General features: G+C 44.4%; 6 non-coding genes across 6 annotated transcripts; 5 read left to right on the top strand and 1 right to left on the bottom strand.

Annotated features, from left to right (window-relative positions):
- Positions 1 to 22,213: 22,213 nt before the first annotated feature.
- TRNAN-AUU (transfer RNA asparagine (anticodon AUU)) lies at positions 22,214 to 22,287 on the bottom strand. Its single transcript has one exon. It is a non-coding gene; the product is annotated as a tRNA-Asn (tRNA).
- A 3,898-nt stretch (positions 22,288 to 26,185) lies between these two features.
- LOC135007480 (U1 spliceosomal RNA) lies at positions 26,186 to 26,348 on the top strand. The gene has a single exon (XR_010207456.1). It is a non-coding gene; the product is annotated as a U1 spliceosomal RNA (small nuclear RNA).
- A 675-nt stretch (positions 26,349 to 27,023) lies between these two features.
- Positions 27,024 to 27,187, top strand: LOC135007478 (U1 spliceosomal RNA). Its single transcript, XR_010207454.1, has one exon. It is a non-coding gene; the product is annotated as a U1 spliceosomal RNA (small nuclear RNA).
- Positions 27,188 to 27,339: 152 nt separating this feature from the next.
- On the top strand, positions 27,340 to 27,502 carry LOC135007477 (U1 spliceosomal RNA). The gene has a single exon (XR_010207453.1). It is a non-coding gene; the product is annotated as a U1 spliceosomal RNA (small nuclear RNA).
- A 1,965-nt stretch (positions 27,503 to 29,467) lies between these two features.
- Positions 29,468 to 29,631, top strand: LOC135007479 (U1 spliceosomal RNA). Its single transcript, XR_010207455.1, has one exon. It is a non-coding gene; the product is annotated as a U1 spliceosomal RNA (small nuclear RNA).
- Positions 29,632 to 52,493: 22,862 nt separating this feature from the next.
- TRNAN-AUU (transfer RNA asparagine (anticodon AUU)) lies at positions 52,494 to 52,567 on the top strand. Its single transcript has one exon. It is a non-coding gene; the product is annotated as a tRNA-Asn (tRNA).
- Positions 52,568 to 66,886: the final 14,319 nt, after the last annotated feature.

Raw genomic sequence — 66,886 nt, 5'->3', positions numbered from 1 at the left:
GTACCTGGCACCGTGGGGGAATATCTGGCACTGGGGACATATGTGGCACTGGGAGCACAGCCCTAGCAACAAGGACTACCTCCTAGCAACTAGCATGACACCCAGTGCATGAAACATCTGGCAACGAGCATGACACCCAGTGCATGAAACACCTGGCAACGAGCATGACACCCAGTGCATGAAACCCCTGGCAACGAGCATGACACCCTGAGCATGAAAACCCCTGGCACCGTGCATGGAACCAAGAGCATGAAACCCCTGGCAACGAGCATGACACCCAGTGCATGAAACCCCTGACAACGAGCAGGTAATTGAAAAGTAATTAGAAGCCTTACTGTAGGACTTAATGTGTAATGGGCATTACGGTGTGTGGCATAATGTATCACGGACATTGCGGTGTGTGTCATAATGTGTCGCAGGCATTACGGTGTATGGTATACTATATCGCAGGCATTGTGATAAGTGGTATAATGTCTCAGGGTCATTGCAGTGTGTGGCATAATGTATCACGGACATTGCGGTGTGTGTCATAATGTGTCAGGCATTACGGTGTGTGGTATACTATATCACGGGCATTGTGGTATGTGGTATAATGTCTCAGGGTCATTGCAGTGTGGCATAATACATAACGGGCATTGCGATGTGTGGCATAGGGTATAACGGGCAGGGCATTGCGGTATGTGTCACAGGCATTACGGTGTATGGTATACTATATCACGGGCATTGTGGTATAATGTCTCAAGGTCATTGCAGTGTGTGGCATAATGTGTCACAGGCATTGTATGTGCTATAATGTATCGGGCATTGCAGTGTGTGGCATAATGTATCACGGACATTGCGGTGTGTGTCATAATGTGTCACAGACATTGTATGTGCTATAATGTATCAGGGGCATTGCAGTGTGTAGCATAATGTATAACGGGCATTGCGATTCCTGTCATAATGTGTCACAGGCATTACGGTGTGTGGCATAATGTGTCACAGACATTACGGTGTGTGGCATAATGTGTCGGGGGCATTACAGTGTGTGCATATTGTGTCGTGCATTATTGTGTGCGGCATAATGTCTAAGGGCCATTGCAGTATGTGGCATAATGTATACTGGGCATTACTATAAGGAGGAAAAATGACAAATAATGTAAGGGGCATGAATCAGGATTATTTTTCTTTCCTGTGGTGGCCAACGTATGGGCGTGCAGGTTGCAAAACTGGGGTATAAGGTAGTCTTTTCCTGCAATGCCACGCCCCTTTATGCGAAACCACGCCCACTCCAACAAAACCACGCCCCTTTTTTGACGCGCGCACCTTAGGCGCGCGCATATTTATCCCTTTCTTGCTCCCAATTATGGAGCATGAAGGGGGGGGGGGGGGGGGCGCCGAAGAATTTTTTGGCTTGGGGGAGAAAAATTTCTAGTTACGCCACTGGATTGGACATATCCAGTGTGATGCGGCTGTAGATGATTTTTGCTGTTTCTAACTTCTACATCAATGAATAAGTTTCAAAATAGAATGCATCAAGAGAACGGTGTTGGTAGTATAAAACTACCTACAGCACCTGGTATTCCCAGGTGGTCTCACATCCAAGAACAAACCAGGCCTAAGATCAGGTGATATTGGGCATATACAGTGTGGTGTGGCTGTAGATGAGCTTAGTGGTTTCTGTTAGAGTTCTTCTACTTCTAACTACTCGTACATAAATGAATAAGCGGATGATTTATTAAACCTGGTGAAATGATAATTTGCATGGTGATAAAGTACCAGCCAATCAGCTCCTAATTGCCATGTCACAGGCTGGGTTTGAAAAATGACAGTTAGGAGCTGACTGGCTGGTACTTTATCACCTTGCACTTTATCAGTTCACCAGGCTTAATAGATCTGCCCCAATGTTTCAAAATGGAATGCATCAAGAGAACGGTGTTGGTATTGTAAAAATACACACAGCTCCTGGTATTTCCTGGTGGTCTCCCATCCAAGTACTAAAACCAGGACCAACACTGCTCAGCTTCCATGATCAGGAGAGATTGGGCAAATCCAGTGTGCTGTGGCTGTAGATGAGCTCGTGGTTTCTGTTAGAGCTCTTCTACTTCTAACTTCTGGTACATAAAAGAATATGTGTAAAAATTAAATGTACAGTACCAAGAAAAGGGTGTTGGTAGTTTAAAAACACCTAAAGAATCTGATAATACATGGATGGGAGACTGCTTGGTAGTAACAAAGTCCAATACTGCTTTGCTTCAAAGATCAAATGAGATTGGGCATATCCAGTGTGGTGTGGCTTTAGATAAGCTTTGTGGTTTCTGTTAGAGCTCTTCTACTTCTAACTACTGGTACATTAATGAATATGTATAAGGTTGTAGTTTATCCAATATCCCTTTACTACATTACCTCCCCCCCCCCCCCCTCCCCTCCCCTCCCCTCCTTATAGCTTCCTTTGTTCTCTCCTCCTCGTGTGTGCGTTATTTGTTTTCTCATACGTCCTAGAGGATGCTGGGATCACATTAAGAACCATGGGGTATAGACGGGATCCGCAGGAGACATGGGCACTTTAAGACTTTCAAAGGGTGTGAACTGTCTCCTCCCTCTATGCCCCTCCTCCAGACTCCAGTTTTAGAATTGTGCCCAGTGAGACTGGATGCACTACAGGGGAGCTCTACTGAGTTTCTCTAAAAAGACTTATGTTAGTTTTTCTTATTTTCAGGGAGGCTGCTGGCAACAGTCTCCCTGCTTCGTGGAACTTAGGGGAGAGAAGTATGACCAACTTCTAGTGAGTTCAATGGCTCTGCTTCTGGCTGACAGGACACCATTAGCTCCTGAGGGTGCTGATCGCTGGGTACGCCTAGATGCCCACTCCCGTAGCCTGCCATCACCCCCTTACAGAGCCAGAAGTCAGAAGACAGGCGAGTAGCAGAAGAACAGAAGACTTCTTCTCCAGTGACGGCATTCTGAGGTACCATGCAGCGAGCGGAATGCTGTGCGCCATGCTTCCACACAAACACAGGCACTGCAGGGTGCAGGGCATGTGGGTGGGGGGGGGGGGGCACCCTGGGCAGCATAAATTCCTCACAAAAGGCTGGCAAAAGTGGACATTAGTGCCTGGGCACTGTCCTTACCCCGCCAGCGTAATTAATTATTTGTTTCTGAGCGGGACAGAAGCGTGCCATTACAGCGGCGGGGCTTCTTCCTCACCTCACCAGCACATCTATAGAGCGTTACAAGTCTATCACTATAGAGTTTATTATTTCCCAGACTGTGTACTTTTGGCGCTGGGTTGTGAGCTGAAAAATCCTCTCTGTCCCTCTGACAGATTTACTGTAGGTCTATCCCCGATAAGCCGATGTGTCTGTGGGTACTTGGTACATGTGTGTCAACATGTCGGTGGCTGAATGTTTTTCCCAAGAGGAAACTATATTAGGAATGCAGACATATGATGGTGGCCCTGTTGGCACCACCAATAACTGACTGGGTGAAAGTTTCAATAATATCAGAGTGAGGTTGGATAAATCTGTGTCCCAGACACAGACGTAGAGAATAGATGTGATGTTCATGGCTATGCTTCTTTTCCCTCAGGCCCGCAAAAATGTTACTACACACTGATACTGACTCGGATACTGATTCCTATGTCGACCATAATATTTCCTGATTAGATCCAATATTGGCAAGGAGCATTCAGTACATGATTGTGGATATTAAGGACATATTAACATCACTGAGGACCCTGCTGTTCCTGACAAAGGGGTCTATATGTATGTATATATAGATATATAATGAAAGCTGATGTAACGTTCCTCCATCTCTGTTTGAGAAAGTCTGGGCCAGCTCGACAAGATGGTTTCAAATCCCCAAAAGGTTTCCGATTGTTTATTCATTTCCTGCTGCGGACAGAATAAAGTGGGAGTCACCCCCTGTTCTGCACGGGGCCCTGTCACAAATCCAGCGGATCATATGCAGGAAGCTACATTATTTCTAGTTATGTAACCATGGGTACATTACTTAGACCTGCCATTACATGCGCATGGGTGAGTAGTAGTATTCAAGAATTGGTCGAATACCTTGTCTTCCGATATAGATATCTTGGAGAGATGGGATACTCCTTACGTTGGATCATATCAAGGACACTGCAGCATACTTACGACTGCAAGGGATATAGGACTCTTGAGTTCACGGGCCAATTTCATGGCAGTCTCGGATAGGAGGGCATTGTGGATTCACCAAGGGAATGCTGATGCTGACTCCAAGAAGAAAGGGAGTCTCTTCCCTATGAAGGTGAAGCCTTGTTTGGCAACGGCCTAGTTAATTTGATCTCGGCAGCTCCCGCAGGTAAGTCAACCTTCTTGCCCTATGTTCCCTCTCAACGGATGAAGACGCATCATTGTCTAACGCAGTCATTTTGTCCCAATAGATATGCAAGAAGTTAAGATTCCCCTTTCTTTGCAGGTAGAGGAAGGAGAAGAGGGAAGAGGTCTGTAGCCTCTTCAAGATCGCAGGAGCAGAGATCGTCCTCTGCTTCTGCCAAATCCACTGCATGACGCTGGGGCTCTCTTGCAGGAGCCCACACCAGTGGGGGCACGTCTAAAACACTTCAGTCAGTTCTGGATTAATTTGGACCTGGACTCGTGGGTTTTACAAATAGTGTCACAAGGGTACAAACTGGGGTTTCAAGACGTTCCCCCTCACCGATTGTTCAAATCGGCCTTAGTCAGCAGGGAGAAGGTTTTTATTCAAGCCTCTTCGTGCTCCCGAAGCCGGACGGCTCAGTCAGACCAATCTTAAATCTGAAATCCCTCAATTTCTACCTGAAGAAATTCAATTTCAAGATGGAATCTCTCAGGGTAGGGATCTCCAGTCCGGAGGAAGGAGATTTCATGGTTTTGGTAGACATAAGGAAGCCTAATTACATGTTCCCGTTTAGCCACTGCATCAAGCTACCTAAGGTTTGCAATTCTGGATTGTCATTACCAATTTCAGACGTTGCCGTTTGGTCTGTCCACGGCTCCGAGGATTTTCACCAGGGTGATGGTGGAAATGATGGTTCTCCTTCGCAAGCAAGGAGTCACAATTATGCCGTACTTGGATGATCTCCTGATAAAGGCGAGATCCAGGGACCAGTTGGTGCAAAACATCTACTCTCCCTGACAGTTCTTCAACAACATGGTTGGCTCCTAAACTTGCCAAAATCGCAGTTGGTCCCAATGACGCGGTTGTTGTTTCTGGGAGTCATACTGGACACAGAAGAGGCTTTCTTCCAGTGGAAAGGCTATGGAGTTCCAGAGTCTGGTCAAACAAATTCTGAAACCAGCAAGAGTGTTAATCCATCAATGCATTCTGTTGCTGGGGAAGATGGTTGCGGCCTACGAGGCCATTCAGTTTGGCAGGTTCCATGCCAGAGTGTTCCAGTGGGACCTGTTGGACAAGTGGTCCGGATCCCACCTACACATGCACCGGAGGATAATCCTGTCTTCCAAGACCAGAATCTTACTCCATTGGTGGCTGCACAGTTCTCACCTCCTAGAGGGGCGATGGTTCGGGATCCAGGACTGGATCCTAGGGACCATGGATGCAACCCTCCGAGGCTGGGGAGCAGTCACACAGGGGGAAAACATCCAAGGAAGATGGTCAAGTCAGGAAAGTTTTCTCCACATAAATGTTCTGGAGTTAAGGGCCATTTAATAACTGCAGACACAGTACGCACTGGGACGGGTGCCCAGCATCCTCTACGGACTAAGAGAAAAGGATTTACCGGTAGGTATTAAAATCCTATTTTCTCTAACGTCCTAGAGGATGCTGGGGACTCCGTAAGGACCATGGGGATAGATAGGCTCCGCAGGAGACATGGGTACTTTAAGAAAGACTTTAGTTCTGGGTGTGCACTGGCTCCTCCCTCTATGCCCCTCCTCCAGACCTCAGTTTGATACTGTGCCCAGTGGAGACTGGGTGCTTTTCAGGAGCTCTCCTGAGCTTTCTGACAGAAAGTATTTTGTTAGGTTTTTAATTTTCAGGGAGCACTGCTGGCAACAGACTCCCTCATCGAGGGACTGAGGGGAGAGAAGCAGCCCTACTCTCTGAGTTGCAAGGTCCTGCTTCTTAGGCTACTGGACACCATTAGCTCCAGAGGGATTGGTACGCAGGATCTCACCCTCGCCGTCCGTCCCAGAGCCGCGCCTCCGTCCCCCTTGCAGAGCCGGAAGATAGAAGCCGGGTGAGTATGAGAAGAAAAGAAGACTTCAGAGGCGGCAGAAGACTTCATGATCTTCACTGAAGTAACGCACAGCACTGCAGCTGTGCGCCATTGCTCCCATACACCTCACACACTCCGGTCACTGTAAGGGTGCAGGGCGCAGGGGGGGGGGGGGGGGCACCCTGGGCAGCAATATAAACCTCTTTTTGGCAAAAATATAACACATATACAGCGGGGCACTGTATATATGTATGAGCCCCCGCCAATTTTACAGTTTAAGCGGGACAGAAGCCTGCCGCCGAGGGTGCGGGGCTTCTCCCTCAGCACTCACCAGCGCCATTTTTTCTTCACAGCACCGCTGAGAGGAAGCTCCCCGGACTCTCCCCTGCTTATACCACGGTAGACAAGAGAGTTGAAAAGAGGGGGGGGGGGGCACATAATTTGGCGCAAATTACATGCTGCAGTACTACTGGGCAAACATTAAGTTACTGTGTATTCCTGGGTTATATAGCGCTGGGGTGTGTGCTGGCATACTCTCTCTCTGTCTCTCCAAAGGGCCTTGTGGGGAAACTGTCTTCAGAAAAAGCATTCCCTGTGTGTGTGGTGTGTCGGTACACATGTGTCGACATGTCTGAGGAAGAAGGCTATATTAGAGAGGAGCAGGAGCAAATGAATGTGGTGTCTCCGCCGACAGCTGATTGGATGGATATGTGGAATGTTTTAAATGCTAGTGTAAACTCATTGCACAAAAGATTAGACAAGGCTGAAGCTTTGGGACAGTCAGGGTCTCAACCCATGCCTGATCCTATGTTGCAGGGACTGTCAGGGTCTCATAAGCGCCCACTATCCCAGATTGTTGACACAGATACAGACACGGACTCTGACTCCAGTGTCGATTACGATGATGCAAAGTTACAGCCAAAATTGGCAAAATCCATTCGATATATGATTATGGCAATAAAAGATGTTTTGCACATCAGAGAGGAACCCCCTGTCCCTGACAAGAGGGTACATATGTACAAGGTGAAAAAGCCTGAGGTAACCTTTGAGGGGGTCACACGAGCTGAACGAGTTATGTGAAAAAGCTTGGGAATCTCCAGATAAAAGACTGCAGATTTCCAAAAGGATTCTTATGGCGTATCCTTTCCCATCAATGGATAGGTTACGATGGGAATCCTCCCCTAGGGTGGACAAAGCATTAACACGCTTATCCAAGAAGGTAGCCCTCCCGTCCCAGTATACGGCTACCCTCAAAGAGTCTGCTGACCGCAAACAGGAGATTACCCTGAAGTCCATTTATACACATTCAGGTACCTTACTCAGACCGGCAATTGCGTCGGCCTGGGTGTGTAGTGCTGTAGCGGCATGGACGGATACCTTATCTGTGGGGATGGATACCCTAGATAAGGATACTATTTTATTGACCCTGGGGCATATAAGAGATGCTGTCCTATATATGTGTGTATGCAAACTACAGGTGGTGCTGCAGGGCTCATACCCTTTTACTTGTCTTTTAGAGCAACTCTGGAGCTGTTTCTGGGTCCAGCTGCTGCAAGAAATCAGCTTGAATGCTTCAGGGGCTGGGGCATGGCCAACATGAGCCCACACTGATGGGGGGTGGGGGTGTATAAAGCGATTTAGGGGTCATCCAAGCGCAACCCCACAAAGGCCGCCATGCCCTGCGTGACCCTTTTCTCTTTTCATATGCAGACGAGGGTTGCAGCCAACTATGCCCACTGCTTGGATGACATCACTATATGCAAATCCATCTGCTGCAGGCCTTCCCCCAGGAATGCTTGCAGTAGTTGTTGCATTTGGTTTGTTGTTTGGGGGTGCTTCAGTATTAGGCAGCCTTCTGCCCTCCCACATTCGTCTGAAAATGTGTTCTCCCTGCAGTTGTTGTTCCCAGATGAGAGTTCCCTTGTGCTTCCTCAGTTGAATCTCCTTAACTTGACAGGGGTGTGCCCGAGCAGCCGCCCTCCACAGCCCTATCCCAACACATACTTATCTTGCATATGAGATCTCTTGATCATGAAGATAGTTCTCACAGGGTGAGGTTCATCCATTACATTTTAAAGTAGGAAGGTACAAATTACATATTCAAATTACATATATGTGCTGGATTCAAATGTTTTCCCCCCTTCCTTTCTCAATTGTGCCCATCAGCAGCTATTCTAATGTTGCTGCCAATGGGTGTGACGCATTCATTTCTTCTGTGGGGTACACTGGACTCCACAAGGATTCACATTGTATATGTACACCAGAGTAGGATCTTGATCTGAGGCACCAACAGGCTCAAAGCTTTTGACTGTTCCCAAGATGCTCAGCGCCCCCTCCTCTATAACCTCGCTTCCATGAACAGGGAGCTCAGTTTGTAGTTGGTGCCTTCAGTAGCAGGCCACTTAACAGGGGGCTTCCTCAGGCAGCCTATTCTTAGCTATTAATTTTGGCAAGAAAAGAAGAACTTTTTTTATAAGAATCTACAAGGGCTGCAGCAGGCTAGGTCTAATAGACCTCTTTACTGCAGCTCCATCACTCCCAGTGGCGCAGTATACTCCCGTGCCCCGGTTGCTGGGTCACTGCAGCGGAGGCTCCGGTTTCTTCCTAAGGTCAGTCACACACACACCGCCCTCCGGGATCACGAGGCCGCTGATGGGGGCGGGCCGTGTGCGCACTGGCGTGGACACTGATTACTGGGCAGCCGCTCCACTAGCCACCAGGGACAGTTAAGGAGCACAGCTCTGGGGTTTTTTCTCCTATATTAACCCCATTTTGTACTACCCGCAGTGCATTGTGATAGGTAATGGGGCCTGATTCAGGTTGGATCGCAATCCAACTGCAAAAACTGCTAAGAGCATACGCATCCGCCTGCATTTTCTGCGGCACCCCGCAGATAATGCGATCACCTCTGCCTGTGAATCGGTGAAGGGGGGGGGGGAGGGGGGTCAACAACACTCCATTTCCAAGTCGGAGATGGAGCGGTGCGGGGGCACGGTTTCAAAATGGGGTCGGCAACGGAGAAACAGGAGGCGTGGTCAGAGCAGCTGCATGACATCACATGGGCCGGACTCTGCCAGTGGAGCCCCAGCGTCATGAGGTAGATTTTGTAGAGGCCGGGGAGGACTTCTGTTCCTGGGAACTAGCTGTGTTGTGCAGCTTTATTCCTCTGCCCCTACCTCTGGCAAGAAAGGACGCACCTCGCACTTTCTTGTTTCTTTGTGACCGAAAGGACTGCATTTGATAATGCGGAGCTTTCTTATGCTGTGAGGGAACATAAGGTAAAAAATTTGATTTTCCAACTGTAGCTGTGCGTGTTAATGCTTTGTCCATCCTACGGGAGGATTTCCATCGTAACCTATCCGTTGATGGAAAAGGATACGCCATAAGAATCCTTTTGGAAATCTGCAGTCTTTTATCTGGAGATTCCCAAGCTTTTTCACATAACTCGTTCAGCTCGTGTGACCCCCTCAAAGGTTACTTTCCCTTGTACATATGTACCCTCTTGTCAGGGACAGGGGGTTCCTCTGTGATGTGCAAAACATCTTTTATTGCCATAATCATATATCGAATGGATTTTGCCAATTTTGGCTGTAACTTTGCATCATCGTAATCGACACTGGAGTCAGAATCCGTGTCGGTATCTGTGTCAACAATCTGGGATAGTGGGCGCTTATGAGACCCTGACAGTCCCTGCAACATAGGATCAGGCATGGGTTGAGTCCCTGACTGTCCCAAAGCTTCAGCCTTGTCTAATCTTTTGTACAATGAGTTTACACTAGCATTTAAAACATTCCACATATCCATCCAATCAGGTGTCAGCGGAGACACCACATTCATTTGCTCCCGCTCCTCTCTAATATAGCCTTCTTCCTCAGACATGTCGACACACGTGTACCGACACACCACACACACAGGGAATACTTTTTCTGAAGACAGTTTCCCCACAAGGCCCTTTGGAGAGACAGAGAGAGAGTATGCCAGCACACTCCCCAGCGCTATATAACCCAGGAATAACACAGTAACTTAATGTTTGTCCAGTAGCGCTGCTGTATGTAATTTGCGCCGAATTATGTGCCCCCCTCTCTTTTCAACCCTCTTCTCTACCGTGGTATAAGCAGCGGAGAGTCCGGGGAGCTTCCTCTCAGCGGTGCTGTGGAGAAAAAATGGCGCTGGTGAGTGCTGAGGGAGAAGCCCCGCCCCCTCGGCGGCGGGCTTCTGTCCCGCTTAAACTGTAAAATTGGTGGGGGCTCATACATATATACAGTGCCCAGCTGTATATATGTTATATTTTTGCTAAAAAGAGGTTTATATTGCTGCCCAGGGCGCCCCCCCTGCGCCCTGCACCCTTACAGTGACCGGAGTATGTGAGGTGTATGGGAGCAATGGCGCACAGCTGCAGTGCTGTGCGCTACCTCAGTGAAGATCATGAACTCTGTGGAGCCCGACTATCCCCATGGTCCTTACGGAGTCCCCAGCATCCTCTAGGACGTTAGAGAAACTAGGATTTTAATACCTACCGGTAAATCCTTTTCTCTTAGTCTGTTGAGGATGCTGGGCACTCGTCCCAGTGTGTACTGTGTCTGCAGTTATTAAATGGCCCTTAACTCCAGAACATTTATGTGGAGACAACTTTCCTGACTTGACCATCTTCCTTGGACGTTTTCCCCCTGTGTGACTGCTCCCCAGCCTCGGAGGGTTGCATCTGTGGTCCCTAGGATCCAGTCCTGGATCCCGAACCATCGCCCCTCTAGGAGGTGAGAACTGTGCAGCCACCAATGGAGTGAGATTCTGGTCTTGGAAGACAGGATTATCCTCCGGTGCATGTGTAGGTGGGATCCGGACCAATTGTCCAACAGGTCCCACTGGAACACTCTGGCATGGAACCTGCCAAACTGAATGGTCTCGTAGGCCACAACCATCTTCCCCAGCAACTGAATGCATTGATGGATTAACACTCTTGCTGGTTTCAGAATTTGTTTGACCAGACTCTGGATCTCCATAGCCTTTCCACTGGAAGAAAACCTCTTCTGTGTCCAGTATGTGTTATGATTCCAGCACTCTGGTCAGAGAAGATCTTATGGCAAGGACCGGTGCACTGGAACGGAATGCTGGGGAAGGGAGCAGGACAGGAAAATAGCCCCTGGCGCCCTAACTCTGTTGTCTCACCCGTGTTGTCAGAAATCCCCTGCGAGACTATGGTTTCTTGAGCCCTTGGCAGCCGCGTTTGAAGGGCGGATTATGTCTGCCCAACTTCGATGCCCCCCGGTCTTAATGAGAGACAAAGGGAAACCCGAGACAGGGTGATAACAAGAGGCCCTCTAACTAAACAACCAGGCCAGGGGCTAAGCAAACTCAAAACTATAATATGTGCGGAGAAACCGCCAGGAAAAAGGACAACCAAAATATCCACTTGTCCAATTCTCCTACCCGGCACCGCCGAGTACCAGAGAGGACTTGTGGAAGCGGAACCCTCCGCAAATGCTCCAAACACAAAATATAAAAGGTAAAGCGGCTGAGCCGCAACACACGGCAGAGCCGCAACTCACGAACACCACTGGATATAAAACGGTGATCAGTCAGGACTCCAGGGAACCAAACGACCTCTTGGGATGAGATGACAACTCCCGAATACCGGACTTCTGCGGACTGGAATGACCGGATACAGCAGGACTGGAAACAGACTCTCAGCAAACAAAGGCAGCATGCAGGAAGCTATTACCGGCATCTGTGAGAAGCCCTGGGAGTGTATTTAACAAGGAGTCCTCCAATCAGCTGCTAAAGGCTGATTAGAATAAATGCTGTGCAGCTGCCTTGCTGCACGGCCAGAGAGCAGGTGAATATCTTAATTTCCTAAAACCTAGCAACGGGGAACGCGGTCCACCAGTGGCGTCCCCGTTGCTAGGGTCCGTGCGGCTCAGCGCGCCCGGCGTCTAGCGTTGCTAGGGAGCCGGCGGCTGTACGTGCACGGCATCTCTAGTTGCTAGGCGCCGGGCCGCGCAGACCATCAAGCGGACCCCGGCGCCTAACAGTACCCCCCCCTTGAGGAGGGGTCAAGGAACCCCTAAAGCCAGGTTTCTGAGGAAATTCCCGAAAAAATGCCCTCTTGAGCCTCGGGGCATGAAGATCCTTATCCAGGACCCAAGACCTTTCCTCCGGACCATAGCCTTTCCAGTGAACCAGAAAATACAGCCGATCCCGGGACAATTTGGAATCGAGAACCTTCTCTACCAAGAACTCCTGTTGTCCCTGTACATCCACTGGAGATCTACCCTGAGAGATCTTCCGAGGAAATCTACTGGAAGAAACGTATTGTTTCAACAGGGAACAATGAAACGTATTTCCAATCCTGAGAGATCTTGGTAAACGTAACCGAAAGGCAACTGGGTTGACTCTTTTAATAATAAGAAATGGCCAAATAAATTTGGGTCCCAGTCTAGCTGAGGATTGTCGAAGCCTGATGTTGCGAGTCGACAACCACACCCTATCTCCCACCTTAAAAGTGCAAGGACGTCGGAGCCTGTCAGAAAATTTCTTCTCTCGAAAGGCCGCTTTTCTGAGAGCAAGGTGCACCTTTTTCCAAATGGCTCTGAGATGGGAGGTTAAGGTAAGCGAGGAGACTGAGGAATGATGAAAAAAAGAATTAGCTCTGGGGTGAAAACCAAAAACTGAAAAGAATGGAGACTCTTTAGTGGAGGAATGACAAGAATTATTGTAAGCAAATTCAGCCAACGGAAGAAACTCGGACCAATCATTCTGGAGTTTGGCTGAATACAAGCGCAAATATTGTTTCAATGATTGGTTAACTCGTTCGGTTTGCCCGTTGGATTGTGGGTGGTAACCGGATGTTAACGACAATTTCATCTTCAATGAGGCACAAAAACATTTCCAGAATTGTGCGATGAATTGTGGACCCCGATCAGAAACAATATCAGTAGGCAACCCATGAAGCCTGAATACATGGCGGAGAAACAAAACTGCCAACCCTTGGGCAGAAGGCAATCGGGGAAGAGCAATAAAATGAGCCATTTTACTAAAACGGTCCACTACCACCCATATGACTCGGAATCCGGCTGAAAGGGGAAGGTCAACCACAAAATCCATGGAAATATGAGACCATGGCCTGAGAGGAACATTTAAGGGCATAAGTTGCCCGATGGGCAAGGAACGGGGAACCTTATGCTGTGCACAAACCTGACATGAATAAACAAATTCCTTGACGTCTTTAGAAAGACCAGGCCACCATACTGAGCGAGAGACTAACTCCAATGTCTTAGAGACTCCTGGATGCCCTGAAACTTTGTTATCATGGAATTCCGTTAAAACAGTAACTCTCAAAAACTCAGGGACGTAAAGACGACCAGCAGGAGTAATTCTAGGAGCTTGGTGTTGAAGCTGTTTTAACTGGGTAAATAAATCTTGTGTGAGGCCCGCCCAGATGACCGAAGATGGAAGTATGGGGGTAACAGGATTGTTATTGTGAACCGGAAGAAAGCTATGTGACAGGGCATCAGCCTTAGTATTCTTGGAACCAGGCCTGAAAGTGATTATAAATTTGAAACGCATAAAAAAAATAATGCCCAACGTGCCTGCCGGGCATTAAGCCGCTTAGCCGATTCAATCTATTGCAGGTTCTTATGGTCAGTCAATACCGAAATAGTATGTTTTGCTCCCTCCAGCCAATGCCTCCACTCCTCGAAAGCCCATTTTACCGCCAGTAACTCCCGATTACCAACGTCATAGTTGGATTCAGCGGAGGAGAATTTCCTGGACATAAAGGCACAAGGATGTAACTCCAGAGACTCCGGATCCTTTTGAGAAAGGATAGCCCCCACTCCAACCTCCGAGGCATCAACCTCCACCACAAAGGGCAATTCCGGATTAGGATGTCTGAGGACTGGAGCCGAGACAAAGGCTTGTTTCAAGGCCCGAAAGGACAACTCAGCTTCACGCGACCAGTTGGTAGGATCCGCTCCTTTCTTTGTCAGAGCTACAATGGGAGCAACCAGGTCAGAAAAAGAATGAATGAACCTTCTATAATAATTCGCAAACCCTAAAAAACGCTTAATTGCTTTTAAATTGGTGGGTTGCGCCCAACTAAGGATGGCCTGGAGTTTCTTTGGTTCCATGGAAAATTATGTACCCTAAAAAAGATACTTCCGTGACATGAAACTCACACTTCTCCAGCTTGGCATATAAATGATTCTCACATAAATTTTGAAGAACCAGACGCACCTGGGTAACATGTTGTTCCATTGATTTAGAAAAAATCAGGATGTCGTCTAAGTAAACGACCACGAATTTCCCTAGGAAGTCACGGAGCACATCGTTAATGAGGTCTTGAAAAACTGCCGGAGCATTGGACAGGCCGAACGGCATCACCAGGTATTCGTAGTGACCCGACTGAGTACTGAAGGCCGTTTTCCACTCATCTCCAGATTTAATTCGGATGAGGTTGTACGCTCCTCTAAGGTCAATTTTAGAAAAAATCACAGCAGAACGTAACTGATCAAAGAGTACAGAAATCAACGGCAAAGGATAGGTGTTTTTAACTGAGATCTTATTCAGGGCTCTAAAATCAATGCAAGGTCTAAGCGAGCCATCCTTTTTCTCCACAAAGAAGAAGCCTGCACTTAAAGGAGATTTTGATGGTCTAATAAATCCTTTCTCAAGGCTCTCCTTTACATAATCATTCATAGCCGCAGTTTCTGGCCCGGATAATGCATATAATCTTCCCTTTGGCAATGCGGCACCAGAAATTAACTCAATAGCACAATCATAAGGCCGATGGGGAGGCAGAATGTCCGCATTGCCTTTGGAGAAAACATCAGCAAACTCCTGGTATTCCACCGGAATGAGTTCTGGAATGATAGCTGCTACTCTGACTGGAAACGTGATACATTCCTTATCACAAAAAGTACCCCAATGTGAAATCTCCCCCGACCGCCAATCAATGGTGGGATTATGAAAGGCCAGCCAAGGGTGACCCAGAACAACTGGAACTGCTGGGCAATGTGTAAGAAAGAACTCGATTTTCTCGGAATGTAGAGCTCCTACTGTAAGTAGTACAGGGGGTGTACGGAGAGAAATAATCCCATTAGACAGCGGACTCCCATCTAAGCCATGCATGGTGACACACCTACCCAAAGGTAACTGAGGAATGCCTAAGGCCTTAGCCCAAGTTAAATCCATAAAGTTTCCTGCAGCTCCACTGTCAACAAAAGCCGACACCAAAGAACTGAGGCTGCCAAAGGAAACTTTAACTGGGACTAAAAGGGAGTTATTCGAGGAGATAAGCTGCAGACCTAGGTGAACCCCCTCACAATTCACCTGGTCAAAGCGTTTCCCGACTTGTTTGGACAATTACGAGCAAAATGTCCCTTACCCCCACAGTACAGACAAAGACCAGAATTTTGCCTTCTGGCTCTTTCTTCAGGAGACAGCCGGGAGAGACCCATCTGCATGGTCTCCTCTACGTCTTCAGGAATGGAATATACACACGGACTTGACCTTACAGGTGCTCCTTTTTCAGCCCTCCGCTCTCTGAGACGACGATCAATCTTAATAGAAAGCTCCATGAGTTTATCGAGAGTCTCAGGAGCGGGGTACTGAAGGAGACTGTCTTTTATAGACTCTGATAAGCCGAGGCGAAACTGACTGCGCAGGGCTGGGTCATTCCAGCCACAGTCGTTCGACCAACGGCGAAACTCCGTACAATAAACCTCTGCAGGATTTCTACCCTGTCTGAGAGCGCGCAACTGACTTTCAGCGGACGCCTCTCTATCAGGGTCATCATACAAGAGCCCTAAAGACTCAAAAAAAGCGTCAATTGACAACAATGCCGGATCCTCTGCTCTTAAACCAAATGCCCAGGTCTGAGGATCCCCCTGGAGCAAAGAAATAATAAACCCGACCCGCTGAGATTCAGTACCCGAGGAAGTCGGTCTTAAACGAAAATAAAGTTTACAGGATTCTTTAAAATTAAAAAACTCTTTTCTATCACCAGAAAAACGGTCAGGCAAATGCATCTTTGGTTCAGGGACTACCCTTGGGGAAGCTCGCAAAAGATCTTCCTGCGACTTCACCCGAAGAAAAAGATCCTGAACCATCTGAGTAAGTTCTTGAATCTGGCTGACTAAGAGCTGACCAGGATTTGGCCCTAAACCTGTTGGATTCATGAGGCCGATAAACTCTCACAAAACTGAATGAGAAAAAATTAAACCCCGTTTAATTTTAAGTTTTGGTATGGCCGGTAATAATGTTATGATTCCAGCACTCTGGTCAGAGAAGATCTTATGGCAAGGACTGGAGCACTGGAACGGAATGCTGGGGAAGGGAGCAGGACAGGAAAATAGCCCCTGGCGCCCTAACTCTGTTGTCTCACCCATGTTGTCAGAAATCCCCTGCGAGACTATGGTTTCTTGAGCCCTTGGCAGCCGCGTTTGAAGGGCGGATTATGTCTGCCCAACTTCGATGCCCCCCGGTCTTAATGAGAGACAAAGGGAAACCAAACCTGAGACAGGGTGATAACAAGAGGCCCTCTAACTAAACAACCAGGCCAGGGGCTAAGCAAACTCAAAACTATAATATGTGCGGAGAAACCGCCAGGAAAAAGGACAACCAAAATATCCACTTGTCCAATTCTCCTACCCGGCACCGCCAAGTACCAGAGAGGACTTGTGGAAGCGGAACCCTCCGCAAATGCTCCAAACACAAAATATAAAAGGTAAAGCGGCTGAGCCGCAACACACGGCAGAGCCGCAACTCACGAACACCACTGGATATAAAACGGTGATCAGTCAGGACTCCAGGGAACCAAACGACCTCTTGGGATGAGATGACAACTCCCGAATACCGGACTTCTGCGGACTGGAATGACCGGATACAGCAGGACTGGAAACAGACTCTCAGCAAACAAAGGCAGCATGCAGGAAGCTATTACCGGCGTCTGTGAGAAGCCCTGGGAGTGTATTTAACAAGGAGTCCTCCAATCAGCTGCTAAAGGCTGATTAGAATAAATGCCGTGCAGCTGCCTTGCTGCACGGCCAGAGAGCAGGTGAATATCTTAATTTCCTAAAGCCTAGCAACGGGGAACGCGGTCCGCCAGTGGCGTCCCCGTTGCTAGGGTCCGTGCGGCTCAGCGCACCCGGCGTCTAGCGTTGCTAGGGAGCCGGCGGCTGTACGTGCACGGCGTCTCTAGTTGCTAGGCGCCGGGCCGCGCAGACCATCAAGCGGACCCCGGCGCCTAACAGTATGACTCCCAAAAACAACAACCGCGTCATTGGGACCAACTGCGATTTTGGCAAGTTTAGGAGCCAACCATGTTGTTGAAGAACTGTCAGGGAGAGTGCAATGTTTTGCACCAACTGGTCCCTGGATCTCGCCTTTATCAGGAGATCATCCAAGTACGGGATAATTGTGACTCCTTGCTTGCGAAGGAGAACCATAATTTCCACCATCACCCTGGTGAAAATCCTCGGAGCCGTGGACAGACCAAACGGCAATGTCTGAAATTGGTCATGACAATCCTGAATTGCAAACCTTAGGTAGCTTGAGGCAGTGGCTAAATGGGAACATGTAAGTAGGCATCCTTTATGTCTACCAAAACCATGAAATCTCCGTCCTCCGGACTGGAGATCACTGCCCTGAGAAAATTCCATCTTGAAATTGAATTTCTTTAGGAAGAAATTGAGGGATTTCAGATTTAAGATTGGTCTGACTGAGCCGTCCGGCTTCGGGACCACGAAGAGGCTTGAATAAAAACCTTCTCCCTGCTGACTAAGGCCAATTTGAACAATCGGTGAGGGGGAACGTCTTGAAACCCCAGTTTGTACCCTTGGGACACTATTTGTAAAACCCACGAGTCCAGGTCCGAATGAATCCAGAACTGACTGAAGAGTTTTAGACGTGCCCCCACTGGTGTGGGCTCCTGCAAGAAAGCCCCAGTGTCATGCAGTGGATTTGGCAGAAGCAGAGGACAATCTCTGGTCCTGCAATCTTGAAGAGGCTACAGACCTCTTCCTTTTCCTTCCTCTACCTGCAAAGAAAGGGGAATCTAAACTTCTTGCATATCTATTGGGCCAAAATGACTGCGGTAGATAATGATGCGTCTTCATCCGTTGACAGGGAACATAGGGCAAGAAGGTTGACTTACCATTGAAATGAGGATGCATCTTGCTGCCTTTCCAATGAAGCAAGTTTAATTTAGTAATAGGTGAAAAACCATCCTTACAAAGGTGTTAATCAGAGACTTGGCTTTGTGGACACTTTTCAGAGAACAAATTTGTTAGCATAAAAATAAAGCCAGAAAATGAAGAGCTGTTTAATCACTCAATTGGATTTTTCTGCCAGCATATTTTTTTTCTCTGCAACCCACTGCTAAATTGTGCTTCCTAGCTGTTTTTATAAAATCACTGAATCAAATCTAACTCTGATTACATCAGAGAAGGCCAGGTACCCTACACCATAAGAGGGGGTTTGAAATTTTGACTTGTCTACTTAAAGATCACCAAAATCTGATAACAAGGTCAATTAGGTCCCTGGGTGGGATTGAACCACCAACCTTATGGTTAATAGCCGTACATACTAACTGATTGCGCCACAGAGACACTTTGCAAAAGTTCATACTGACAAAGGCTAATAAGCATTCATCTAAAACGTTTCCTAGAAAAACTTTAAAAAGTCAATAATCTGGAGAGTTTTTGTAAGATGTTTCTTCCATCAACCAACGAAGAAACACATTGGTACTTTCCCATGATGAGTGAGTGCTTCAGGATCTCTTGCACTTACATGTGCAGCAGAGTACTGCAATGGAAGCATGCTGGGCCCATAACCCAGAGGTAGGCAGATTGAAACTATCCTCTGCTATATGCATTTTTTTTTGTTAATTAAAGTAATCCAAAACTGGGATTGATATTTTGTCTCTTTTATTTTTACTTAAAGTACAATAACTTTTACCATTTTAATTTGTTTTAATAGAATATCGACAGTATTGTTTTCTTTCAAAAATCCACTTCATTTTCTGTACCCTATTATTAAAATGGTAATTGACAAAAACAAACTACATTGTCACCAGAAGAGCAATACAAAATGTACAAGTGATATATTAAAATCATCTTTCCAGCTTGAATTTCAATGATGCATTGGGTCAACAATTTTGTGAGAAACATCTTCACCCTTAAATAAAGATTTTCTTAATTCCTTACCTGTGTGCTAATTAGATATCACCTTGTTTTCACATTAAACAGACTTCCACATGAGAAAGCAGCAAGGATGCAGTGGCGTTAATGTTTCCTGGTGTCAACCTGTATTATTTCAGTAGACATTGAAATGAGGATACATCTTGCTGCCTTTCCAATGAAGCAAGTTTAATTTAGTAATAGGTGAAAAACCATCCCTACAAAGGTGTTAATCAGAGACTTGGCTTTGTGGACACTTTTCAGAGAACAAATTTGTTAGCATAAAAATAAAGCCAGAAAATGAAGAGCTGTTTAATCACGCAATTTGATTTTTTTGCCAGCATATTTCTTTTTCTCTGCAACCCACTGCTAAATTGTGCTTCCTAGATGTTTTTATAAAATCACTGAATCAAATCTAACTCTGATTACATCAGAGAAGGCCAGGTACCCTACACCATAACAGGGGGTATGAAATTTGACTTGTCTACTTAAAGATCACCAAAATCTGATAACAAGGTCAATTACGTCCCTGGGTGGGATTGAACCACCAACCTTTTGGTTAATAGCCGTACACACTAACTGATTGCGCCACAGAGACACTTTGCAAAAGTCCATACTGACAATTGCTAATAAGCATTCATCTAAAACGATTCCTAGAAAAACTTAAAAAAGTCAATAATCTGGAGAGTTTTTGTAAGATGTTTCTTCTATCAACCAACGAAGAAACACATTGGTACTTTCCCATGATGAGTGAGTGCTTCAGGATCTCTTGCACTTACATGTGCAGCAGAGTACAGCAATGGAAGCATGCTGGGCCTATAACCCAGAGGTAGGCAGATTGAAACTATCCTCTGCTATATGCATTTTTTTGTTTGTTAATTAAAGTAATCCAAAACTGGGATTGATATTTTGGCTCTTTTATTTTTACTTAAAGTACAATAACTTTTACCATTTTAATTTGTTTTAATAGTATATTGACAGTATTGTTTTCTTTCAAAAATCCACTTAATTTTCTTTACCCTATTATTAAAATGGTAATTGACAAAAACAAACTACATTGTCACCAGAAGAGCAATACAAAATGTACAAGTGATATATTAAAATCATCTTTCCAGCTTGAATTTCAATGATGCATTGGGGCAACGATTTTGTGAGAAACATCTTCACCCTTTAATAAAGATTTTCTTAATTCCTTACCTGTGTGCTAATTAGATATCACCTTGTTTTCACATTAAACAGACTTCCACATGAGAAAGCAGCAAGGATGCAGTGGCGTTAATGTTTCCTGGTGTCAACCTGTATTATTTCAGTAGACATTGAAATGAGGATGCATCTTGCTGCCTTTCCAATGAAGCAAGTTTAATTTAGTAATAGGTGAAAAACCATCCTTACAAAGGTGTTAATCAGAGACTTGGCTTTGTGGACACTTTTCAGAGAACAAATTTGTTAGCATAAAAATAAAGCCAGAAAATAAAGAGCTGTTTAATCACTCAATTGGATTTTTCTGCCTGCATATTTTTTTTCTCTGCAAACCACTGCTAAATTGTGCTTCCTAGCTGTTTTTATAAAATCACTGAATCAAATCTAACTCTGATTACATCAGAGAAGGCCAGGTACCCTACACCATAACAGGGGGTTTGAAATTTTGACTTGTCTACTTAAAGATCACCAAAATCTGATAACAAGGTCAATTAGGTACCTGGGTGGGATTGAACCACCAACCTTTTGGTTAATAGCCGTACATACTAACTGATTGCGCCACAGAGACACTTTGTAAAAGTATATACTGACAAAGGCTAATAAGCATTCATCTAAAACGTTTCCTAGAAAAACTTTAAAAAGTCAATAATCTGGAGAGTTTTTGTAAGATGTTTCTTCCATCAACCAACGAAGAAACACATTGGTACTTTCCCATGATGAGTGAGTGCTTCAGGATCTCTTGCACTTACATGTGCAGCAGAGTACAGCAATGGAAGCATGCTGGGCCCATAACCCAGAGGTAGGCAGATTGAAACTATCTTCTGCTATATGCATTTTTTTTGTTAATTAAAGAAATCCAAAACTGGGATTGATATTTTGGCTCTTTTATTTTTACTTAAAGTACAACAACTTTTACCATTTTAATTTGTTTTAATAGTATATTGACAGTATTGGTTTCTTTCAAAAATCCACTTCATTTTCTTTACCCTATTATTAAAATGGTAATTGACAAAAACAAACTACATTGTCACCAGAAGAGCAATACAAAATGTACAAGTGATATATTAAAATCATATTTCCAGCTTGAATTTCAATGATGCATTGGGGCAACGATTTTGTGAGAAACATCTTCACCCTTAAATAAAGATTTTCTTAATTCCTTACCTGTGTGCTAATTAGATATCACCTTGTTTTCATATTAAACAGACTTCCACATGAGAAAGCAGCAAGGATGCAGTGGCGTTAATGTTTCCTGGTGTCAACTTGTATTATTTCAGTAGACATTGAAATGAGGATGCATCTTGCTGCCTTTCCAATTAAGCAAGTTTAATTTAGTAATAGGTGAAAAACCATCCTTACAAAGGTGTTAATCAGAGACTTGGCTTTGTGGACACTTTTCAGAGAACAAATTTGTTAGCATAAAAATAAAGCCAGAAAATGAAGAGCTGTTTAATCACTCGATTGGATTTTTCTGCCAGCATATTTTTTTTCTCTGCAACCCACTGCTAAATTGTGCTTCCTAGCTGTTTTTTTATAAAATCACTGAATCAAATCTAACTCTGATTACATCAGAGAAGGCCATGTACCCTACACCATAAGAGGGGGTTTGAAATTTTGACTTGTCTACTTAAATATCACCAAAATCTGATCACAAGTTTAATTACGTCCCTGGGTGGGATTGAACCACCAACCTTTCGGTTAATAGCCGAACACACTAACCGATTGCGCCACAGAGACACTTTGCAAAAAGTGCATACTGACAAAGGTTAATAAGCATACATCTAGAACGTTTCCTAGAAAAACATAAAAAAATCAATAATCTGGAGAGTTTTTGTAAGATGTTTCTTCCATCAACCAACGAATAAACACATTGGTACTTTCCCATGATGAGTGAGTGCTTCAGGATCTCTTGCACTTACATGTGCAGCAGAGTACTGCAATGGAAGCATGCTGGACCCATAACCCAGAGGTAGGCAGATTGAAACTATCCTTTGCTATATGCATTTTTTTTGTTAATTTAAGTAATCAAAACTGGGATTGATATTTTTGCTCTTTTATTTTTACTTAAAGTACAATAACTTTTACCATTTTAATTTGTTTTAATAGTATATTGACAGTATAGTTTTCTTTCAAAAATCCACTTAATTTTCTTTACCCTGTTATTAAAATGGTAATTGACAAAAAAAACTACATTGTCACCAGAAGAGCAATACAAAATGTACAAGTGATATATTAAAATCATCTTTCCAGCTTGAATTTCAATGATGCATTGGGGCAACAATTTTGTGAGAAACATCTTCACCCTTAAATAAAGATTTTCGTAATTCCTTACCTGTGTGCTAATTAGATATCACCTTGTTTTCACATTAAACAGACTTCCACATGAGAAAGCAGCAAGGATGCAGTGGCGTTAATGTTTCCTGGTGTCAACCTGTATTATTTCAGTAGACATTGAAATGAGGATGCATCTTGCTGCCTTTCCAATGAAGCAAGTTTAATTTAGTAATAGGTGAAAAACCATCCCTACAAAGGTGTTAATCAGAGACTTGGCTTTGTGGACACTTTTCAGAGAACAAATTTGTTAGCATAAAAATTAAGCAAGAAAATTAAGAGCTGTTAAATCAAGCAATTTGATTTTTTTGCAAGCATATTTCTTTTTCTCTGCAACCCACTGCTAAATTGTGCTTCCTAGATGTTTTTATAAAATCACTGAATCAAATCTAACTCTGATTACATCAGAGAAGGCCAGGTACCCTACACAATAAGAGGGGGTTTGAAATTTTGACTTGTCTACTTAAATATCACCAAAATCTGATGACAAGGTCAATTACGTCCCTGGGTGGGATTGAACCACCAACCTTTTGGTTAAAAGCCGTACACACTAACTGATTGTGCCACAGAAACACTTTGCAAAAGTACATACTGACAAAGGCTAATAAGCATTCATCTAAAACGTTTCCTAGAAAAACTTAATAAAGTCAATAATCTGGAGAGTTTTTGTAAGATGTTTCTTCTATCAACCAACGAAGAAACACATTGGTACTTTCCCATGATGAGTGAGTGCTTCAGGATCTCTTGCACTTACATGTGCAGCAGAGTACAGCAATGGAAGCATGCTGGGCCCATAACCCAGAGGTAGGCAGATTGAAACTATCCTCTGCTATATGCATTTTTTTGTTTGTTAATTAAAGTAATCCAAAACTGGGATTGATATTTTGGCTCTTTTATTTTTACTTAAAGTACAATAACTTTTACCATTTTAATTTGTTTTAATAGTATATTGACAGTATTGTTTTCTTTCAAAAATCCACTTAATTTTCTTTACACTATTATTAAAATGGTAATTGACAAAAACAAACTACATTGTCACCAGAAGAGCAATACAAAATGTACAAGTGATATATTAAAATCATCTTTCCAGCTTGAATTTCAATGATGCATTGGGGCAACGATTTTGTGAGAAACATCTTCACCCTTAAATAAAGATTTTCTTAATTCCTTACCTGTGTGCTAATTAGATATCACCTTGTTTTCACATTAAACAGACTTCCACATGAGAAAGCAGCAAGGATGCAGTGGCGTTAATGTTTCCTGGTGTCAACCTGTATTATTTCAGTAGACATTGAAATGAGGATGCATCTTGCTGCCTTTCCAATGAAGCAAGTTTAATTTAGTAATAGGTGAAAAACCATCCTTACAAAGGTGTTAATCAGAGACTTGGCTTTGTGGACACTTTTCAGAGAACAAATTTGTTAGCATAAAAATAAAGCCAGAAAATAAAGAGCTGTTTAATCACTCAATTGGATTTTTCTGCCAGCATATTTTTTTTCTCTGCTACCCACTGCTAAATTGTGCTTCCTAGCTTTTTTTATAAAATCACTGAATCAAATCTAACTCTGATTACATCAGAGAAGGCCAGGTACCCTACACAATAACAGGGGGTATGAAATTTGACTTGTCTACTTAAAGATCACAAAAATCTGATAACAAGGTCAATTACGTCCCTGGGTGGGATTGAACCACTAACCTTTTGGTTAATAGCCGTACATACTAACTGATTGCGCCACAGAGACACTTTGCAAAAGTACATACTGACAAATGCTAATAAGCATTCATCTAAAACGTTTCCTAGAAAAACTTAAAAAAGTCAATAATCTGGAGAGTTTTTGTAAGATGTTTCTTCTATCAACCAACGAAGAAACACATTGGTACTTTCCCATGATGAGTGAGTGCTTCAGGATCTCTTGCACTTACATGTGCAGCAGAGTACAGCAATGGAAGCATGCTGGGCCCATAACCCAGAGGTAGGCAGATTGAAACTATCCTCTGCTATATGCATTTTTTTTTGTTAATTAAAGTAATCCAAAACTGGGATTGATATTTTGTCTCTTTTATTTTTACTTAAAGTACAATAACTTTTACCATTTTAATTTGTTTTAATAGTATATTGACAGTATTGTTTTCTTTCAAAAATCCACTTAATTTTCTTTACCCTATTATTAAAATGGTAATTGACAAAAACAAACTACATTGTCACCAGAAGAGCAATACAAAATGTACAAGTGATATATTAAAATCATCTTTCCAGCTTGAATTTCAACGATGCATTGGGGCAACGATTTTGTGAGAAACATCTTCACCCTTAAATAAAGATTTTCTTAATTCCTTACCTGTGTGCTAATTAGATATCACCAAACAAGGCTTCACCTTCATAGGGAAGAGACTCCCTTTCTTCTTGGAGTCAGCATCAGCATTCTCTTGGTGAATCCACAATGCCCTCCTATCCGACACTGCCATGAAATTGGCCCGTGAACTCAAGAGTCCTATATCCCTTGCAGTCTCACGTAAGTATGCTGCAGTGTCCTTGATATGATACAACGTAAGGAGTATCCCATCTCTCCAGGGTATCTATATCGGATGACAAGGTATTCGACCAATTCTTGAATACTACTACTCACCCATGCACATGTATTTGTATTCTGTCCGCGGCGGGAAATGAATAAACAACCAGAATCCTTTTGGGGATTTGAAACCATTTTGTCGAGCTGGCCCAGACTTTCTCAAACAGAGATGGAGGAACGTTACATCAGCTTTCATTATATATCTATATATACATACATATAGACCCCTTTGTCAGGAACAGCAGGGTCTTCAGTGATTTTAATATGTCCATAATATCCACAATCATGTACTGAATGCTCCTTGCCAATATTGGATCTAATCAGGAAACTTATGGTCGACATAAGTATCAGTATCCGTGTCAGTATCAGTGTGTAGTAACTGGGCAAAATAACATTTTTGCGACCCAGCGGGGCCTGAGGGAAAAGAAACATAGCCATGAATATCACATCTATTCTCTACGTCTGTGTCTGGGACACAGATTTATCCAACCTTACTCTGATATTACTGAAACATTTACCCAGTCAGTTATCGGTGGTGCCAACAGGGCCACCATCATATGTCTGCATTCCTAATATAGTTTCCTCTTGGGAAAAACAGGTCAGATTTCTTTGTCTCAGATCTTCCTCTAGCCTTGTTCTTCTTTTGAGAGTTCCCTTGTGCTGCCTCAGTTGGATCTCCTTCACTTGACAGGGGGGTGCCCGAGCAGCGACCCTCCCCAGCTCTAGCCCAACTCCTACTTACGTGCCAAGTGAGATACTATGATCAGGAAGGTGCTTCTCCCAGGGCAAGGCTCACCCATTGCACTCTGGGTGTGCTGCTCCTGCGATTTCCCCAAATGTGGGACACTTGACTGCATAATTTGTGTTTCCACTGGTCTGCTTTCATATAATTCAGATCTCTTTGTCTCAGGTCTCTCTCCAGCCTAGTTTGCTGTCTGTTTCCACTTCTTTTTTTTTTGAGCCCCTCCCTTCTATACCCTTGTGCACTATCCTGACTTCTCCTCCTGTCTGCTTACTTTGTGCCTTCCAACGCACAATGCGAACTACAGGTAGTGCTGCAGTGCCCACACCCTTTTACTTGCCTTACAGAGCAGCTCTGGAGCTGTTACAGTGCCCAGCTGCTGCAAGAAATCAGCTTGAATGCTTCAGGGGCTGGGGCATAGCCAACATGAGCCCCACACCGAAGGAGGGTGGAGGTGTTTAATGCGAACTAGGGGTCATCCAAGCGCCGCAAAAGGCCGCCATGCCCTGCACGCCCCTTTTCTCTTTTCATATGCAGATGAGGGTTGAAGCCAACTTTGACCCACTGCTTGGATGACATCACCGTATGCAAATCCATCTGCTGCAGGCCTTCCCCCAGGAATGCTTGTACTAGTTGTTGCATTTGGTTTGTTGTTTGGGGGTGCTTCAGTATTAGGCAGCCTTCTGCCCTCCCATGTTCATCTGAAAATATGTGTTCTCCCTGCAGTTGTTGTCCCCAGATGAGAGTTCCCTTGTGCTGCCTCAGTTGAATCTCCTTTACTTGACAGAGATGTGCCTGAGCAGCGGCCCTCCCCAGCTCTATCCCAAATCATACTTATTTTGCATAGGAGATACCATGGTCATGAAGATTGTTCTCCCAGGGTGAGGTTCATTCATTGCATTCTGAGTATGCTAACCCCTGTGATTTCCCCAAATGTGGGAAACTCGACTGCATTATTTGTGGTAGTGGGGGACTGTGTTTGTGCTTTCCTCTGGTCAGCTCTGGTAAAAGTCAGATTTCTTTGTCTCAGATCTTCCTCTAGCCTTGTTCTTCTTTCGAGAGTTCCCTTGTGCTGCCTCAGTTGGATCTCCTTCATTTGACAGGGGGGTGCCCGAGCAGCGACCCTCCCCAGCTCTAGCCCAACTCCTACTTACCTGCCAGGTGAGATACTATGATCATGAAGGTGCTTCTCCCAGGGCAAGACTCACCCATTGCACTCTGGGTGTGCTGCCCCTGTGATTTCCCCAAATGTGGGAAACTTGGCTGCATAATTTGTGTTTCCACTGGTCGGCTTTCATATAATTCAGATTTCTTTGTCTTAGGTCTCTCTCCAGCCTAGTTTGCTGTCTGCTGGCATACTCTCTCTCTGTCTCTCCAAAGGGCCTTGTGGGGAAACTGTCTTCAGAAAAAGCATTCCCTGTGTGTGTAGTGTGTCGGTACACGTGTGTCGACATGTCTGAGGAAGAAGGCTATATTAGAGAGGAGCGGGAGCAAATGAACGTGGTGTCTCCGCCGACACCTGATTGGATGGATATGTGGAATGTTTAAAATGCTAGTGTAAACTCATTGCACAAAAGATTAGACAAGGCAGAAGCTTTGGGACAGTCAGGGTCTCAACCAATGCCTAATCCTATGTCGCAGGGACTGTCAGGGTCTCATAAGCGCCCACTATCCAGATTGTTGACACAGATACCGACACGGATTCTGACTCCAGTGTCGATTACGATGATGCAAAGTTACAGCCAAAATTGGCAAAATACATTTGATATATGATTATGGCAATAAAAGATGTTTTGCACATCACAGAGGAGCCCCCTATCCCTGACAAGAGGGTACATATGTACAAGGGAAAGAAGCCTGAGGTAACCTTTCCCCCCTCACACGAGCTGAACGAGTTATGTGAAAAAGCTTGGGAATCTCCTGCAGATTTCCAAAAGGATTCCCCTTTCCCATCAACGGATAGGTTACGATGGGAATCCTCCCCTTGGGTGGACAAAGCATTAACACGCTTATCCAAGAAGGTAGCCCTCCCATCCCAGGATACGGCTACCCTCAAAGAGTCTGCTGACCGCAAACAGGAGATTACCCTGAAGTCCATTTATACACATTCAGGTACCTTACTCAGACCGGCAATTGCGTCGGCCTGGGTGTGTAGTGCTGTAGCGGCATGGACGGATACCCTAGATAAGGCTACTATTTTATTGCCCCTGGGGCATATAAGAGATGCTGTCCTATATATGTGTGTATGCAAACTACAGGTGGTGCTGCAGGGCTCACACCCTTTTACTTGTCTTGTAGAGCAACTCTGGAGCTGTTACTGGGTCCAGCTGCTGCAAGAAATCAGCTTGAATGCTTCAGGGGCTTGGGCATGGCCAACATGAGCCCCACACTGATGGGGGTGTATAAAGCGATCTAGGGGTCATCCAAGCGCAACCCCACAAAGGCCGCCATGCCCTGCGTGACCATTTTCTCTTTTCATATGCAGACGAGGGTTGCAGCCAACTATGCCCATTGCTTGGATGACATCACCGTATGCAAATCCATCTGCTGCAGACCTTTCCCCAGGAATGCTTGTACTAGTTGTTGCATATGGTTTGATGTTTGAGGGTGCTTCAGTATTAGGCAGCCTTCCGCCCTCTCATGTTCATCTGAAAATATGTGGTCTCCCTGCAGTTCCCTTGTGCTTCCTCAGTTGAATCTCCTTAACTTGACGGGTGTGTGCCCGAGCAGCCGCCCTCCACAGCCCTATCCCAGCACATGCTTTTCTTGCGTATGAGATCTCTTGATCATGAAGATAGTTCTCACAGGGTGAGGTTCATCCATTACATTTTAAAGTAGGAAGGTACAAATTACATATTCAAATTACATATATGTGCTGGATTCAAATGTTTTCCCCCCTTCCTTTCTCAATTGTGCCCATCAGCAGCTATTCTAATGTTGCTGCCAATGGGTGTGACACATTCATTTCTTCTGTGGGGTACACTGGACTCCACAAGGATTCACATTGGGGTGTAGAGTAGGATCTTGATCTGAGGCACCAACAGGCTCAAAGCTTTTGACTGTTCCCAAGATGCTCAGCGCCCCCTCCTCTATAACCTCGCTTCCATGAACAGGGAGCTCAGTTTGTAGTTGGTGCCTTCAGTAGCAGGCCACTTAAGAGGGGGCTGCCTCAGGCAGCCTATTCTTAGCTATTAATTTTGACAAGAAAAGAAGAACTTTTATTTATAAGAATCTACAAGGGCTGCAGCGGCCCTCCCCAGCCCTATCCCAAATCATACTTATTTTGCATAGGAGATACCATGGTCATGAAGATTGTTCTCCCAGGGTGAGGTTCATTCATTGCATTCTGGGTATGCTGACCCCTGTGATTTCCCCAAATGTGGGAAACTCAACTGCATTATTTGTGGTAGTGGGGGACTGTGTTTGTGCTTTCTTCTGGTCAACTCCCCCCTCTTCCTGCTGTGTTCGGCCACCCCCTACCCCCTCCCCTCCCTGCTGTGTGTCCGGTCACCCTCCCCTCTCTGCTGTGTGTCCAGCCACCCCCCCCCCCCTCTCAGCTGTGTGTCCGGCCACCCCCCCCAGACACGCAGCGCCTGACACACACAGACATGCAACGCCTGACACGCATACGCATATGCAGCGCTGGACGCACACGCACACAGCACCTGACACACACACACACACACACACAGCACCTGACACACACGCACACACACAGCACCTGACACACACACACACAGCACCTGACACTCACACGGACCTGACACACGCGCACACACTCACACGCAGCACCTGACACACGCACACACAGACGCAGCACCTGACACTCACACGGACCTGACACACACGCACACACTCACACGCGGCGCCTGACGCACATAGACACGCGGCGCCTGACGCACATAGACACGCGGCGCCTGACGCACACGCGGCGCCTGACGCACACGCGGCGCCTGACAGACACGCGGCGCCTGACACACACGCACAGGCAGCGCCTGGCACACACGCACAGGCAGCGCCTGACACACACGCAGCGCCTGACACACACAGACACGCAGCGCCTGACACACACAGACACGCAGCGCCTAACGCACAGGCAGCGCCTGACACACGCAGCGCCTGACACACGCAGCGCCTGACACACGCAGCGCCTGACACACGCAGCGCCTGACACACACACGCACCTGACACTCACATGCTCCTGACACACGAAGCATGATGGCCTAACAGGAGGCTTTAAAATTTTCTTTCTAGTGACCTTCGTTTGGGAGAAAAATGCAAAGGTACAAGACAGCTTTTCCTTGCCAATATCTCTCTTTTGCAAAGAGCTGCGCATTGGAAAATTCAGGGCTATGTCGTGTAGATGATGGCCTAACAGGAGGCTTTAAAATTATCTTTCTAGTGTCCTTCGTTTGGGAGAAAAATGCAAAGGTACAAGACAGCTTTTCCTTGCCAATATCTCTCTTTTGCAAAGAGCTGCGCATTGGAAAATTCAGGGCTATGTCGTGTAGATGATGGCCTAACAGGAGGCTTTAAAATTATCTTTCTAGTGTCCTTCGTTTGGGAGAAAAATGCAAAGGTACAAGACAGCTTTTCCTTGCCAATATCTCTCTTTTGCAAAGAGCTGCGCATTGGAAAATTCAGGGCTATGTCGTGTAGATGATGGCCTAACAGGAGGCTTTAAAATTTTCTTTCTAGTGTCCTTCGTTTGGGAGAAAAATGCAAAGGTACAAGACAGCTTTTCCTTGCCAATATCTCTCTTTTGCAAAGAGCTGCGCATTGGAAAATTCAGGGCTATGTCGTGTAGATGATGGCCTATCAGGAGGCTTTAACATTTTCTTTCTAGTGTCCTTCGTTTGGGAGAAAAATGCAAAGGTACAAGACAGCTTTTCCTTGCCAATATCTCTCTTTTGCAAAGAGCTGCGCATTGGAAAATTCAGGGCTATGTCGTGTAGATGATGGCCTAACAGGAGGCTTTAAAATTTTCTTTCTAGTGTCCTTCGTTTGGGAGAAAAATGCAAAGGTACAAGACAACTTTTCCTTGCCAATATCTCTCTTTTGCAAAGAGCTGCGCATTGGAAAATTCAGGGCTATGTCGTGTAGATGATGGCCTAACAGGAGGCTTTAAAATTTTCTTTCTAGTGACCTTCGTTTGGGAGAAAAATGCAAAGGTACAAGACAGCTTTTCCTTGCCAATATCTCTCTTTTGCAAAGAGCTGCGCATTGGAAAATTCAGGGCTATGTCGTGTAGATGATGGCCTAACAGGAGGCTTTAAAATTATCTTTCTAGTGTCCTTCGTTTGGGAGAAAAATGCAAAGGTACAAGACAGCTTTTCCTTGCCAATATCTCTCTTTTGCAAAGAGCTGCGCATTGGAAAATTCAGGGCTATGTCGTGTAGATGATGGCCTAACAGGAGGCTTTAAAATTATCTTTCTAGTGTCCTTCGTTTGGGAGAAAAATGCAAAGGTACAAGACAGCTTTTCCTTGCCAATATCTCTCTTTTGCAAAGAGCTGCGCATTGGAAAATTCAGGGCTATGTCGTGTAGATGATGGCCTAACAGGAGGCTTTAAAATTTTCTTTCTAGTGTCCTTCGTTTGGGAGAAAAATGCAAAGGTACAAGACAGCTTTTCCTTGCCAATATCTCTCTTTTGCAAAGAGCTGGGCATTGGAAAATTCAGGGCTATACCGTGTAGATGAAGCACTAACAGGAGGCTTTAAAATTTTCTTTCTAGTGTCCTTCGTTTGGGAGAAAAATGCAAAGGTACAAGACAGCTTTTCCTTGCCAATATCTCTCTTTTGCAAAGAGCTGCGCATTGGAAAATTCAGGGCTATGCCGTGTAGATGATGGCCTAACAGGAGGCTTAAAAATTTTCTTTCTAGTGTCCTTCGTTTGGGAGAAAAATGCAAAGGTACAAGACAGCTTTTCCTTGCCAATATCTCTCTTTTGCAAAGAGCTGCGCATTGGAAAATTCAGGGCTATGTCGTGTAGATGATGGCCTAACAGGAGGCTTTAAAATTTTCTTTCTAGTGACCTTCGTTTGGGAGAAAAATGCAAAGGTACAAGACAGCTTTTCCTTGCCAATATCTCTCTTTTGCAAAGAGCTGCGCATTGGAAAATTCAGGGCTATGTCGTGTAGATGATGGCCTAACAGGAGGCTTTAAAATTTTCTTTCTAGTGTCCTTCGTTTGGGAGAAAAATGCAAAGGTACAAGACAGCTTTTCCTTGCCAATATCTTTCTTTTGCAAAGAGCTGCGCATTGGAAAATTCAGGGCTATGTCGTGTAGATGATGGCCTAACAGTAGGCTTTAAAATTATCTTTCTAGTGTCCTTCGTTTGGGAGAAAAATGCAAAGGTACAAGACAGCTTTTCCTTGCCAATATCTCTCTTTTGCAAAGAGCTGCGCATTGGAAAATTCAGGGCTATACCGTGTAGATGAAGCACTATCAGGAGGCTTTAAAATTTTCATTCTAGTGTCCTTCGTTTGGGAGAAAAATGCAAAGGTACAAGACAGCTTTTCCTTGCCAATATCTCTCCTTTGCAAAGAGCTGCGCATTGGAAAATTCAGGGCTATGCCGTGTAGATGATGGCCTAACAGGAAGCTTTAAAATTTTCTTTCTAGTGTCCTTCGTTTGGGAGAAAAATGCAAAGGTACAAGACAGCTTTTCCTTGCCAATATCTCTCTTTTGCAAAGAGCTGTGCATTGGAAAATTCAGGGCTATGTCGTGTAGATGATTGCCTAACAGGAGGCTTTAAAATTATCTTTCTAGTGTCCTTCGTTTGGGAGAAAAATGCAAAGGTACAAGACAGCTTTTCCTTGCCAATATCTCTCTTTTGCAAAGAGCTGCGCATTGTAAAAATCAGGGCTATGTCGTGTAGATGATGGCCTAACAGGAGGCTTTAAAATTATCTTTCTAGTGTCCTTCGTTTGGGAGAAAAATGCAAAGGTACAAGACAGCTTTTCCTTGCCAATATCTCTCTTTTGCAAAGAGCTACGCATTGGAAAATTCAGGGCTATGTCTTGTAGATGATGGCCTAACAGTAGGCTTTAAAATTTTCTTTCTAGTGTCCTTCGTTTGGGAGAAAAATGCAAAGGTACAAGACAGCTTTTCCTTGCCAATATCTCTCTTTTGCAAAGAGCTACGCATTGGAAAATTCAGGGCTATGTCTTGTAGATGATGGCCTAACAGTAGGCTTTAAAATTTTCTTTCTAGTGTCCTTCTTTTGGGAGAAAAATGCAAAGGTACAAGACAGCTTTTCCTTGCCAATATCTCTCTTTTGCAAAGAGCTGCGCATTGGAAAATTCAGGGCTATGTCGTGTAGATGATGGCCTAACAGGAGGCTTTAAAATTATCTTTCTAGTGTCCTTCGTTTGGGAGAAAAATGCAAAGGTACAAGACAGCTTTTCCTTGCCAATATCTCTCTTTTGCAAAGAGCTACGCATTGGAAAATTCAGGGCTATGTCGTGTAGATGATGGCCTAACAGGAGGCTTTAACATTTTCTTTCTAGTGTCCTTCGTTTGGGAGAAAAATGCAATGGTACAAGACAGCTTTTCCTTGCCAATATCTCTCTTTTGCAAAGAGCTGCGCATTGGAAAATTCAGGGCTATGTCGTGTAGATGATGGAATAACAGGAGGCTTTAAAATTTTCTTTCTAGTGTCCTTCGTATGGGAGAAAAATGCAAAGGTACAAGACAGCTTTTCCTTGCCAATATCTCTCTTTTGCAAAGAGCTGCGCATTGGAAAATTCAGGGCTATGCCGTGTAGATGATGGCCTAACAGGAGGCTTTAAAATTTTCTTTCTAGTGTCCTTCGTTTGGGAGAAAAATGCAAAGGTACAAGACAGCTTTTCCATGCCAATATCTCTCTTTTGCAAAGAGCTGCGCATTGGAAAATTCAGGGCTATGTCGTGTAGATGATGGCCTAACAGGAGGCTTTAAAATTATCTTTCTCTATCGTCCTAAGTGGATGCTGGGGTTCCTGAAAGGACCATGGGGAATAGCGGCTCCGCAGGAGACAGGGCACAAAAGTAAAGCTTTTACAGGTCAGGTGGTGTGTACTGGCTCCTCCCCCTATGACCCTCCTCCAGACTCCAGTTAGATTTTTGTGCCCGGCCGAGAAGGGTGCAATTCTAGGTGGCTCTCATAAAGAGCTGCTTAGAGAGTTTAGCTTAGGTTTTTTATTTTACAGTGATTCCTGCTGGCAACAGGATCACTGCAACGAGGGACAGAGGGGAGAAGAAGTGAACTCACCTGCGTGCAGGATGGATTGGCTTCTTGGCTACTGGACATGAAGCTCCAGAGGGACGATCACAGGTACAGCCTGGATGGTCACCGGAGCCACGCCGCCGGCCCCCTCACAGATGCTGAAGCAAGAAGAGGTCCAGAATCGGCGGCTGAAGACTCCTGCAGTCTTCTTAAGGTAGCGCACAGCACTGCAGCTGTGCGCCATTTTCCTCTCAGCACACTTCACACGGCAGTCACTGAGGGTGCAGGGCGCTGGGGGGGGGGGGCGCCCTGGGAGGCAAATGAAAACCTTTAAAAAGGCTAAAAATACCTCACATATAGCCCCAGAGGCTATATGGAGATATTTACCCCTGCCTAAATGTACTAAATAGCGGGAGACGAGCCCGCCGAAAAAGGGGCGGGGCCTATCTCCTCAGCACACGGCGCCATTTTCTGTCACAGCTCCGCTGGTCAGGAAGGCTCCCAGGTCTCTCCCCTGCACTGCACTACAGAAACAGGGTATAACAGAGAGGGGGGGCAAAATAAATGGCAATATATTAATATAAAAGCAGCTATAAGGGAGCACTTAATCATAAGGCTATCCCTGTCATATATAGCGCTTTTTGGTGTGTGCTGGCAGACTCTCCCTCTGTCTCCCCAAAGGGCTAGTGGGTCCTGTCTTCGTATAGAGCATTCCCTGTGTGTCTGCTGTGTGTCGGTACGTGTGTGTCGACATGTATGAGGACGTTATTGGTGTGGAGGCGGAGCAATTGCCAAATATGAGGATGTCACCTCCTAGGGGGTCGACACCAGAATGGATGCCTTTATTTGTGGAATTACGGGATAGCGTCAACTCGCTTAAGCAGTCGTTTGCCGACATGAGGCGGCCGGACACTCAATTAGTGCCTGTCCAGGCGCCTCAAACACCGTCAGGGGCTGTAAAACGCCCCTTGCCTCAGTCGGTCGACACAGACCCAGACACAGGCACTGATTCCGGTGGTGAAGGTGACGAATCAACCGTATTTTCCAGTAGGGCCACACGTTATATGATTTTGGCAATAAAGGAGATGTTACATTTAGCTGATACTACAGGTACCACTAAACAGGGTATTATGTGGGGTGTGAAAAAACTACCAGTAGTTTTTACCGAATCAGAAGAATTAAATGACGTGTGTGATGAAGCGTGGGGTGCCCCGATAAAAAACTGCTAATTTCAAAGAAGTTATTGGCTTTATACCCTTTCCCGCCAGAGGTTAGGGAGCGCTGGGAAACACCTCCTAGGGTGGACAAAGCGCTAACACGCTTATCAAAACAAGTGGCGTTACCCTCTCCTGAGACGGCCGCACTTAAAGATCCATCAGATAGGAGGATGGAAAATATCCAAAAAGGTATATACACACATGCAGGTGTTATACTACGACCAGCTATTGCGACTGCCTGGATGTGCAGTGCTGGGGTAGTTTGGTCAGAGTCCCTGATCGAAAATATTGATACCCTGGACAGGGACAATATTTTACTGTCGTTAGAACAAATAAAGGATGCATTTCTTTATATGCGTGATGCACAGAGAGATATCTGCACACTGGCATCACGGGTAAGTGTGCTATGTCCATTTCGGCCAGAAGAGCTTTATGGACACGACAGTGGACAGGCGATGCGTAGAGGAGTTATTTGGGGTCGGTCTATCGGATTTGGTGGCCACGGCTACGGCCGGGATATCCACCTTTCTACCTCAAGTCACTCCCCAACAGAAAAAGGCACCGACCTTTCAACCGCAGCCCTTTCGTTCCTTTAAAAATAAGAGAGCAAAGGGCTATTCATATCTGCCACGAGGCAGAGGACGAGGGAAGAGACAGCAACAGGCAGCTCCTTCCCAGGAACAGAAGCCCTCCCCGGCTTCTACAAAAGCCTCAGCATGACGCTGGGGCTTCGCAAGCGGACTCGGGGGCGGTAGGCGGTCGTCTCAAGAATTACAGCGCGCAGTGGGCTCACTCGCAGGTAAATCCCTGGATCCTGCAGATAATATCTCAGGGGTACAGGTTGAAATTAGAGACAGAGCCACCTCGCCGTTTCCTGAAGTCTGCTTTACCAACGTCCCCCTCAGAAAGGGAGACGGTTTTGGAAGCCATTCACAAGCTGTATTCTCAGCAGGTGATAGTCAAGGTACCTCTTCTACAACAAGGGAAGGGGTATTATTCCACTCTTTTTGTGGTACCGAAGCCGGATGGCTCGGTAAGGCCTATTCTAAATCTGAAGTCCTTGAACCTGTACATAAAGAAGTTCAAGTTCAAGATGGAGTCACTCAGAGCAGTGATAGCGAACCTGGAAGAAGGGGACTTTATGGTATCCTTGGACATCAAGGATGCGTATCTCCACGTTCCAATTACCCCTCACACCAGGGGTACCTCAGGTTCGTTGTACAAAACTGTCACTATCAGTTTCAGACGCTGCCGTTTGGTTTGTCCACGGCACCTCGGGTCTTTACAAAGGTAATGGCCGAGATAATATTTCTTCTTCGAAGAAAAGGCGTATTAATTATCCCATACTTGGACGATCTCCTAATAAGGGCAAGGTCCAGAGAACAGCTAGAGATGGGTTTAGCACTATCTCAAGAGGTGCTAAAGCAGCACGGATGGATTCTGAATATTCCAAAATCCCAATTAATGCCGACAACTCGTCTGCTGTTCCTGGGGATGATTCTGGACACAGTTCAGAAAAAGGTTTTTCTTCCCGAAGAAAAAGCCAAGGAGTTATCTGACCTGGTCAGGAACCTCCTAAAACCAGGAAAGGTGTCTGTACATCAATGCACAAGAGTCCTGGGAAAAAATGGTAGCTTCTTACGAAGCAATCCCTTTCGGCAGATTCCATGCAAAGGGATCTGTTGGACAAATGGTCAGGGTCGCATCTTCAGATGCACCTGCGGATAACCCTGTCGCCGAGGACAAGGGTATCCCTTCTGTGGTGGTTGCAGGAGGCTCATCTATTGGAGGGCCGCAGATTCGGCATGCAGGATTGGATCCTGGTGACCACGGATGCCAGCCTGAGAGGCTGGGGAGCAGTCACACAGGGAAGAAATTTCCAGGGAGTGTGGTCGAGCCTGAAAAAGTCTCTTCACATAAGCATTCTGGAACTAAGAGCAATCTACAATGCTCTAAGCCAGGCGGAACCTCTGCTTCAAGGAAGACCGGTGTTGATCCAGTCGGACAACATCACGGCAGTCGCCCATGTAAACAGACAGGGCGGCACAAGAAGCAGGAGGGCAATGGCAGAAGCTGCCAGGATCCTTCGCTGGGCGGAGAATCACGTGATAGCACTGTCAGCAGTATTCATCCCGGGCGTGGACAACTGGGAAGCAGACTTCCTCAGCAGACACGACCTTCACCCGGGAGAGTGGGGACTTCATCCAGAAGTTTTCCACATGCTATTAAACCGTTGGGTAAAACCAATGGTGGACATGATGGCGTCTCGCCTCAACAAAACACTGGACAGGTATTGCGCCAGGTCAAGAGATCCGCAGGCAATAGCTGTGGACGCGCTGGTAACACCTTGGGTGTACCAGTCGGTATATGTGTTTCCTCCTCTGCCTCTCATACCAAAGGTATTGAGGATTATACGGCAAAGAGGAGTAAGACTAGTGGCTCCGGATTGGCCAAGAAGGACTTGGTACCCGGAACTTCAAGAGATGGTCACGGACGATCCGTGGCCTCTAGTTCTGAGAAGGGACCTGCTTCAGCAGGGTCCTTGTCTTTTTCAAGACTTACCGCGGCTGCGTTTTGACGGCATGGCGTTTGAATGCCAGATCCTAAAAGGAAAAGGCATTCCAGAAGAAGTCATTCCTACCTTGATAAAGGCAAGGAAGGAAGTCACCGCGAAGCATTATCGCCGTATTTGGCGAAAATATGTTGCGTGGTGCGAGCAGCGGAGTGCTCCGATGGAGGAATTTCAACTGGGTCGTTTTCCTACATTTCCTGCAATCAGGATTGTCTATGGGTCTCAAATTGGGATCTATTAAGGTTCAAATTTCGGCCCTATCAATATTCTTCCAAAAAGAATTGGCCTCAGTCCCTGAGGTCCAGATTTTTATCAAAGGAGTACTGCATATACAGCCTCCTGTGGTGCCTAAGGTGGCACCGTGGGATCTAAATGTAGTTTTAGATTTCCTCAAATCCAATTGGTTTGAACCACTAAAGAATGTGGATTTGAAATATCTCACATGGAAAGTGACTATGTTACTGGCCCTGGCTTCGGCCGGGAGAGTATCTGAACTGGCGGCTTTGTTTTATAAAAGCCCATATTTAATTTTCCATTCGACATAGGGCAGAGCTGCGGACGCGTCCGCATTTTCTCCCTAAGGTGGTATCAGCGTTTCACCTGAACCAGCCTATTGTAGTGCCTGCGGCTACAGACGACTTGAAGGACTCCAAGTTGTTGGACGTTGTCAGAGCCTTAAAAATATACATTTAAAGGACGGCTGGAGTCAGAAAATCTGACTCGCTGTTTATACTGTATGCACCCAACAAGTTGGGTGCACCTGCTTCTAAGCAGTCGATTGCTCGTTGGATTTGTAACAAAATTCAACTTGTACATTCTGTGGCAGGCCTGCCACAGCCTAAATCTGTTAAGGCCCATTCCGCAAGGAAGGTGGGCTCATCTTGGGCGGCTGCCCGAGGGGTCTCGGCATTACAACTCTGCCGAGCAGCTACGTGGTCAGGGGAGAACACGTTTGTAAATTTTTACAAATTTGATACCCTGGCAAAGGAGGACCTGGAGTTCTCTCATTCGGTGCTGCAGAGTCATCCGCACTCTCCCGCCCGTTTGGGAGCTTTGGTATAATCCCCATGGTCCTTTCAGGAACCCCAGCATCCACTTAGGACGATAGAGAAAATAAGAATTTACTTACCGATAATTCTATTTCTCGGAGTCCGTAGTGGATGCTGGGCGCCCATCCCAAGTGCGGATTATCTGCAATACTTGTACATAGTTATTGTTAACTAATTCGGGTTATTGTTTAGGAAGCCATCTTTCAGAGGCTCCTCTGTTATCATACTGTTAACTGGGTTTAGATCACAAGTTGTACGGTGTGATTGGTGTGGCTGGTATGAGTCTTACCCGGGATTCAAAATCCTCCCTTATTGTGTACGCTCGTCCGGGCACAGTACCTAACTGGAGTCTGGAGGAGGGTCATAGGGGGAGGAGCCAGTACACACCACCTGACCTGTAAAAGCTTTACTTTTGTGCCCTGTCTCCTGCGGAGCCGCTATTCCCCATGGTCCTTTCAGGAACCCCAGCATCCACTACGGACTCCGAGAAATAGAATTATCGGTAAGTAAATTCTTATTTTCTAGTGTCCTTCGTTTGGGAGAAAAATGCAAAGGTACAAGACAGCTTTTCCTTGCCAATATCTCTCTTTTGCAAAGAGCTGCGCATTGGAAAATTCAGGGCTATGTCGTGTAGATGATGGCCTAACAGGAGGCTTTAAAATTATCTTTCTAGTGTCCTTCGTTTGGGAGAAAAATGCAAAGGTACAAGACAGCTTTTCCTTGCCAATATCTCTCTTTTGCAAAGAGCTACGCATTGGAAAATTCAGGGCTATGCCGTGTAGATGAAGCACTAACAGGAGGCTTTAAAATTATCTTTCTAGTGTCCTTCGTTTGGGAGAAAAATGCAAAGGTACAAGACAGCTTTTCCTTGCCAATATCTCTCTATTGCAAAGAGCTACGCATTGGAAAATTCAGGGCTATGCCGTGTAGAGGAAGCACTAACAGGAGGCTTTAAAATTATCTTTCTAGTGTCCTTCGTTTGGGAGAAAAATGCAAAGGTACAAGACAGCTTTTCCTTGCCAATATCTCTCTATTGCAAAGAGCTACGCATTGGAAAATTCAGGGCTATGCCGTGTAGATGAAGCACTAACAGGAGGCTTTAAAATTATCTTTCTAGTGTCCTTCGTTTGGGAGAAAAATGCAAAGGTACAAGACAGCTTTTCCTTGCCAATATCTCTCTTTTGCAAAGAGCTGCGCATTGGAAAATTCAGGGCTATGTCGTGTAGATGACGGCCTAACAGGAGGCTTTAAAATTATCTTTCTAGTGCCCTTCGTTTGGGAGAAAAATGCAAAGGTACAAGACAGCTTTTCCTTGCCAATATCTCTCTTTTGCAAAGAGCTACGCATTGGAAAATTCAGGGCTATGTCGTGTAGATGATGGCCTAACAGGAGGCTTTAAAATTATCTTTCTAGTGCCCTTCGTTTGGGAGAAAAATGCAAAGGTAAAGACAGCTTTTCCTTGCCAATATCTCTCTTTTGCAAAGAGCTGCGCATTGGAAAATTCAGGGCTATGCCGTGTAGATGATGGCCTAACAGGAGGCTTTAAAATTTTCTTTCTAGTGTCCTACGTTTGGGAGAAAAATGCAAAGGTACAAGACAGCTTTTCCTTGCCAATATCTCTCTTTTGCAAAGAGCTGCGCATTGGAAAATTCAGGGCTATGTCGTGTAGATGATGGCCTAACAGGAGGCTTTAAAATTATCTTTCTAGTGTCCTTCGTTTGGGAGAAAAATGCAAAGGTACAAGACAGCTTTTCCTTGCCAATATCTCTCTTTTGCAAAGAGCTACGCATTGGAAAATTCAGGGCTATGTCTTGTAGATGATGGCCTAACAGTAGGCTTTCAAATTTTCTTTCTAGTGTCCTTCGTTTGGGAGAAAAATGCAAGGTACAAGACAGCTTTTCCTTGCCAATATCTCTCTTTTGCAAAGAGCTACGCATTGGAAAATTCAGGGCTATGTCTAGTAGATGATGGCCTAACAGTAGGCTTTAAAATTTTCTTTCTAGTGTCCTTCGTTTGGGAGAAAAATGCAAAGGTACAAGACAGCTTTTCCTTGCCAATATCTCTCTTTTGCAAAGAGCTACGCATTGGAAAATTCAGGGCTATGTCGTATAGATGATGGCCTAACAGGAGGCTTTAAAATTTTCTTTCTAGTGTCCTTCGTTTGGGAGAAAAATGCAAAGGTACAAGACAGCTTTTCCTTGCCAATATCTCTCTTTTGCAAAGAGCTACGCATTAGAAAATTCAGGGCTATGCCGTGTAGCTGAAGCACTAACAGGAGGCTTTAAAATTTTCATTCTAGTGTCCTTCGTTTGGGAGAAAAATGCAAAGGTACAAGACAGCTTTTCCTTGCCAATATCTCTCTTTTGCAAAGAGCTGCGCATTGGAAAATTCAGGGCTATACCGTGTAGATGAAGCACTAACAGGAGGCTTTAAAATTTTCTTTCTAGTGTCCTTCGTTTGGGAGAAAAATGCAATGGTACAAGACAGCTTTTCCTTGCCAATATCTCTCTTTTGCAAAGAGCTACGCATTGGAAAATTCAGGGCTATGTCGTGTAGATGATGGCCTAACAGGAGGCTTTAACATTTTCTTTCTAGTGTCCTTCGTTTGGGAGAAAAATGCAAAGGTACAAGACAGCTTTTCCTTGCCAATATCCCTCTTTTGCAAAGAGCTGCGCATTGGAAAATTCAGGGCTATGTCGTGTAGATGATGGCCTAACAGGAGGCTTTAAAATTTTCTTTCTAGTGACCTTCGTTTGGGAGAAAAATGCAAAGGTACAAGACAGCTTTTCCTTGCCAATATCTCTCTTTTGCAAAGAGCTGCGCATTGGAAAATTCAGGGCTATGTCGTGTAGATGATGGCCTAACAGGAGGCTTTAAAATTTTCTTTCTAGTGACCTTCGTTTGGGAGAAAAATGCAAAGGTATAAGACAGCTTTTCCTTGCCAATATCTCTCTTTTGCAAAGAGCTGCGCATTGGAAAATTCAGGGCTATGTCGTGTAGATGATGGCCTAACAGGAGGCTTTAAAATTTTCTTTCTAGTGTCCTTCGTTTGGGAGAAAAATGCAATGGTACAAGACAGCTTTTCCTTGACAATATCTCTCTTTTGCAAAGAGCTGCGCATTGGAAAATTCAGGGCTATGTCGTGTAGATGATGGCCTAACAGGAGGCTTTAAAATTTTCTTTCTAGTGTCCTTCGTTTGGGAGAAAAATGCAAAGGTACAAGACAGCTTTTCCTTGCCAATATCTCTCTTTTGCAAAGAGCTGCGCATTGGAAAATTCAGGGCTATGTCGTGTAGATGATGGCCTAACAGGAGGCTTTAAAATTTTAATTCTAGTGTCCTTCGTTTGGGAGAAAAATGCAAAGGTACAAGACAGCTTTTCCTTGCCAATATCTCTCTATTGCAAAGAGCTACGCATTGGAAAATTCAGGGCTATGCCGTTTAGATGAAGCACTAACAGGAGGCTTTAAAATTTTAATTCTAGTGTCCTTCGTTTGGGAGAAAAATGCAAAGGTACAAGACAGCTTTTCCTTGCCAATATCTCTCTTTTGCAAAGAGCTACGCATTGGAAAATTCAGGGCTATGTCGTGTAGATGATGGCCTAACAGGAGGCTTTAAAATTATCTTTCTAGTGTCCTTCGTTTGGGAGAAAAATGCAAAGGTAAAGACAGCTTTTCCTTGCCAATATCTCTCTTTTGCAAAGAGCTGCGCATTGGAAAATTCAGGGCTATGCCGTGTAGATGATGGCCTAACAGGAGGCTTTCAAATTTTCTTTCTAGTGTCCTTCGTTTGGGAGAAAAATGCAAAGGTACAAGACAGCTTTTCCTTGCCAATATCTCTCTTTTGCAAAGAGCTACGCATTGGAAAATTCAGGGCTATGTCATATAGATGATGGCCTAACAGGAGGCTTTAAAATTTTCTTTCTAGTGTCCTTCGTTTGGGAGAAAAATGCAAAGGTACAAGACAGCTTTTCCTTGCCAATATCTCTCTTTTGCAAAGAGCTACGCATTGGAAAATTCAGGGCTATGCCGTGTAGCTGAAGCACTAACAGGAGGCTTTAAAAAATTCTTTCTAGTGACCTTCGTTTGGGAGAAAAATGCAAAGGTAAAGACAGCTTTTCCTTGCCAATATCTCTCTTTTGCAAAGAGCTGCGCATTGGAAAATTCAGGGCTATGCCGTGTAGATGATGGCCTAACAGGAGGCTTTAAAATTTTCTTTCTAGTGTCCTTCGTTTGGGAGAAAAATGCAAAGGTACAAGACAGCTTTTCCTTGCCAATATCTCTCTTTTGCAAAGAGCTACGCATTGGAAAATTCAGGGCTATGTCGTATAGATGATGGCCTAACAGGAGGCTTTAAAATTTTCTTTCTAGTGTCCTTCGTTTGGGAGAAAAATGCAAAGGTACAAGACAGCTTTTCCTTGCCAATATCTCTCTTTTGCAAAGAGCTACGCATTAGAAAATTCAGGGCTATGCCGTGTAGCTGAAGCACTAACAGGAGGCTTTAAAATTTTCATTCTAGTGTCCTTCGTTTGGGAGAAAAATGCAAAGGTACAAGACAGCTTTTCCTTGCCAATATCTCTCTTTTGCAAAGAGCTGCGCATTGGAAAATTCAGGGCTATACCGTGTAGATGAAGCACTAACAGGAGGCTTTAACATTTTCTTTCTAGTGTCCTTCGTTTGGGAGAAAAATGCAATGGTACAAGACAGCTTTTCCTTGCCAATATCTCTCTTTTGCAAAGAGCTACGCATTGGAAAATTCAGGGCTATGTCGTGTAGATGATGGCCTAACAGGAGGCTTTAACATTTTCTTTCTAGTGTCCTTCGTTTGGGAGAAAAATGCAAAGGTACAAGACAGCTTTTCCTTGCCAATATCTCTCTTTTGCAAAGAGCTGCGCATTGGAAAATTCAGGGCTATGTCGTGTAGATGATGGCCTAACAGGAGGCTTTAAAATTTTAATTCTAGTGTCCTTCGTTTGGGAGAAAAATGCAAAGGTACAAGACAGCTTTTCCTTGCCAATATCTCTCTATTGCAAAGAGCTACGCATTGGAAAATTCAGGGCTATGCCGTTTAGATGAAGCACTAACAGGAGGCTTTAAAATTTTAATTCTAGTGTCCTTCGTTTGGGAGAAAAATGCAAAGGTACAAGACAGCTTTTCCTTGCCAATATCTCTCTTTTGCAAAGAGCTACGCATTGGAAAATTCAGGGCTATGTCGTGTAGATGATGGCCTAACAGGAGGCTTTAAAATTATCTTTCTAGTGTCCTTCGTTTGGGAGAAAAATGCAAAGGTAAAGACAGCTTTTCCTTGCCAATATCTCTCTTTTGCAAAGAGCTGCGCATTGGAAAATTCAGGGCTATGCCGTGTAGATGATGGCCTAACAGGAGGCTTTCAAATTTTCTTTCTAGTGTCCTTCGTTTGGGAGAAAAATGCAAAGGTACAAGACAGCTTTTCCTTGCCAATATCTCTCTTTTGCAAAGAGCTACGCATTGGAAAATTCAGGGCTATGTCATATAGATGATGGCCTAACAGGAGGCTTTAACATTTTCTTTCTAGTGTCCTTCGTTTGGGAGAAAAATGCAAAGGTACAAGACAGCTTTTCCTTGCCAATATCTCTCTTTTGCAAAGAGCTACGCATTGGAAAATTCAGGGCTATGCCGTGTAGCTGAAGCACTAACAGGAGGCTTTAAAAAATTCTTTCTAGTGACCTTCGTTTGGGAGAAAAATGCAAAGGTAAAGACAGCTTTTCCTTGCCAATATCTCTCTTTTGCAAAGAGCTGCGCATTGGAAAATTCAGGGCTATGCCGTGTAGATGATGGCCTAACAGGAGGCTTTAAAATTTTCTTTCTAGTGTCCTTCGTTTGGGAGAAAAATGCAAAGGTACAAGACAGCTTTTCCTTGCCAATATCTCTCTTTTGCAAAGAGCTACGCATTGGAAAATTCAGGGCTATGTCGTATAGATGATGGCCTAACAGGAGGCTTTAAAATTTTCTTTCTAGTGTCCTTCGTTTGGGAGAAAAATGCAAAGGTACAAGACAGCTTTTCCTTGCCAATATCTCTCTTTTGCAAAGAGCTACGCATTAGAAAATTCAGGGCTATGCCGTGTAGCTGAAGCACTAACAGGAGGCTTTAAAATTTTCATTCTAGTGTCCTTCGTTTGGGAGAAAAATGCAAAGGTACAAGACAGCTTTTCCTTGCCAATATCTCTCTTTTGCAAAGAGCTGCGCATTGGAAAATTCAGGGCTATACCGTGTAGATGAAGCACTAACAGGAGGCTTTAACATTTTCTTTCTAGTGTCCTTCGTTTGGGAGAAAAATGCAATGGTACAAGACAGCTTTTCCTTGCCAATATCTCTCTTTTGCAAAGAGCTACGCATTGGAAAATTCAGGGCTATGTCGTGTAGATGATGGCCTAACAGGAGGCTTTAACATTTTCTTTCTAGTGTCCTTCGTTTGGGAGAAAAATGCAAAGGTACAAGACAGCTTTTCCTTGCCAATATCTCTCTTTTGCAAAGAGCTGCGCATTGGAAAATTCAGGGCTATGTCGTGTAGATGATGGCCTAACAGGAGGCTTTAAAATTTTCTTTCTAGTGACCTTCGTTTGGGAGAAAAATGCAAAGGTACAAGACAGCTTTTCCTTGCCAATGTCTCTCTTTTGCAAAGAGCTGCGCATTGGAAAATTCAGGGCTATGTCGTGTAGATGATGGCCTAACAGGAGGCTTTAAAATTTTCTTTCTAGTGACCTTCGTTTGGGAGAAAAATGCAAAGGTACAAGACAGCTTTTCCTTGCCAATATCTCTCTTTTGCAAAGAGCTGCGCATTGGAAAATTCAGGGCTATGTCGTGCAGATGATGGCCTAACAGGAGGCTTTAAAATTTTCTTTCTAGTGTCCTTCGTTTGGGAGAAAAATGCAATGGTACAAGACAGCTTTTCCTTGCCAATATCTCTCTTTTGCAAAGAGCTGCGCATTGGAAAATTCAGGGCTATGTCGTGTAGATGATGGCCTAACAGGAGGCTTTAAAATTTTCTTTCTAGTGTCCTTCGTTTGGGAGAAAAATGCAAAGGTACAAGACAGCTTTTCCTTGCCAATATCTCTCTTTTGCAAAGAGCTGCGCATTGGAAAATTCAGGGCTATGTCGTGTAGATGATGGCCTAACAGGAGGCTTTAAAATTTTAATTCTAGTGTCCTTCGTTTGGGAGAAAAATGCAAAGGTACAAGACAGCTTTTCCTTGCCAATATCTCTCTATTGCAAAGAGCTACGCATTGGAAAATTCAGGGCTATGCCGTTTAGATGAAGCACTAATAGGAGGCTTTAAAATTTTAATTCTAGTGTCCTTCGTTTGGGAGAAAAATGCAAAGGTACAAGACAGCTTTTCCTTGCCAATATCTCTCTTTTGCAAAGAGCTGCGCATTGGAAAATTCAGGGCCATGTCGTGTAGATGATGGCCTAACAGGAGGCTTTAAAATTATCTTTCTAGTGTCCTTCGTTTGGGAGAAAAATGCAAAGGTACAAGACAGCTTTTCCTTGCCAATATCTCTCTTTTGCAAAGAGCTGCGCATTGGAAAATTCAGGGCTATGTCGTGTAGATGATGGCCTAACAGGAGGCTTTAAAATTTTAATTCTAGTGTCCTTCGTTTGGGAAAAAAATGCAAAGGTACAAGACAGCTTTACCTTGCCAATATCTCTATTTTGCAAAGAGCTGCGCATTGGAAAATTCAGGGCTATGTCGTGTAGATGATGGCCTAACAGGAGGCTTTAAAATTTTCTTTCTAGTGTCCTTCGTTTGGGAGAAAAATGCAAAGGTACAAGACAGCTTTTCCTTGCCAATATCTCTCTTTTGCAAAGAGCTACGCATTGGAAAATTCAGGGCTATGTCGTGTAGATGATGGCCTAACAGGAGGCTTTAAAAATTTCTTTCTAGTGACCTTCGTTTGGGAGAAAAATGCAAAGGTACAAGACAGCTTTTCCTTGCCAATATCTCTCTTTTGCAAAGAGCTGCGCATTGGAAAATTCAGGGCTATGTCGTGTAGATGATGGCCTAACAGGAGGCTTTAAAATTTTCTTTCTAGTGACCTTCGTTTGGGAGAAAAATGCAAAGGTACAAGACAGATTTTCCTTGCCAATATCTCTCTTTTGCAAAGAGCTGCGCATTGGAAAATTCAGGGCTATGTCGTGTAGATGATGGCCTAACAGGAGGCTTTAAAATTTTCTTTCTAGTGTCCTTCGTTTGGGAGAAAAATGCAATGGTACAAGACAGCTTTTCCTTGCCAATATCTCTCTTTTGCAAAGAGCTGCGCATTGGAAAATTCAGGGCTATGTCGTGTAGATGATGGCCTAACAGGAGGCTTTAAAATTTTCTTTCTAGTGTCCTTCGTTTGGGAGAAAAATGCAATGGTACAAGACAGCTTTTCCTTGCCAATATCTCTCTTTTGCAAAGAGCTGCGCATTGGAAAATTCAGGGCTATGTCGTGTAGATGATGGCCTAACAGGAGGCTTTAAAATTTTCTTTCTAGTGTCCTTCGTTTGGGAGAAAAATGCAAAGGTACAAGACAGCTTTTCCTTGCCAATATCTCTCTTTTGCAAAGAGCTGCGCATTGGAAAATTCAGGGCTATGTCGTGTAGATGATGGCCTAACAGGAGGCTTTAAAATTTTCTTTCTAGTGTCCTTCGTTTGGGAGAAAAATGCAAAGGTACAAGACAGCTTTTCCTTGCCAATATCTCTCTTTTGCAAAGAGCTACGCATTGGAAAATTCAGGGCTATGTCGTGTAGATGATGGCCTAACAGGAGGCTTTAAAATTTTCTTTCTAGTGACCTTCGTTTGGGAGAAAAATGCAAAGGTACAAGACAGCTTTTCCTTGCCAATATCTCTCTTTTGCAAAGAGCTGCGCATTGGAAAATTCAGGGCTATGTCGTGTAGATGATGGCCTAACAGGAGGCTTTAAAATTTTTATTCTAGTGTCCTTCGTTTGGGAGAAAAATGCAAAGGTACAAGACAGCTTTTCCTTGCCAATATCTCTCTTTTGCAAAGAGCTGCGCATTGGAAAATTCAGGGCTATGTCGTGTAGATGATGGCCTAACAGGAGGCTTTAAAATTTTCTTTCTAGTGTCCTTCGTTTGGGAGAAAAATGCAAAGGTACAAGACAGCTTTTCCTTGCCAATATCTCTCTTTTGCAAAGAGCTACGTATTGGAAAATTCAGGGCTATGTCGTGTAGATGATGGCCTAACAGGAGGCTTTAAAAATTTCTTTCTAGTGACCTTCGTTTGGGAGAAAAATGCAAAGGTACAAGACAGCTTTTCCTTGCCAATATCTCTCTTTTGCAAAGAGCTGCGCATTGGAAAATTCAGGGCTATGTCGTGTAGATGATGGCCTAACAGGAGGCTTTAAAATTTTCTTTCTAGTGACCTTCGTTTGGGAGAAAAATGCAAAGGTACAAGACAGCTTTTCCTTGCCAATATCTCTCTTTTGCAAAGAGCTGCGCATTGGAAAATTCAGGGCTATGTCGTGTAGATGATGGCGTAACAGGAGGCTTTAAAATTTTCTTTCTAGTGTCCTTCGTTTGGGAGAAAAATGCAATGGTACAAGACAGCTTTTCCTTGCCAATATCTCTCTTTTGCAAAGAGCTGCGCATTGGAAAATTCAGGGCTATGTCGTGTAGATGATGGCCTAACAGGAGGCTTTAAAATTTTCTTTCTAGTGTCCTTCGTTTGGGAGAAAAATGCAAAGGTACAAGACAGCTTTTCCTTGCCAATATCTCTCTTTTGCAAAGAGCTGCGCATTGGAAAATTCAGGGCTATGTCGTGTAGATGATGGCCTAACAGGAGGCTTTAAAATTTTAATTCTAGTGCTACTCCGATCAACAACTGTTCCTTGGACCTCGCCTTTATCTGGAGATCGTCCAAGTACGGGATAATTATAACTCCCTTTTTTCGCAGGAGTATCATCATCTCGGCCATTACCTTGGTAAACACCCTCGGTGCCGTGGACAGACCAAACGGCAGCGTCTGGAATTGGTAATGACAGTCCTGTACCACAAATCTGAGGTACTCCTGGTGAGGAGAGTAAATGGGGACATGCAGGTAAGCATCCTTGATGTCCAGTGATACCATGTAATCCCCTTCCTCCAGGCTTGAGATAACCGCCCTGAGCGATTCCATCTTGAACTTGAACCGTTTTATATACGTGTTCAAAGATTTAAAATTTAAAATGGGTCTCACCGAACCGTCCGGTTTCGGTACCACAAACCTTATTATTTCAAAACTTGTAACCATGCCAATCACAGACAGAAGGTTTCCATTAGACACAGATCTGAGAATATACTTAACTGAACATTATGTCCCACACACAAAACCATAACACACAAATTTAAATACAGTTTGCAAACTTCAATTTCTTGCAGATTTCAACAGTTTTGCCGATTTCAAAATACGCTTAGTATTGGTTGATCAGGCCAATATTATACAGCATGATTTAAATGCAAAACATATACTGTACCCTTTGTCACAGTACTATACAAAATTTGTGCTTCTATGGAATATTTCTTCCATACATGATATGCACACTTAGGGTTAATCCTCCCTGCCCTTCCCATACGCTGGAAAAATTCGCAATCCCTGCAATTTTTCACACACGCGACACGTCTGTCAACTGGGAAGCTGCAGTAGATCCTCTTATCACAACTACAATCACAAAGCAACATGCTTAGGTTATGCTTAAAACAACCAGCAGCTCTTAGCAGCTCAGTATTGCAATATATACTTACACTCAGTTACATATAATCCCTATAACCTCGGGTTGTTCACTCTATTTTTTTCTAATGTACCCTTCTTATACAAGTGTAGCTGACTAACAAGTGGAGGTGATCTATGTGCTTTTTACTTTATTTGGCTCTTGGTCCAAAGCACTTATTCATGCAATCATTCATAGAGTGAAAAACACAGGTCACTGTTTCTTTGCTCAAATCTTTGAATTAATTTTGGTATTCTTATTTACATGCAACAGCATCTGTCAATCATCATTTCCGAGTTACTTGGTCCTTCAACCGATTTGGACATAATTTTGGTATTCATTTTACAAACAAGCAACAACAAACAGGTCCCTGAGTTATTTTACTAGTTTTTTTTCAATCTCTCCACTTCTCATTCTCATATTATAAAAAATACAATCACACAGACAGCTGGCAGGTATAGAAACAGCATGTACTGGAATACAGCACATACCATGGTATTCTATACTTACCAGTGCTGTTATGACTTGGGATGTTCCTTCCATCATCAGCTGCTGGCTGGCTGGCACACCCCTTTGAGAATTTGATGAAGAGATCGAGATCTATAGTTCCAAGGACATAGCCCCCATCTGTTGAATTCTCTTGGATTAACTAAATTAACCATCTTGTTGCTATTTGGGTTGTTAGGTAAAAGAATGAATTGAAAATGGATTTATAAAAATCAATTATTATTTATTCAAAGGGCCACGCCCGTATACAGGGGAGAAGTAGCATTCTCTCGTCCTGTGTCAAATCATTTAACAACAACATACACGTATCAACAATGAGTTTTATATAATACACAGTTACACCCCTTTTGTATATTCCTCCCATATGATTTCATACCCCAGGAATACAATGTTAGGCAATAGAGTTATGCAATATTGGGACAATTGTCAAGAATACTAAAAAGATACTCGTGAGCTTCAACTGTGTCCATATTAGGAATTACATCTGGTCTCTATGAGCTTTTAGAAAGTGCGTATGTGGAAACAATACTTAGCCAACAAAGTTGTTTTTCTCTCAGGGTGTGTAAAAAGTTCAAGATGAATTTGCTATATCATCTAGCTAGAATCAAAATGGATTCTGTTATGCTTTCATATTATACTAGTGAATATGAGAACCCTTTGCTTATTGGATGTATACATAATATACGTACTATCCCGTAGTGCACACACATAACTGTTAGGCCTTCAGCAGGTTGCCTCTGTCACAGTATTCAACACATCTTATAAAACTCTCCAGATTATTGACTTTTTAAAGTTTTTCTAGGAAACGTTTTAGATGAATGCTTATTAGCCTTTGTCAGTATGCACTTTCGCAAAGTGTCTCTGTGGCGCAATCAGTTAGTGTGTACGGCTGTTAACTAAAAGGTTGGTGGTTCAATCCCACCCAGGGATGTAATTGATCTTGTTATCAGATTTTGGTGATCTTTAAGTAGACAAGTCAAAATTTCAAACCGCCTCTTATGGTGTAGGGTACCTGGCCTTCTCTGATGTAATCAGAGTTAGATTTGATTCATTGATTTTATAAAAACAGCTAGGAAGCACAATTTAGCAGTGGTTTGCAGAGAAAAAAAATATGCTGGCAGAAAAATCCAATTGAGTGATTAAACAGCTCTTCATTTTCTGGCTTTATTTTTATGCTAACAAATTTGTTCTCTGAAAAGTGTCCACAAAGCCAAGTCTCTGATTAACACCTTTGTAAGGATGGTTTTTCACCTATTACTAAATTATACTTGCTTCATTGGAAAGGCAGCAAGATGCATCCTCATTTCAATGTCTACTGAAATAATACAGGTTGACACCAGGAAACATTAACGCCACTGCATCCTTGCTGCTTTCTCATGTGGAAGTCTGTTTAATGTGAAAACAAGGTGATATCTAATTAGCACACAGGTAAGGAATTCCGAAAATCTTTATTTAAGGGTGAAGATGTTTCTCACAAAATTGTTGCCCCAATGCATCATTGAAATTCAAGCTGGAAAGATGATTTTAATATATCACTTGTACATTTTGTATTGCTCTTCTGGTGACAATGTAGTTTTTTTTTCAATTACCATTTTAATAACAGGGTAAAGAAAATTAAGTGGATTTTTGAAAGAAAACTATACTGTCAATATACTATTAAAACAAATTAAAATGGTAAAAGTTATTGTACTTTAAGTAAAAATAAAAGAGCAAAAATATCAATCCCAGTTTTGATTACTTAAATTAACAAAAAAAATGCATATAGCAAAGGATAGTTTCAATCTGCCTACCTCTGGGTTATGGGTCCAGCATGCTTCCATTGCAGTACTCTGCTGCACATGTAAGTGCAAGAGATCCTGAAGCACTCACTCATCATGGGAAAGTACCAATGTGTTTATTCGTTGGTTGATGGAAGAAACATCTTACAAAAACTCTCCAGATTATTGATTTTTTAATGTTTTTCTAGGAAACGTTCTAGATTTATGCTTATTAGCCTTTGTCAGTATGCACTTTTTGCAAAGTGTCTCTGTGGCGCAATCGGTTAGTGTGTTCGGCTATTAACCGAAAGGTTGGTGGTTCAATCCCACCCAGGGATGTAATTAAACTTGTGATCAGATTTTGGTGATATTTAAGTAGACAAGTCAAAATTTCAAACCCCCTCTTATGGTGTAGGGTACATGGCCTTCTCTGATGTAATCAGAGTTAGATTTGATTCAGTTATTTTATAAAAAAACAGCTAGGAAGCACAATTTAGCAGTGGGTTGCAGAGAAAAAAAAATATGCTGGCAGAAAAATCCAATCGAGTGATTAAACAGCTCTTCATTTTCTGGCTTTATTTTTATGCTAACAAATTTGTTCTCTGAAAAGTGTCCACAAAGCCAAGTCTCTGATTAACACCTTTGTAAGGATGGTTTTTCACCTATTACTAAATTAAACTTGCTTCATTGGAAAGGCAGCAAGATGCATCCTCATTTCAATGTCTACTGAAATAATACAAGTTGACACCAGGAAACATTAACGCCACTGCTTCCTTGCTGCTTTCTCATGTGGAAGTCTGTTTAATGTGAAAACAAGGTGATATCTAATTAGCACACAGGTAAGGAATTAAGAAAATCTTTATTTAAGGGTGAAGATGTTTCTCACAAATTTGTTGACCCAATGCATCATTGAAATTCAAGCTGGAAAGATGATTTTAATATATCACTTGTACATTTTATATTGCTCTTCTGATGACAATGTAGTTTGTTTTTGTCAATTACCATTTTAATAATAGGGTAAAGAAAATGAAGTGGATTTTTGAAAGAAAACAATACTGTCAATATACTATTAAAACAAATTAAAATGGTAAAAGTTATTGTACTTTAAGTAAAAATAAAAGAGCCAAAATATCAATCCCAGTTTTGGATTACTTTAATTAACAAAAAAAAATGCATATAGCAGAGGATAGTTTCAATCTGCCTACCTCTGGGTTATGGGCCCAGCATGCTTCCATTGCTGTACTCTGCTGCACATGTAAGTGCAAGAGATCCTGAAGCACTCACTCATCATGGGAAAGTACCAATGTGTTTCTTCGTTGGTTGATAGAAGAAACATCTTACAAAAACGCTCCAGATTATTGACTTTTTTAAGTTTTTCTAGGAAACGTTTTAGATGAATGCTTATTAGCCTTTGTCAGTATGGACTTTTGCAAAGTGTCTCTGTGGCGCAATCAGTTAGTATGTACGGCTATTAACCATAAGGTTGGTGGTTCAATCCCACCCAGGGACCTAATTGACCTTGTTATCAGATTTTGGTGATCTTTAAGTAGACAAGTCAAAATTTCAAACCCCCTGTTACGGTGTAGGGTACCTGGCCTTCTCTGATGTAATCAGAGTTAGATTTGATTCAGTGATTTTATAAAAACAGCTAGGAAGCACAATTTAGCAGTGGGTTGCAGAGAAAAAAAAATATGCTGGCAGTAAAATCCAATTGAGTGATTAAACAGCTCTTCATTTTCTGGCTTTATTTTTATGCTAACAAATTTGTTCTCTGAAAAGTGTCCACAAAGCCAAGTCTCTGATTAACACCTTTGTAAGGATGGTTTTTCACCTATTACTAAATTAAACTTGCTTCATTGGAAAGGCAGCAAGATGTATCCTCATTTCAATGTCTACTGAAATAATACAGGTTGACACCAGGAAACATTAACGCCACTGCATCCTTGCTGCTTTCTCATGTGGAAGTCTGTTTAATGTTAAAACAAGGTGATATCTAATTAGCACACAGGTAAGGAATTAAGAAAATCTTTATTTAAGGGTGAAGATGTTTCTCACAAAATTGTTGACCCAATGCATCATTGAAATTCAAGCTGGAAAGATGATTTTAATATATCACTTGTACATTTTGTATTGCTCTTCTGGTGACAATGTAGTTTGTTTTTGTCAATTACCATTTTAATAATAGGGTAAAGAAAATGAAGTGGATTTTTGAAAGAAAACAATACTGTCAATATACTATTAAAACAAATTAAAATGGTAAAAGTTATTGTACTTTAAGTAAAAATAAAAGAGACAAAATATCAATCCCAGTTTTGGATTACTTTAATTAACAAAAAAAAATGCATATAGCAGAGGATAGTTTCAATCTGCCTACCTCTGGGTTATGGGCCCAGCATGCTTCCATTGCAGTACTCTGCTGCACATGTAAGTGCAAGAGATCCTGAAGCACTCACTCATCATGGGAAAGTACCAATGTGTTTCTTCGTTGGTTGATGGAAGAAACATCTTACAAAAACTCTCCAGATTATTGACTTTTTAAAGTTTTTCTAGGAAACGTTTTAGATGAATGCTTATTAGCCTTTGTCAGTATGGACATTTGCAAAGTGTCTCTGTGGCGCAATCAGTTAGTATGTACGGCTATTAACCATAAGGTTGGTGGTTCAATCCCACCCAGGGACCTAATTGACCTTGTTATCAGATTTTGGTGATCTTTAAGTAGACAAGTCAAAATTTCAAACCCCCTGTTATGGTGTAGGGTACCTGGCCTTCTCTGATGTAATCAGAGTTAGATTTGATTCAGTGATTTTATAAAAACAGCTAGAAAGCACAATTTAGCAGTGGGTTGCAGAGAAAAAAAATATGCTGGCAGAAAAATCCAATTGAGTGATTAAACAGCTCTTCATTTTCTGGCTTTATTTTTATGCTAACAAATTTGTTCTCTGAAAAGTGTCCACAAAGCCAAGTCTCTGATTAACACCTTTGTAAGGATGGTTTTTCACCTATTACTAAATTAAACTTGCTTCATTGGAAAGGCAGCAAGATGCATCCTCATTTCAATGGTAAGTCAACCTTCTTGCCCTATGTTCCCTGTCAACGGATGAAGACGCATCATTATCTACCGCAGTCATTTTGGCCCAATAGATATGCAAGAAGTTTAGATTCCCCTTTCTTTGCAGGTAAAGGAAGGAAAAGGAAGAGGTCTGTAGCCTCTTCAAGATCGCAGGACCAGAGATTGTCCTCTGCTTCTGCCAAATCCACTGCATGACACTGGGGCTTTCTTGCAGGAGCCCACACCAGTGGGGGCACGTCTAAAACTCTTCAGTCAGTTCTGGATTCATTCGGACCTGGACTCGTGGGTTTTACAAATAGTGTCCCAAGGGTACAAACTGGGGTTTCAAGACGTTCCCCCTCACTGATTGTTCAAATTGGCCTTAGTCAGCAGGGAGAAGGTTTTTATTCAAGCCTCTTCGTGGTCCCGAAGCCGGACGGCTCAGTCAGACCAATCTTAAATCTGAAATCCCTCAATTTCTTCCTAAAGAAATTCAATTTCAAGATGGAATTTCTCAGGGCAGTGATCTCCAGTCCGGAGGACGGAGATTTCATGGTTTTGGTAGACATAAAGGATGCCTACTTACATGTTCCCATTTAGCCACTGCCTCAAGCTACCTAAGGTTTGCAATTCAGGATTGTCATTACCAATTTCAGACATTGCCGTTTGGTCTGTCCACGGCTCCGAGGATTTTCACCAGGGTGATGGCGGAAATTATGGTTCTCCTTCGCAAGCAAGAAGTCACAATTATCCCGTACTTGGATGATCTCCTGATAAAGGCGAGATCCAGGGACCAGTTGGTGCAAAACATTGCACTCTCCCTGACAGTTCTTCAACAACATGGTTGGCTCCTAAACTTGCCAAAATCGCAGTTGGTCCCAATGACGCGGTTGTTGTTTTTGGGAGTCATACTGTTAGGCGCCGGGGTCCGCTTGATGGTCTGCGCGGCCCGGCGCCTAGCAACTAGAGACGCCGTGCACGTACAGCCGCCGGCTCCCTAGCAACGCTAGACGCCGGGCGCGCTGAGCCGCACGGACCCTAGCAACGGGGACGCCACTGGCGGACCGCGTTCCCCATTGCTAGGCTTTAGGAAATTAAGATATTCACCTGCTCTCTGGCCGTGCAGCAAGGCAGCTGCACGGCATTTATTCTAATCAGCCTTTAGCAGCTGATTGGAGGACTCCTTGTTAAATACACTCCCAGGGCTTCTCACAGACGCCGGTAATAGCTTCCTGCATGCTGCCTTTGTTTGCTGAGAGTCTGTTTCCAGTCCTGCTGTATCCGGTCATTCCAGTCCGCAGAAGTCCGGTATTCGGGAGTTATCATCTCATCCCAAGAGGTCGTTTGGTTCCCTGGAGTCCTGACTGATCACCGTTTTATATCCAGTGGTGTTCGTGAGTTGCGGCTCTGCCGTGTGTTGCGGCTCAGCCGCTTTACCTTTTATATTTTGTGTTTGGAGCACTTGCGGAGGGTTCCGCTTCCACAAGTCCTCTCTGGTACTTGGCGGTGCCGGGTAGGAGAATTGGACAAGTGGATATTTTGGTTGTCCTTTTTCCTGGCGGTTTCTCCGCACATATTATAGTTTTGAGTTTGCTTAGCCCCTGGCCTGGTTGTTTAGTTAGAGGGCCTCTTGTTATCACCCTGTCTCAGGTTTCCCTTTGTCTCTCATTAAGACCGGGGGGCATCGAAGTTGGGCAGACATAATCCGCCCTTCAAACGCGGCTGCCAAGGGCTCAAGAAACCATAGTCTCGCAGGGGATTTCTGACAACACGGGTGAGACAACAGAGTTAGGGCGCCAGGGGCTATTTTCCTGTCCTGCTCCCTTCCCCAGCATTCCGTTCCAGTGCTCCAGTCTTTGCCATAAGATCTTCTCTGACCAGAGTGCTGGAATCATAACATTATTACCGGCCATACCAAAACTTAAAATTAAACAGGGTTTAATTTTTTCTCATTCAGTTTTGTGAGAGTTTATCGGCCTCATGAATCCAACAGGTTTAGGGCCAAATCCTGGTCAGCTCTTAGTCAGCCAGATTCTAGAACTTACTCAGATGGTTCAGGATCTTTCTCTTCGGGTGAAGTCGCAGGAAGATCTTTTGCGAGCTTCCCCAAGGGTAGTCCCTGAACCAAAGATGCATTTGCCTGACCGTTTTTCTGGTGATAGAAAAGAGTTTTTTTAATTTTAAAGAATCCTGTAAACTTTATTTTCGTTTAAGACCGACTTCCTCGGGTACTGAATCTCAGCGGGTCGGGTTTATTATTTCTTTGCTCCAGGGGGATCCTCAGACCTGGGCATTTGGTTTAAGAGCAGAGGATCCGGCATTGTTGTCAATTGACGCTTTTTTTGAGTCTTTAGGGCTCTTGTATGATGACCCTGATAGAGAGGCGTCCGCTGAAAGTCAGTTGCGCGCTCTCAGACAGGGTAGAAATCCTGCAGAGGTTTATTGTACGGAGTTTCGCCGTTGGTCGAACGACTGTGGCTGGAATGACCCAGCCCTGCGCAGTCAGTTTCGCCTCGGCTTATCAGAGTCTATAAAAGACAGTCTCCTTCAGTACCCCGCTCCTGAGACTCTCGATAAACTCATGGAGCTTTCTATTAAGATTGATCGTCGTCTCAGAGAGCGGAGGGCTGAAAAGGGAGCACCTGTAAGGTCAAGTCCGTGTGTATATTCCATTCCTGAAGACGTAGAGGAGACCATGCAGATGGGTCTCTTCCGGCTGTCTCCTGAAGAAAGAGCCAGAAGGCAAAATTCTGGTCTTTGTCTGTACTGTGGGGGTAAGGGACATTTTGCTCGTAATTGTCCGAACAAGTCGGGAAACGCTTTGACCAGGTGAATTGTGAGGGGGTTCACCTAGGTCTGCAGCTTATCTCCTCGAATAACTCCCTTTTAGTCCCAGTTAAAGTTTCCTTTGGCAGCCTCAGTTCTTTGGTGTCGGCTTTTGTTGACAGTGGAGCTGCAGGAAACTTTATGGATTTAACTTGGGCTAAGGCCTTAGGCATTCCTCAGTTACCTTTGGGTAGGTGTGTCACCATGCATGGCTTAGATGGGAGTCCGCTGTCTAATGGGATTATTTCTCTCTGTACACCCCCTGTACTACTTACAGTAGGAGCTCTACATTCCGAGAAAATCGAGTTCTTTCTTACACATTGCCCAGCAGTTCCAGTTGTTCTGGGTCACCCTTGGCTGGCCTTTCATAATCCCACCATTGATTGGCGGTCGGGGGAGATTTCACATTGGGGTACTTTTTGTGATAAGGAATGTATCACGTTTCCAGTCAGAGTAGCAGCTATCATTCCAGAACTCATTCCGGTGGAATACCAGGAGTTTGCTGATGTTTTCTCCAAAGGCAATGCGGACATTCTGCCTCCCCATCGGCCTTATGATTGTGCTATTGAGTTAATTCCTGGTGCCGCATTGCCAAAGGGAAGATTATATGCATTATCCGGGCCAGAAACTGCGGCTATGAATGATTATGTAAAGGAGAGCCTTGAGAAAGGATTTATTAGACCATCAAAATATCCTTTAAGTGCAGGCTTCTTCTTTGTGGAGAAAAAGGATGGCTCGCTTAGACCTTGCATTGATTTTAGAGCCCTGAATAAGATCTCAGTTAAAAACACCTATCCTTTGCCGTTGATTTCTGTACTCTTTGATCAGTTACGTTCTGCTGTGATTTTTTCTAAAATTGACCTTAGAGGAGCGTACAACCTCATCCGAATTAAATCTGGAGATGAGTGGAAAACGGCCTTCAGTACTCAGTCGGGTCACTACGAATACCTAGTGATGCCGTTCGGCCTGTCCAATGCTCCGGCAGTTTTTCAAGACCTCATTAACGATGTGCTCCGTGACTTCCTAGGGAAATTCGTGGTCGTTTACTTAGACGACATCCTGATTTTTTCTAAATCAATGGAACAACATGTTACCCAGGTGCGTCTGGTTCTTCAAAAGTTATGTGAGAATCATTTATATGCCAAGCTGGAGAAGTGTGAGTTTCATGTCACGGAAGTATCTTTTTTAGGGTACATAATTTCCCCTCAGGGATTTTCCATGGAACCAAAGAAACTCCAGGCCATCCTTAGTTGGGCGCAACCCACCAATTTAAAAGCAATTAAGCGTTTTTTAGGGTTTGCGAATTATTATAGGAGGTTCATTCATTCTTTTTCTGACCTGGTTGCTCCCATTGTAGCTCTGACAAAGAAAGGAGCGGATCCTACCAACTGGTCGCGTGAAGCTGAGTTGTCCTTCCGGGCCTAGAAACAAGCCTTTGTCTCGGCTCCAGTCCTCAGACATCCTAATCCGGAATTGCCCTTTGTGGTGGAGGTTGATGCCTCGGAGGTTGGAGTGGGGGCTATCCTTTCTCAAAAGGATCCGGAGTCTCTGGAGTTATATCCTTGTGCCTTTATGTCCAGGAAATTCTCCTCCGCTGAATCCAACTATGACGTTGGTAATCGGGAGTTACTGGCGGTAAAATGGGCTTTCGAGGAGTGGAGGCATTGGCTGGAGGGAGCAAAACATACTATTTCGGTATTGACTGACCATAAGAACCTGCAATAGATTGAATCGGCTAAGCGGCTTAATGCCCGGCAGGCACGTTGGGCATTATTTTTTACGCGTTTCAAATTTATAATCACTTTCAGGCCTGGTTCCAAGAATACTAAGGCTGATGCCCTGTCACATAGCTTTCTTCTGGTTCACAATAACAATCCTGTTACCCCCATACTTCCATCTTCGGTCATCTGGGCGGGCCTCACACAAGATTTATTTACCCAGTTAAAACAGCTTCAACACCAAGCTCCTAGAATTACTCCTGCTGGTCGTCTTTACGTCCCTGAGTTTTTGAGAGTTACTGTTTTAACGGAATTCCATGATAACAAAGTTTCAGGGCATCCAGGAGTCTCTAAGACATTGGAGTTAGTCTCTCGCTCAGTATGGTGGCCTGGTCTTTCTAAAGACGTCAAGGAATTTGTTTATTCATGTCAGGTTTGTGCACAGCATAAGGTTCCCCGTTCCTTGCCCATCGGGCAACTTATGCCCTTAAATGTTCCTCTCAGGCCGTGGTCTCATATTTCCATGGATTTTGTGGTTGACCTTCCCCTTTCAGCCGGATTCCGAGTCATATGGGTGGTAGTGGACCGTTTTAGTAAAATGGCTCATTTTATTGCTCTTCCCCGATTGCCTTCTGCCCAAGGGTTGGCAGTTTTGTTTCTCCGCCATGTATTCAGGCTTCATGGGTTACCTACTGATATTGTTTCTGATCGGGGTCCACAATTCATCGCACAATTCTGGAAATGTTTTTGTGCCTCATTGAAGATGAAATTGTCGTTAACATCCGGTTACCACCCACAATCCAACGGGCAAACCGAACGAGTTAACCAATCATTGAAACAATATTTGCGCTTGTATTCAGCCAAACTCCAGAATGATTGGTCCGAGTTTCTTCCGTTGGCTGAATTTGCTTACAATAATTCTTGTCATTCCTCCACTAAAGAGTCTCCATTCTTTTCAGTTTTTGGTTTTCACCCCAGAGCTAATTCTTTTTTTCATCATTCCTCAGTCTCCTCGCTTACCTTAACCTCCCATCTCAGAGCCATTTGGAAAAAGGTGCACCTTGCTCTCAGAAAAGCGGCCTTTCGAGAGAAGAAATTTTCTGACAGGCTCCGACGTCCTTGCACTTTTAAGGTGGGAGATAGGGTGTGGTTGTCGACTCGCAACATCAGGCTTCGACAATCCTCAGCTAGACTGGGACCCAAATTTATTGGGCCATTTCTTATTATTAAAAGAGTCAACCCAGTTGCCTTTCGGTTACGTTTACCAAGATCTCTCAGGATTGGAAATACGTTTCATTGTTCCCTGTTGAAACAATACGTTTCTTCCAGTAGATTTCCTCGGAAGATCTCTCAGGGTAGATCTCCAGTGGATGTACAGGGACAACAGGAGTTCTTGGTAGAGAAGGTTCTCGATTCCAAATTGTCCCGGGATCGGCTGTATTTTCTGGTTCACTGGAAAGGCTATGGTCCGGAGGAAAGGTCTTGGGTCCTGGATAAGGATCTTCATGCCCCGAGGCTCAAGAGGGCATTTTTTCGGGAATTTCCTCAGAAACCTGGCTTTAGGGGTTCCTTGACCCCTCCTCAAGGGGGGGGTACTGTTAGGCGCCGGGGTCCGCTTGATGGTCTGCGCGGCCCGGCGCCTAGCAACTAGAGATGCCATGCACGTACAGCCGCCGGCTCCCAAGCAATGCTAGACGCCGGGCGCGCTGAGCCGCACGGACCCTAGCAACGGGGACGCCACTGGTGGACCGCGTTCCCCGTTGCTAGGCTTTAGGAAATTAAGATATTCACCTGCTCTCTGGCCGTGCAGCAAGGCAGCTGCACGGCATTTATTCTAATCAGCCTTTAGCAGCTGATTGGAGGACTCCTTGTTAAATACACTCCCAGGGCTTCTCACAGATGCCGGTAATAGCTTCCTGCATGCTGCCTTTGTTTGCTGAGAGTCTGTTTCCAGTCCTGCTGTATCCGGTCATTCCAGTCCACAGAAGTCCGGTATTCGGGAGTTGTCATCTCATCCCAAGAGGTCGTTTGGTTCCCTGGAGTCCTGACTGATCACCGTTTTATATCCAGTGGTGTTCGTGAGTTGCGGCTCTGCCATGTGTTGCGGCTCAGCCGCTTTACCTTTTATATTTTGTGTTTGGAGCATTTGCGGAGGGTTCCGCTTCCACAAGTCCTCTCTGGTACTCGGCGGTGCCGGGTAGGAGAATTGGACAAGTGGATATTTTGGTTGTCCTTTTTCCTGGCGGTTTCTCCGCACATATTATAGTTTTGAGTTTGCTTAGCCCCTGGCCTGGTTGTTTAGTTAGAGGGCCTCTTGTTATCACCCTGTCTCGGGTTTCCCTTTGTCTCTCATTAAGACCGGGGGGCATCGAAGTTGGGCAGACATAATCCGCCCTTCAAACGCGGCTGCCAAGGGCTCAAGAAACCATAGTCTCGCAGGGGATTTCTGACAACACGGGTGAGACAACAGAGTTAGGGCGCCAGGGGCTATTTTCCTGTCCTGCTCCCTTCCCCAGCATTCCGTTCCAGTGCTCCGGTCCTTGCCATAAGATCTTCTCTGACCAGAGTGCTGGAATCATAACACATACTGGACACAGAAGAGGTTTTCTTCCAGTGGAAAGGCTATGGAGATCCAGAGTCTGGTCAAACAAATTCTGAAACCAGCAAGAGTGTTAATCCATCAATGCATTCAGTTGCTGGGGAAGATGGTTGTGGCCTACGAGGCCATTCAGTTTGGCAGGTTCCATGCCAGAGTGTTCCAGTGGGACCTGTTGGACAATTGGTCCGGATCCCACCTACACATGCACCGGAGGATAATCCTGTCTTCCAAGACCAGAATCTCACTCCATTGGTGGCTGCACAGTTCTCACCTCCTAGAGGGGCGATGGTTCGGGATCCAGGACTGGATCCTAGGGACCACAGATGCAACCCTCCGAGGCTGGGGAAAACGTCCAAGGAAGATGGTCAAGTCAGGAAAGTTGTCTCCACATAAATGTTCTGGAGTTAAGGGCCATTTAATAACTGCAGACACAGTACACACTGGGACGGGTGCCCAGCATCCTCAACAGACTAAGAGAAAAGGATTTACCGGTAGGTATTAAAATCCTAGTTTCTCTAACGTCCTAGAGGATGCTGGGGACTCCGTAAGGACCATGGGGATAGACGGGCTCCACAGAGTTCATGATCTTCACTGAGGTAGCGCACAGCACTGCAGCTGTGCGCCATTGCTCCCATACACCTCACATACTCCGGTCACTGTAAGGGTGCAGGGCGCAGGGGGGGCGCCCTGGGCAGCAATATAAACCTCTTTTTGGCAAAAATATAACATATATACAGCTGGGCACTGTATATATGTATGAGCCCCCACCAATTTTACAGTTTAAGCGGGACAGAAGCCCGCCGCCGAGGGGGCGGGGCTTCTCCATCAGCACTCACCAGCGCCATTTTTTCTCCACAGCACCGCTGAGAGGAAGCTCCCCGGACTCTCCCCTGCTTATACCACGGTAGAGAAGAGGGTTGAAAAGAGAGGGGGGGCACATAATTCGGCCCAAATTACATACAGCAGCGCTACTGGACAAACATTAAGTTACTGTGTTATTCCTGGGTTATATAGCGCTGGGGAGTGCGCTGGCATACTCTCTCTCTGTCTCTCCAAAGGGCCTTGTGGGGAAACTGTCTTCAGAAAAAGTATTCCCTGTGTGTGTGGTGTGTCGGTACACGTGTGTCGACATGTCTGAGGAAGAAGGCTATATTAGAGAGGAGCGGGAGCAAATTAATGTGGTGTCTCCGCTGACACCTGATTGGATGGATATGTGGAATGTTTTAAATGCTAGTGTAAACTCATTGTACAAAAGATTAGACAAGGCTGAAGCTTTGGGACAGTCAGGGACTCAACCCATGCCTGATCCTATGTTGCAGGGACTGTCAGGGTCTCATAAGCGCCCACTATCCCAGATTGTTGACACAGATACCGACACGGATTCTGACTCCAGTGTCGATTACGATGATGCAAAGTTACAGCCAAAATTGGCAAAATCCATTCGATATATGATTATGGCAATAAAAGATGTTTTGCACATCACAGAGGAACCCCCTGTCCCTGACAAGAGGGTACATATGTACAAGGGAAAGAAGCCTGAGGTAACCTTTGAGGGGGTCACACGAGCTGAACGAGTTATGTGAAAAAGCTTTGGAATCTCCAGATAAAAGACTGCAGATTTCCAAAAGGATTCTTATGGCGTATCCTTTTCCATCAACGGATAGGTTACGATGGAAATCCTCCCGTAGGATGGACAAAGCATTAACACGCACAGCTACAGTTGGAAAATCAAATTTTTTACCTTATGTTCCCTCACAGCATAAGAAAGCTCCGCATTATCAAATGCAGTCCTTTCGGTCACAAAGAAACAAGAAAGTGCGAGGTGCGTCCTTTCTTGCCAGAGGTAGGTGCAGAGGAATAAAGCTGCACAACACAGCTAGTTCCCAGGAACAGAAGTCCTCCCCGGCCTCTACAAAATCTACCTCATGACGCTGGGGCTCCACTGGCAGAGTCCGGCCCATGTGATGTCATGCAGCTGCTCTGACCACGCCTCCTGTTTCTCCGTTGCTGACCCCATTTTGAAACCGTGCCCCGCACCGCTCCATCTCTGACTTGGAAATGGAGTGTTGTTGACCCCCCTCCCCCCCCCCCCTTCACCGATTCACAGGCAGAGGTGATCGCATTATCTGCGGGGTGCCGCAGAAAATGCAGGTGGATGCGTATGCTCTTAGCAGTTTTTGCAGTTGGATTGCGATCCAACCTGAATCAGGCCCCATTACCTATCACAATGCACTGCGGGTAGTACAAAATGGGGTTAATATAGGAGAAAAAACCCCAGAGCTGTGCTCCTTAACTGTCCCTGGTGGCTAGTGGAGCGGCTGCCCAGTAATCAGTGTCCACGCCAGTGCGCACACGGCCCGCCCCCATCAGCGGCCTCGTGATCCCGGAGGGCGGTGTGTGTGTGACTGACCTTAGGAAGAAACCGGAGCCTCCGCTGCAGTGACCCAGCAACCGGGGCACGGGAGTATACTGCGCCACTGGGAGTGATGGAGCTGCAGTAAAGAGGTCTATTAGACCTAGCCTGCTGCAGCCCTTGTAGATTCTTATAAAAAAAGTTCTTCTTTTCTTGCCAAAATTAATAGCTAAGAATAGGCTGCCTGAGGCAGCCCCCTGTTAAGTGGCCTGCTACTGAAGGCACCAACTACAAACTGAGCTCCCTGTTCATGGAAGCGAGGTTATAGAGGAGGGGGCGCTGAGCATCTTGGGAACAGTCAAAAGCTTTGAGCCTGTTGGTGCCTCAGATCAAGATCCTACTCTGGTGTACATATACAATGTGAATCCTTGTGGAGTCCAGTGTACCCCACAGAAGAAATGAATGCGTCACACCCATTGGCAGCAACATTAGAATAGCTGCCGATGGGCACAATTGAGAAAGGAAGGGGGGAAAACATTTGAATCCAGCACATATATGTAATTTGAATATGTAATTTGTACCTTCCTACTTTAAAATGTAATGGATGAACCTCACCCTGTGAGAACTATCTTCATGATCAAGAGATCTCATATGCAAGATAAGTATGTGTTGGGATAGGGCTGTGGAGGGCGGCTGCTCGGGCACACCCCTGTCAAGTTAAGGAGATTCAACTGAGGAAGCACAAGGGAACTCTCATCTGGGAACAACAACTGCAGGGAGAACACATTTTCAGACGAATGTGGGAGGGCAGAAGGCTGCCTAATACTGAAGCACCCCCAAACAACAAACCAAATGCAACAACTACTGCAAGCATTCCTGGGGGAAGGCCTGCAGCAGATGGATTTGCATATAGTGATGTCATCCAAGCAGTGGGCATAGTTGGCTGCAACCCTCGTCTGCATATGAAAAGAGAAAAGGGTCACGCAGGGCATGGCGGCCTTTGTGGGGTTGCGCTTTCGAGAGTTCCCTTGTGCTGCCTCAGTTGGATCTCCTTCACTTGACAGGGGGGTGCCCGAGCAGCGACCCTCCCCAGCTCTAGCCCAACTCCTACTTACCTGCCAGGTGAGATACTATGATCAGGAAGGTGCAAAACCAGTGCTGTTGGCTGGCAATCATAACATATGTGCACAAGCAGAAGCAAATCCTGTCCCCTACCAAAGGGCCAGTGCTAGGGTGTTTGGCGCCTCCCTGCAAACTATTAATTTGGGCCCTCTCTCCAATACTTAATAAAGGGACAGTGCGCTCCTTAAAAAAAGAAGGTGTGGTATCACAAGGAAGGGGCATGGCCACACAATAGCACCCCAAATCAAAATACGCCACACAGTAGCACTATCTTATTGTCATTACACCACATGTAATAATAATAATAATAATAATAATAATAATACCCACAGTCGCAGTGCCCTTTATACACATAACCACCATATCAGTGCAGCTTACACACATAATGCCAACAGTAGCAGTGCCCCTTCTACACATGCCCACGGTGGCAATCCTTTACATGGCAAATATCAACCTGGTTTTGCCATGTAAAGGATTGCCACTTTAAAAAACAAACAATAAAAAAAAAAAAAAACAACAGGAAAAAACACAAAATCTCTCACTTTCTGATTCTCACACCCTATTACATTCCTCCCTATATATTTAAATGTTTCTATTACTGTATGTTCCCTCTTCCCTTCTCCAAACTATACACATAATCTTTTAGTATTTCCAGGTAAGTTTTGTGATGTAGGCCATGCACAATTTTAGTTGCCCTAATGTATTTACAGCCTTCTGGAGATATGGCTTCGGGAACTGAACACAGGATTCTAAATGTGGCTGTACCAAGGACCTATACAGTGGCATTACAGGTTGAGTATCCCTTATCCAAAATGCTTGGGACCAGAGGAATTTTGGATATCGGATTTTTCTGTATTTTGGAATAATTGCATACCATAACGAGATATCATGGTGATGGGACCTAAATCTAAGCACATAATGCATTTATGTTTCATATACACCTTATACACACAGCCTGAAGGTCATTTTAGCCAATATTTTTTATAACTTT

Source organism: Pseudophryne corroboree, unplaced genomic scaffold (genome assembly GCF_028390025.1).
Source record: "Pseudophryne corroboree isolate aPseCor3 unplaced genomic scaffold, aPseCor3.hap2 scaffold_2180, whole genome shotgun sequence".
Lineage (NCBI taxonomy): Eukaryota > Metazoa > Chordata > Amphibia > Anura > Myobatrachidae > Pseudophryne > Pseudophryne corroboree.
Note: the sequence above shows the minus strand (reverse complement) of the source record. Positions and strands in the feature narration are given on the sequence as shown.